The sequence below is a fragment of the Cetorhinus maximus genome, chromosome 1 (genome assembly GCF_964194155.1).
Source record: "Cetorhinus maximus chromosome 1, sCetMax3.hap1.1, whole genome shotgun sequence".
Lineage (NCBI taxonomy): Eukaryota > Metazoa > Chordata > Chondrichthyes > Lamniformes > Cetorhinidae > Cetorhinus > Cetorhinus maximus.
In genome coordinates this window covers 25,265,710-25,337,798 of record NC_135879.1, presented here as the reverse complement: position 1 = coordinate 25,337,798, position 72,089 = coordinate 25,265,710, and the positions used below count along the sequence as shown (strand labels likewise).

General features: G+C 43.0%; 1 long non-coding RNA gene across 1 annotated transcript; it reads right to left on the bottom strand.

Annotated features, from left to right (window-relative positions):
- Positions 1-66,297: 66,297 nt before the first annotated feature.
- LOC144682098 (uncharacterized) lies at positions 66,298-71,439 on the bottom strand. Its single transcript, XR_013576946.1, has 3 exons — positions 71,377-71,439; positions 69,898-69,975; positions 66,298-66,495 (listed from the first exon to the last, which is right to left on the bottom strand). It is a non-coding gene; the product is annotated as an uncharacterized LOC144682098 (long non-coding RNA).
- Between the last annotated feature and the right edge of the window lie 650 nt (positions 71,440-72,089).

Sequence of the window (72,089 nt, the reverse complement as noted above, 5' to 3'; positions counted from 1 at the left end):
ACATAATTTCCAGACCTAGCAAACAGCCCATCAATCACCTGTCTTATGTGTGCCACTGACAGGGAGACCCTAAATATCACTATGGCATATTCCTAGAACAATCTGGAGGCAAAAAGGTTGAGGGCGGTGGTCACTTTGACAGTCATCAATAACATGTGGCCACCAGATCCAGCAAGGAGCAGGCCTACCTCCAGGACGCTCCAATGAGTAGAGGCCCAACCTGGCTAACCTTTCCTCATAAGACAATTCCTTCATACAGGCATACGAAATAGGAGCAGAAGTAGGCCATTCGGCCCCTTGAGCCTGCTCCGCCATTCAATTAGATCATGGCTTATCTGTATGTGTTTCAAATTCCACTTGCCAACTACCACCTTGGGTTCCTTTGCCTAACAAGAATCTAGTTACCTCTGCCTTAAAAATATTCAATAACCTTGCCTCCACCGCCTTCTGAGGTAGAGTTCCAAAGTCGCACAACCTTCTGAGAGAAAAAGTTTCTCCTCATCTCTGTCCTAAAAGGGCGACCCTAATTTTAAAACAGTGCCCCCTAGTTCAGTACTCATCCACAAGAGAAAACATCCTTTCCGTGTCTGCCTTGTCAAGACCATTCAGGATCTTATATACTTCAATCAAGTCTCCCCTCACTTTTAAAAATGCCAGTGGAAAGAAGTCTAGTCTGTTCCACCTTTCCTCATAAGGCAACCCACTCACTCCAGGTATCAATCTGGTAAATTTTGTCTGAACTGCCTACAATGCTTTTACATCCTTCCTTAAATAAGGAGACCAAAACTGCACACAGTATTCAAAATATAGTCTCACCAATGCCCGGTATAACTGAAGCATAACATCTTTACTTGTATGTTCAGGTCATCTCATAAGAAAGGATAATGTTCCATTAGCCTTCTTAATTACATGCTGTACCTGCATACTAACTTTCTGTGACTCATGCACTAGAACACCTAGATCCCTCTGCATCTCGGAGTTCTTTAGTCATTCCCATTTAAGTAATATTCTGCTTTTTTATTCTTCCTGCCAAAGTGAATAACTTCACATTTTCTCACATTATATTCCATCTGCCAGACTTTTGCCCACTCGCTCAACCTATCAATATCCATCTGCAACGTTCTTATGTCTTCTTCACAACAAACTTTCCTACCTACCTTTGTGCCATCTACAAATTTAGCTACCATGCCTTCACTCCCCTCATCTAAGTCATTGATATAAATTGTAAAAGGTTGAGGCCCCAACACAGAGTGTTATGGGACTCCACACATCCTGCCAGTCAGAAGAAGACCCATTTATACATACTCCCTGTTTTCTGCCAACCAACCAATCGTCTATCCATGCTAATATGTTACCCCCTACACCAAGAGCTTTTATTTTCCACAATAACCTTTGAAGTGGCACCTTATTAGAAGCCTTCTGGAAATCCAAGTACAGCACGTCTACAGCCTCCCCTTTATCAACAGTGCAAGTTACTCCATCAAACAACTCAGATAAATGGCTAAACATGATTTCCCTTTCACAAAACCACACTGACTCTTCCCAATTAATTTGAGTTTTTCTAAGTACCCAGATATAACCTCCTTAATGACCAATTCTAATACCTTCCTCATGACGGACGTCAAGCTAACTGGCGCGTAGTTTAAAAGCAAAATACTGCAGATGCTGGAAATCTGAAACAAAAACAAAAATTGCTGAAAAAACTCAGCAGGTCTGACAGCATCTGTGGAGAGGAAGACAGAGTTAACATTTCGAGTCCGTATGACTCCTGTTTTTACTTTGTTTTCTGCCTCCCTCCCTTCTTGAATAGAGGGGTCACATTTGCCACTTTCCAGTCTGGTGGAACCTTTCCAGAATCTAGCAAATTTTGGAAAATTAACATCAACGCATCTACTACCGCATTAATCACCTCTTTTAAGACCCAAGGATGAAGTTCATCAGGACCTAGGACTTGTCAGCCCGCAGCTCCATCAGTTTGCTCAGTACCATTTCCCTAGTGATTGTAATTTCACCAAGTTCCTCTCTCCCTTTCACCTCCTGATTCAGAGCTTATACTGGAAAAATTTTTTGTATCTTCTATCATGAAGACAGAAACAAAATATTTGTTCATTTCATCTGCCATTTCCTTATTATCTACTATTAACTCCTCATTGTCACTTTCTAAAGGACCAACACTCACTTCACTTACTCTCTTCCTTTTTAAATACATAGAAATTCTTACTATCCGTTTTTACACTTCTAGCTATCTTCCTCTCATATTCTAATTTCTTTCTCCTGATTAACCTTTTAGTCTTTCTCTGCCATTCTTTACATTCTGACTAAGCATCTGACACGCCACTCATCTTTGCACAGTTATATGCTTTTTTGTTAAGCTTGATACTTTCCTTAACCTCTTTAATTAACCACAGATGGTGGGTCCACCCCTTAAAATTTTTCTTTATAGTAGGAATACACTTATTCTAAGTATTCCGAAATATCCCCTTAAAATTCTGCCAGTGCTTCTGTATTGATCTATCCTCTAGCCTCGTATCCCAGTTCACTTCAGCTAGCTCAACTTTCATGCCCACAAAATTGTCCTTATTTAAGTTTAAAATACTAGTCTTAGACCCACTCTCCTCCCTTTCAAACTGGATGTAAAATTCAATCATATTGTGGTCGCTGCTACCTAAGAGTGTTTTTACTACCACTACATCCCTTTTTGCTCCCCCCACTTGGACGGTTTCCTGTACCATGATGCCATGCCAGTCTCCCCATCCATCTTTCAGGCCACGCTTTCGTCCACACAGGTTGTGAGCATCTCAAATCTGTTTCCAACTGCAAAGTCTGAGGCTCCTCCACTACTGTCTGCTCAGTCCCTTACCTGCCTCACTCATGGTTACACCCTCCTGTCCAAACAGATGACCCTATTCTAAGAGGTGTAACCGTCGTCTGGAACAAAGTGTCCAAGTATTTCTCCCCCTCTCTTATGTTGCACAGTATCTGTAGTTCAGCTTCCAGATAAATAATCCTGATCCAGAATTCCTCTAGCTGCTCACACTTTCTGCAGGCGTGTTTGTTCTGGATCGCCTTGGCATCCAGAAGCCCCACATTCCATAGTTGCAACGTAACACCTGTCCAGCCATTGTTACTTATGTTATTTAGTTAATTAAGTTTAATTACTTTTTTAATTAACTTAGAATAATTCTTATGTATATTACAATTTACTGTGCTTCTCAAAGCTAGTACCACCAACTACTAGATGTTATATGTTTCTTAATTACACAGGTATTTCTTTTATTCTTTCATTTATTTATATTTATTTATCTTTATTCATTTTAATTAATAAACCCTACTGCTCCCAACAAGCTTTACGACTGCTATGACAAAAAACCTCATTATGAAGAAAACCTTGCAGTTACCAATAAATTGTACCAGTATTTAAAAGATAAATGAGCAAAACAAGTAAAACACTCACCAACCAATCAATTACCTAGTTCCCTATGACATCATACTTGATTTTCTCCAAACCCGGTCATCCACTGAGACCCATCAGCTGAGACCCTAGCTGTTTCATCTCCCCGGTTCCGCTCTCACTCTCACTCTTTCTCACACTGTTTATCTTCCCAGCTCTGATCTCACTCTCATTCTTTCTCGCACTGTTTTATCCCCCTGGCTCCGCTCTCAGTCTCGCTCTTTCTCACAAACTTTTATCTCCCCGGTTGCGCTCTCACTTTCGTTCTTTCCCTTGCTGTTTTACCTCCCCAGCTCCACTCTCAACCTAACTCTTTCTTGCACTGTTTTATCTCCCCGGAATCAGCCTAGTAAACTTTCAGTGAATTACTTCCAATGCTAGTATATCCCTCCTTCAGTAAAGATACCAAAATGGTACACAGTACTCCAGGTGCAGTCTCACCAATTCCCCATACTGTTATAGCAAGACTTCCCTACTTGTATAGCCCATCCCCCTTGCAATAAAGGCCAACATTCCATTTGCTTTCCAAATCACTTGCTTCAACTGGCATGCTAACTATTTGTGATTCATGTACAAGGACATACAGATCCCTCTGCACTAAAGCATTCTGCGGTATCGCTCCATTCAAATAATATTCTACTTTTCTATTCTTCCTGCCAAAGTGGATAACCTCAAATTTCCCACATTCCACTCCATCTGCCAAATGTTTTGCCCCTTACTTAACCTATCTATATCCCTTTGCAGATTCTTTGTATCCTCCTCATAACTTGCTTTCCTACCTACCTTTGTATCACCAGCAAATTTGTCTATAATACAGTTAGTCCCTTTATCAAAGTCATTAATATAGATCGTAATTACTGGAGGCCCAAGTACTGATCCCTTTGGCATTCCACTAGTTACAGTTTGCCAACTTGAAAATGACCCATTTATCTTGATTATGTATGCTGTTAGTTAGCCAAAGCCCTACCAATGCTAATATATCATCCTCAACACCATAAGCTCCTATGCAGTAGTTTTTTATGTGGCACATTATCAAATGCCTTTATCCACCCTGCTTGTTACATCCTCAGATGTAAGAACTCTCGGATAAAGAACTCCAATAAATTTGTCAAACACGATTTCCCTTTCACAAAACCTTGTTGATTCTTCCTGATTGTATTATGATTTTCTAAATGTTCAACTACTGCTGCCTTTATAATGGATTCTAGCATTTTCCCAATGAGAGACATTAGACTAAATGGCCTATTTTTTTCTGCCTCCCTCCTTTCTTGAATAGTGGTGTTACATTTGTGGTTTTCCAATGCATTGGGACCTTTCCAGACTCTAGGGAACATTGGAAAATTACAACCACTGTCTCTGCAGCCACTTCCGTTAAGAATCCAGGGGACTTATCTGCCTTTAGCCCCATTTGTTCGTCTAATATCTTTTCACTAGTGATCATGATTGTTTTAAGTTCCTCCCTCACTTTTGACCCTGCTTTTCTGCTATTTTTGGAATGTTTTTTGTGTCTTCTGCAATGAAGATAGATACAAAATACTTGTTCAAAGTCTCTGCCATTTCCTTGTTGCCCATTATAAATTCCCCAGCCTCACCCTCTAAGGCATCGATGCGTACTTATATTATTCTTTTCCTTTTTATATACTTGTAGAAGCTTTTACTGTCTGTTTTTATATTCCTTGCTAATTTCATCTCATACTTCAATTTTTCCTTTATTTGTCATCGTTTTCTGGCTTCTAAAGTTTTCCCAGTCTTCTGGGCTACCAGTAATTTTTGCAGCGTTGTATATCTTTTCTCTCAATTTGACAGCAACCTTAATTTCCTTAGTTAGACATGGATGGTGCATCTTTCTCATAGGGTCTTACTTTCTCAATGCAATATATCTTTCTTAATACTTATAAACTACCTCCTTAAAAGTCTGCCATTGCTTGTCTACTTATCTTTTAACCTATTTTCCATTCCACTTTTGCCAACTCTGTCTTCATGCCCTTGTAACTGCCTTTATTTAAGTTTAAGACACTAGTTTCAGACCTGAAATTCCATCATATGATGATCCCTCTTACCTAAAGGATCCTTTACTATGTGGTCATTAATTAATCCTGTCTTATTACACATTACCAGGTCTAAAATAGCCTGTTCCCTAGTTCCAGAATGTGTTGTTCTGAGAAATTTTTCTGAATACACTCTATGAACTCATCCTCCAGGATACCTTTGCAATTTGATTCATCCAATCTACGTGAAGATTAAAATTTCCCACGATTATTGCAGTGCCTTTTTACAAGCTCACATTATTTCTTGATTTACATTCTGTCCTACAATGTAGCTACTGTCAGGGGGCCTACAAACCACTCCCACCAGTGACTTTTTTCCTTTGCCATTTCTTATCTCCACCCAAAATGATTCTACATCCTAATCCTCTGAATCAAGATCATTTCTCACCATGGTACTGATCTCATCCTTTATTAACAGAGCTACTCAACCTCCTTCTCCTTTCTTCCTGTCCCTCAGAAATGTCAAATATTGAATATTGATGCCCTAGCTGTGGTCACTTTGCAACCACATCCCTGTAATGGATATCATATATTCATTTATTTCTATTTGTACTATGAATTCATCCATCTTGATATGACTGCTACTACATTCAGATAAAGAGCCTTTAACTCTTCTTACCGTTTTTCCCTACTCTAATCTAATTTGCTAGAGCATTCTTATGTTTGTACGCTCTGTTCCTTCCTGTCGCACTCTGGTTATCATTAACTGCACTATTGCCTTGTCCTTTTTCTTTAATTGTCCAAATCTCCCATCACATCAACCCTCCCTCCCATAATATTTTCATGAGTTCTAATGAGCTCCCTTGATTGTGTTGCTTTCAATGGCGAGTTTCGGGAAACCTATGTTCCCCAGTTATGTTGAAATTCAATTTCAATTTAGTGATTGCCATATGTTAAACGGCAATGTTGTCCTCCCTAGGGGCTGGGTATAACCAGCCTAATGCACTCCAGTTAAATGTGAAAATTTGCAGATTGGAGCCAGCTTCCCATGCATGCACTTTTTTTGCAAAATTTAACCCCTAGCTGCACCTAAATTCATGTGCTCCTCCACATTAAAATTCCCCCCGCACCCCCCCCCACCCCACACCACCCCCACCACCCCCCGCAGTACATTTTTTGATATGATAAGCTTTAATGCTATGAGGAAAATGGCAATGAAATACAATTACATTGTATAGTTTATTTATATCTTGTTCACAAATTTGTAAATTGAAGGCCAAAGATTATATATTCTTTCATGAGATTCAAGAAGGAATGTAAAGAGAGTGTAAGAGAGATTAAAGAGCAGTCTTGCCTTGTTTGATTATCACTGTGGAATCTAAACTGATAGCAGTTTTTTTGTACTCACGTTGTCCTCAAATCCTCATTCAGAATTCCCAGCTGGCATGTTTGTTTTTTGCGACAGAAAGTGACTCTATCTTGTCTGAGACATTAAGTACAATATACAGAAACTCATGGTTTCAAATGTCGGTCACTTCAATCTCCAAAGAATAACATTTAACTCCCACTGAGGAGCAATTGGGCTTTTGGAACAGAGAGGAAAGGGCATTCAGCTAAAAATCTCTTTATGTAAAATGATGATATTACTGGGAAACAGCCGATTGACATCCTGGATTCTGAAAGAAAAAAACTTGCAAAACTGCAATGTAATCCTTGAAGGATTATGAAGGATTTCCATTAAAATGGGATTGCAGGGAAACACGGATCAACGCACCATCGTCTTAATCCAAACATTCAGCTTTGGAGTTAAATTAAATTGAGTTTCTTGTAAGCAGGGGTGTTTACTTTGAATTAAGATCAGTAACTGTAGACCCCAGATGGTTTAGTGAATAAATGTGTTGAAAGACATGCATATATGCAGTGTCTCATCATCTCTTAGGAATGTCTCAAAGCATTTCACATACAAAAAATGACTCTTAAGTACAGTCGTTCTGACGTTGGTTTACTTCCTAGTCTGTGCTGAGTTAGCTAATGCACTCACTCTGAGGCAACAGTTGGAAAATATGGCTAGGGAGGAGAATAAAATCAACCAAGTTTCTGCTCCTGGTCACTATCTGATTGCAGACATAGTCTCGTCTATCAAGCCCTCCATTGCTGTACAGACTTCACAATCTAACATTTACAACCTAGGCTCAGACTTAAGGAATCATCACAAGTAAGGCCTGTGGTGCCATGCTGTGGAAAAAATGTTAGGGAGGGGAAGGGGAGTGGGATATATGTTGGTGTGTCAAACAGTATGGAAACAAAGAATTAGGTTAGGTAGAGAAGTCAGGACAAAGAGCTTAAGTCAGGAAGTGAACTCAGAGCATGCTAGTATTGCTGGCACAGACCTCACACAGTGTTCTATATGTGATGTGTAAAATGGCTACTGCCCAAAATCTTTATTTGCATAAAAGGACATCAGAGGTTACATGAGAACAAAAATAAAAATACCTGGAAAAACTCAGCAGGTCTGACAGCATCTGCGGAGAGGAGCACAGTTAACGTTTCGAGTCCATATGACTCTTCAACAGAACTAAGTAAAAGTAGAAAAGAGGTGAAATATAAGCCGGTTTAAGGGGGGTGGTGGGACAGGTAGAGCTGGATAGAGGACAAGCAAGGTACAGATAGCCCTAGTGGGGGTGGGGTGGGGGGAAGGGATTGAAATAGGCTAAAAGGTAGAGATAAAACAATGGATGGAAATACATTTAAAAATAATGGAAATAGGTGGGAAAAGAAAAATCTAAATGTCCTGCTTTCTATCCTTAATGTCACTTATTAGCACATTCCTTAGATAATATCACCACCTTCAACACCTCTTTGTTCTTTTGTCTATGACATTTTTTGGCCATCTCCACCTATCATTGGCCCTCTATCCAGCTCTACCTGTCCCACCCCCCCCTTAAACCATCTTATATTTAACCTCTTTTCTATTTTTACTTAGTTCTGTTGAAGAGTCATACGGACTCGAAATGTTAACTGTGTTCCTCTCCGCAGATGCTGCCAGACCTGCTGAGTTTTTCCAGGTATTTTAATTTTAATTTTGGATTTCCAGCATCCGCAGTGTTTTGCTTTTATCTTAGAGGTTACATGAGTATGAGAAGCCACTGTGTGCAAAAGCATCCAACCAAGCAGCCCCCTTTCCATAAAAATAAAAGAAAAATTACATGCCCTATTATTTGCAAGTTACTCGACAAATTAAGTCCATAAAGAAAATTATCATGCATGAACAAAAACTGTTCTTTCTAGTTGGCTCCAATTTCATTTGTCCCTACACATACATTGCAACATTAACTTTGAAGAATTCAGGTCTTCTGATGGTACTGATGTGGGTTGTTGGTGGCTGTTCATCTGGTATCTGCTGGTTCCTGGTGTGATGTTGCTTCTCTAGGGAATGTTGTTGCCATTGTGAGTGTTGCTGCTGTGGTAATTGTTGTTGCTGATCCATTGCATTTGTTGGTGAACAGTTGACCACTGGGACTGATGGTCGTCCAATTCTTTTTTCAGTTGGTGGAATCAAATCTTCCTCATTAGACATCTGCTGAGAAAGAGGAGCTTCTTCAGTTGCACGTATATGTCTATGGTTGCGATAATAGATCTGGTTGTTCACTCTCACATTGTACAATTGAGGTGTCAACTTCTACACACAGGTCCCAAGTTGCCACGTGGACTGGATTTTGTTGAGTGCTTGATGATTGCACTCTGACCAGCTCTCCAGCTCAGTTCTGACAACAATTTGGCAGCTTTATCAAAGTGGAATCTAGATTTCTGTCATTTCACTTTGATTTTATCACTCACCCCTGTTACTGCTTCTGGGTTCAGTAGTTTTTTAGTTGTTGGAAGAGTAATCTGGGTGTGGCATGACATTAGTTGCTGGATTGGACTACTACCCATGACCTCAGTAGGTGTGTTTCTCCACTCTAGGATTGCTTTATACTCATCTGTGCTGGATCCAGTCGATTTTTTTGATGATCCCTTTGGCAATTTTCACCACTGCCTCAGCCTTTCCATTTGACTGGGGTTAGTGTGGAGATGATGTGTAGTGCTGAATTTCTCAATCATTCATGAAGTGCCTGAATTCTTTACTTGTGAACTGGGGGCATTGTCGCTCATCACAATGTCAGGAATGCCATCACGACTGAAGTGTGCTTTCAGGCATTCTACAATCTCACTGGTAGTTGTTGATGTCAGCTGGTCTAACTCCCAGTAATCTGAATAGTAGTCAACTGTGATGAGATAATCAGTATCAGTGAGAGTGAAGAGGTCTTCTTCAAGCTTTCATCTAATGGTCTGTCTGGGATGTGATGAGTCATGAGCAGCCTTTTAGCTTGCTTACCCTGATGTTCATCACAAGGACTGTACTGGCTGATGTGGTCCTTAATGTCATTGCTCATGTTTGGCCAGTAGAGCACTTCTCTTCCCTTCCTCAGATTAGACACAGTTCCTTGATGGCTTACCTGGATGCACTTCAGCATCTGCTTTTTCACCTCTTCAGGAATAATAACTCGACCTGCTTTGTACAAGGTGCCATGATCATCTCATCTCTGCATGCCTGATACTTTCTTATAGCAACAGGTGTGTCCTTGATGGTTTCAGACCATCCCTTCATCACAATTTCCTGTAACGCTTGGAGAGTTGCTTCTCAATTTGTAATTTACTTGATCTCATGCTGTGCTGTTGCTTCTTGGCGGATCTGGAAGATTTCACACTCTGTACTAGCATCTTAGACCATAAGACCATAAGACATAGGAGCAGAAATTAGGCCATTCGGCCCATCGAGTCTGCTCCGCCATTCAATCATGGCTGATAAGTTTCTCAACCCCATTCTCCCGCCTTCGCTCCATAATCTTCAACTTCCTTCAAAGGGAATGCAGCTCTCGGTAGCATGTCAGTGATGTATATCTGCTTCCCTTGCATGTGCTTCACTTCCAAATGATATCCCTGCAAACAAATTAACATCCTTTGCAGATGCTTTGGAGCAGATAGAAATGGTTTGAGAAAGATGTTTTGAAGTGTCCTGTGGTCAGACCCTACCATCAATTTCTCTCTTCCAAACAGGTACTGATTAAAATGCTCACAAGCAAAGACAATAGCCAGACACTCTTTCTCAATCTGCGCATAGCATTGTTCGGTTTGTGTCAACACTCTGGATACAAATGCAACTGGTTGTCCTTGTTGCATGAAGGTTATTCCAAATACTATTTCGCTGGCATCATACTGCAGGGTGAATTCGTCGTTGACATCATTGTACCTCAGCACTGGCATTGTTGTCACTAGTTATTTTATGCGAGTGAAAGCTGCTTCTTGTTTTGTGTCCCAACACCACTGAACATCCTCGGCTTGCATACAACTTCATCCTCTGGCAGCAAATTGGGCAGGAATTTGGCTAAGTAATTCTGAAATCCTATAAACCATTGAACCACCTTCACATCTGTTGGTTGCTGCATCTCTGCTACAACTTGCACCTTATCAGGATCAGGACAAAGTCCTCTCATTGTCAGCACATGACCTATGTACCTGACTTCAGTCATCTTTAGTTGCTGTTTTTTCTTGTTTAGCTTCAGGTTCATCTTGTGAGCTCTCCCTAGCAGCCTCCCTATGCTCCTATCATGGTCTGCGATGGCGTTTTCCATCGTATCTCCACATCCATAGACTAGCAGATCATCCCGGGATATCTTTGATTATCTCATGCTGTCAGCTTTGGTATTCTTCCGGAGCAGTAGAAATGCCAAATGGCATGCACAACCATCTGTACCTCCCAAATGGCATTCAGAAAATGGCTGTTCTCATCGAACTTCATTTGCCAGTATCCATCCTTCGCATCTAGAGTAGTAAAGAAATTTGCCTTGGCAAGTTGTGGAAGAATTTCCTCAAAGGTTGGCATAAAGTCGTGAGGTTTCTTCAAAGCTTTACTGAGATTCTTTGGATCTATGCAGACTCTCAGCTTTCCAGTTTTTTTTCACTGCTACCATGCTGCCAATCTAGCCTATAGGAGTTGTCACTTTCTTGATTACTCCCATCTTTCCAAGCTCCTCTATCCTGTCTTTCAGGCTGGACTTGAGGGCAGCTGGAATTCTCCTCGAAAGATGCTTTCTCATTGGCCTTTCTCATTGACTTCAAGGTGATATTAGCCAGGAAGACACCCAACATCTGTGAAAACATCTTTGTAATTTGTCAGGACCTGTTCAGCAGTCAATGACTTGGTACGCAAAACACTGCAAATCTCTTCAGGTATGTGGAGGGTTACCAGTCCGAGCTTTTGACTTGTTTCAGCCAAAGTGAGGGGATTTTGCTACATGTTCACCATCTGGAACTGCACATCTTCTTTCTTCCCATTGTACTGGACTCTCAGCTCAGTTTCTCCTCTTGGGATAAGCATCATTCTATCATAGAGACTCAACTTTATCTTTGATGGCTTCATTTTCAGATCACCATCTTGAGCAACTTTACACAGGCCTGGGAAGCTCATGATTTACATATGGCACCAGTGTCTATCCGACACTTCACATTAACATGACGCTCTCCTTCTGCTGTCATCATTCCAACAGTCACAAACCATTTTTTACCTTGAGACTTGACAGTACCAACCTGTTTTAGGGTGCAGAGTGATTCTTCAGAATCATCGCCTGACATCTCTCCAGAAACCATCTTCACAGGCTTGCTTTTCTTCTTTACAGCAAAACACTTGCGTGCAAAATGGTTCAGCTTCTTGCAGTTAGAGCATTGCCTTCCTCATGTTGGACATGCTTCTTTTTTTTGTGTGTGGTGTCCTTCACAGTATTTACATCCAGTACTCCGGCATTGATTCTTCTGCTGGCCCTTCGATAAATACTCCTTCCTTTTCTCCATTGTCTTGTGCTTGGAAGACTTGGGCTGCCTCTCAGCATTGTGCAAAACCTCGTCAGTTCTCCCATCAGTACCCTTCAGCTGATGATTAGCAGCCTCAGAGCTTCTCCACCTGCCAATAGTTTTCTTGAGCGTAAGTTTCTCTTCTTTCAGCAGATGTGCCCTCACAGCAGGATTTCTTGTTCCTCAGACAATCCTATCTCTGATCAGATCATCCTTCAGTTGCCCAAACTCACAAGATTCAGCTAGATGTCTCAGTTTAGGCACATTCTGATCAATATTCCCCCTCTCTTCCTAAACTCTGGTGTTAAGAACATAGCATTCATAAATGACATTAGTAGAGGGTTCAAAAAGAGACTTCAAGGACTCAAAAATTTCACAAGCCTGTCTTTTACTTATGAACATAAAAATAGTAGCAGGAGTAGGTGATTTGACCCCTCGAATCTGATCAGCCATTCAATAAGATCATGGCTGACCTAATTGTGGCCTTACCTCCACTTTCCTGCTTGTTCCCCACCATAACCCTTAACTCCCTTGTCAATCAAAAACCTGACCAACTCAACCTTGAATATATTCAATGACCGAGCTTCCCTCATGCACTGGGGAAGAAAATTCCAAACACCAATGACCCTTTAACAGGAGGGTGCAATACAGCCTGTAGCACTCTTTCCTCAACACTGATAATGGAGTTGCTCCTCTTATTTGTTCAGGTTTCTTGTTCAACTCCGTGGCAACTTTATAATTCTGCCATTGAGAGTGAAGAATTTCCAATTCACTCTCAAACCTCCCTTCATTTTCATAGGGGCTGGTACTGGAATAATTGAAACCATTTTGACTCACCCAGCAGGCGATGTCCTGCTCAAAGTTGCAAACTGAAGTTTTAATTATTTTTGGCTGTTTTTCACAGCTGCTGGCTCTCTTACAGCTATCAAAATCTATTCAGTCCCAGCTATACACTTCTGACACCATGAGCGGAATCTTCTGCTCTCGCTGGTAGCCAGCCTGGAGGTAGGGATGGCAGGTAATTAGGCAGGATGGTGGTGTACCTGAACCCTGCTGCCTTCCCACCTCTGCCAGAATTAAGTTCTGGGCGTGAAGGCCCATGGTCGATCTTCCCACCCCGCCAGCTATTGAGGCCCTTAAGTGTCCAATTAATGACTTTATTGGGCCTCATCCCATGGTATTAACCCAGCTGTGGTGGGCTTGTTGCCATGCAGTGTGCATGGCAGCTAAAACAATGCAGCCAGCATGACACCTCCAGAGGAGTGTGCCTCAATCAAAGGCACTCAATACCTGACTGAGGAAATGGATATCAGGAAGGGAGGCCTGCTGAGAGCCTCCTGTCCTTGTTGCTGACTCTCCTGCACCCCTTTCCCGTGACTGCCACCTCCCAGAGCCTCCCATCCCCCCCCCCCCCCCCCCCAAAAATTACTTCCTCGTGGCCTGGATCACTCCGCAACCCTGGTAGGTGTTTTTCCAACAGCAGCCACAGTCTTCCCTGTGGCGCTGCTGAGCACACGGGCCTCTGAATTTGGCCGGCAGCTGTTGGCAGGCAAGACTTCCACCCCGGGGTCTTGATTCCAGAGGAAGACCTTCCAGTGGCCTCGCCAGTGCCTGATTGGCTGGTGGGCCTTCCTGAAAGGAGGCAGTGCAGGTCACTCGTCAGCTCTCCTGAGACTGCCGATGCCTCAACAAAATTCCATTCAAGCTCCATGTGGTGTGTAAAGTGACAACTGTCCAAATCTTTATTTGCATAAAATTACTTCAGAGGTCACAGGAGCATGACAAGCCACACTGTTCAAAGATATTCGTCCAAACACATAGCATGTGTGGGTAAAGGACTAAAATTAATCCAAGTCAAGGCACTTCAAACAGCTTCAATTGAGTCATCAGGAGTGCAAATGAAAACTATAATTTTAAATGTTCACAATGTAGAACGAATGGTATGAACAGGCCTGATCGATTTTTGGAAGTGTAGTGAAGGGAAGATATTCTCAGTCGATGAACATAACTCCCCTGAACAGAGACCAAACTATGAATTGCAGAAAGGATAGAGAAGGAATGTAACAAGAGTATGAGAAAGACAGAGGGAGAGAGGAAGAGTGGCATAGGGGATAGGTTAAATTTTGAAAATTCTAATTCCTGCTCCAACCTGTCATGTTCCCACTTCTGTAATGCATGCTTCATGTATCAAGCTGATGAGGCTCCTGCTAAAGTCAAGCTTGATGATGTAATCCAAACTGCAGCATATTAATCTTTTCAAGCCAGTGGAAGTTCACACTTGTTGCAACTCAGCTAGGGGAGCTGGCTGGCCAGAATAAGTCATTTGCTTCTCTTTGAACTCCCTGTGGGCAAGGAGGAATAGCAATGCCGCCCCCCATGAGGTCTTTCAAAGAGTCCTTATGTCTCCTAGCCCCTGCGAGTCCCTCCACCCCACCCACCGGTCACTCTCAAACCCCTCTTCTTCTTCGATCCCTGATCATCTCCACCTGACTACCAGGGACCATTCCTAGTGCCCTTTAGCCTCCTGCTGCCAAATTCCTGGTTCCCCTCTACCAGACAAATAATGAATGTTGCTGTCAGTTGGGCAAGAACTTAGGCAACTTTTATTTAAATAGGCCCTGTCTTTAAAATCTGATGCTCCCAAGTTCATTGGCTACCGGGCTTGCGTGTATCATTTCTGTCCCTCAGTAAAAATTGAAGTGTGTGTGCGCGTATTATGTTATTTTTTTTCTGCTGAGAAGGAATACGGAGAAAAATAAGGATATGGCTTAAAGAATTGATGGTTGGATTAACAGCTTGGAATGTTTCTTATCCTATTTTTGTATAGTTGTTGACTTGTATTATAATTTGAGAATTTTTCCATGAAGATTATTTACTGGAAGAGAACAAGATGTGTTTTATATAAATCAGTGGTGCCTTAACAATGAATACCAGTCTGTAGTTGCTATATAAATAGAGCTTATAGAACATAAATGCTTGAAGCAATGGCCTCCAAGGTAACCTAAACAAATTTGAACTGTTATTTCACTGTTGATTTATGTAGCATATAAAATAACACATGCATTGAACTCTGTGAAGTGCAGATGAAATGGAATCGATTTAATAATGATGTGAAGACGGTTCTCAAACAAAAGTAACATTTTGACAAATAAAATGTCCAACAGTCAGAACTTTACAGTAAGCACAAGAGTTAATGAACTGAGTAGAATAATATTGAGACATTTGTAAAAGGTTGTTTTATATATATAACACTCATGTTAAATATGGTAAATCTCCAACATACTCGTAGCGATGGTTTGTTGAAGTAAAATGAAGGAAAAAAAAGGGGAAAAAATCTATGAAAGCAAAGATTAATTTTGCAGTGAACCAACTGACCGTGTTTTGGAATTCTACCACTTGGGTGCTGTATGTTCCAATTCAATGAGTAACTCTAACAACATTCCTCACAAATGTGCTTCTTTCTGTGTTTTAGGACTGAACATATGGCTACTAGCTGTGGGCAAGCTCCCTAGAGCTGGCAGGAAAGCGGAGTTGGCTCTGCTAATTCATCTGGCCTTCTTTCCTGTGAAGTTCTGGGACAATGACAATGCCTTTAGGAATACTGAAGCCTGAATGGACACAGCCTTTCTGCAACCACATTTTCGCTTGTTCGGTTGTCAGATGAACACAGGGTTGACAAAATAAGCTGTAAGCAGGGGCCTAATGCAAACAAATTAGTGTGAGTATGTGGAAGAGCTACAGCTGTCAGGCAGTGTTTACTGGAATGGCCCAGACTTTGGAAAAGAAGAGCTGAATGTCTCACGAGAAAACTAACAACTAACAGCAGCATTTCATAAGTGCAGCCTCAAGTATGCACTCAGGAATGTGTTTCAAAACGAGAGTTCACCAGAAAAAAGAGAGAAGAAAATGAAAAAAAACTGAGTGGTTATGTTTAGATAAAAATTCCAAAACTATGACTTCCATGAATTACATATTTTTCTTTTTGTTTGGGAGGAACTAAGTCAAGTAGAGAATACTTTGGGATAAAAATAAACATCATTATATGAACAATACCATATATATAATATTTGAAGGATATAAATGAGATGTACATTTTTACACATACAGGGGGTATAGATAATCTTACTGATACCTGTATGAGATAGATTTCATTAGAACTGAGAGCTGGAATTCCTTTCATACATTTGCCATGTCTAATTAAGCTGGTAACTTGGTGGTGTCTAAGTTATATCGGGATGTTTTCAGTTCTATCGGGATGAGAAAACTTGGTGCCAAATGCCCTCTTTAAGCCATCAACTTCATGTTGGAATTAATCCTGTACAGAGCTCATTGAGGAAAGACCTGGCAGTGCATTCCATTCTTGCTTCAATATTGGTATGAAAACGAATTCCTTCAACTGTAAGCTCTAATAGTGAGGACAGGTGCCTGCCATCATGCCAAGCGACTCTCCTCCATGTTTCCACGTGGCAAATGATGCCATCATGACACCCTAAAACACTTCACATCCTTCCCTAAACATATCTTGGAATCATAGGGCTCAAAATTCAAATCTGTAGCACTGCTGGAGATGATACTACAGAAGCTGGAGGCTCTCAGCAAGGGATGTCCAGCACCTCCTAATTCTTCTGTCACAGCCTACGTGGTACTCCATGCTGGGAAGGGCACTCATGCAGGCCATGTGCCAGAAGCCTCACAGCTGACCAGGCCATGATAATAAATAGGATGATTTAATGCACAATTTGCAAACTTGGACCATGCAGGTCCATTCAAGTAGTTTGTCACTCACCAAAGAACGTTCACAAAGCTGCAAGAGGGATCCACCCCCAGCATTATTTAAAGGGCCAGGCACACAACTTAAAGGGTTACACTAATTTCTGCTGTTACAAAATTTCTGTAAATACTGTGGAGTGTTTTTGGAGGTGTGGTGAGTTCCTGGGTTTGACGGGAAGTTTTGCTGCATCTTCACAGGGGGAGGTGGCAGAAGATTTGGCATCCGCACATAATCTGCAACAACTAATAGGGCTGAGTCTGCAGTACCTTGGTGTCTGCAGTAACTCAGAGAGATGGAGCAGAGGCTGTGGAGAGGGCAAGCTCTGCGCGATGCCCTCTGTAAAGTTGGTGCCAGGCTCCTCAATGCTGCTTGACAGTGTCAGGAGTCTGCCTGGCAGGTCATCTAATGCACCCAGGGTCTTGGTGTGCATACCCATCAGCATTCTCCTGTATGCCGCCCCATCGAAGTCTTCACCTGAGGCTCCTGCAGTAGAACTTGTCTACAACTTCGTCTTCTAGGAAGCTGGCACACACAAGCTGTCCTAGTCTGGCTTGAGCCCACTTGTGCCAAGGTCCCAACTCTATACTATCCTCTAAGGCATGTGCAGTACCAATACTTGAGGTGGTGGCTGCGATTGCAAGATCAAGTGACAGGGTCTCTTCATCAATGCTGTTCTCATTCTTCCTCCTGGGGCTGCTTTGTGTAGGTGGCACTTCTCAGGTGTCTGAAAGCAGGTCTCACCATTTGCAGTTTGCACATCATGTGAGATAGCAGCATGTGGATGACCTGGGAATTGAGAAAGGGCATAAGGCCGATAGGTCCCATAACCCTGAATATTCTCAGTGACACCAGATGCCATCTACTCTGATGCAACCAGTTCCATGATGCTGAGAGCCATCTCCTCCATATGCTCAGCATGTGCAGGCATTCTTGTCCCCCACTGGCACCTGGTCCCATTTCATTTCAAGGGTGTTCCTTGAGGGCCTCTTGCTCCCCACATGAACATGGCCTCTCTCTTCCTGCCCACCTCCACCATTAAGACCAACAGCACAGCATCTGTGAATCTTGGAGCCCTCTCTCTGCCCTGGCGTCCTCTATCCCTTGATTAAACTTACAGAAATAGTGTTCCACACAGCGTCCTGTGATTCAGTGCAGCTTCCCTTTTAAAGGAACAGTGTGCCTTGAAGATAAGCAGGTTTGCTGCATCGCATGCTATCAGTGAAAGCACTCTGCTGAATGCTAGGGCAGGCAGCAGCATCAGCCCTGCACAAGCCAACACTACAATCATGTAAATGAGGAGATGGTACCAAGTTTGTATGATGCCTGGCTCAATAGCAGTGGGCAAGAGGGGCATGGCTCATGCAATGTGACTACCTTACCCAAATCATACATCACAGAAGGAGGCCATTGAATCCATTGTGTCTCTACTGGTTCTTTGAAAGAGCTGTCCAATTAGTTTCACTCACTTGCCTTTTCTCTGTCTCCATGTAATTTTTTCACCTTCAATGATTTATCCAATTTCCTTTTGAAAGTTACTATTGAAACTGCTTCTATCACTCTTTCAGGCAGTGCTTTACAGATCAGAACTACTGAATTATGCTGAATAATAAAACTCTCTTCATTTCCCCTTTGGCTCTATTGCCAATTACCCTAAATTTGTGGCCTTGGGTTACCGTAGAAACAGTTCATCCCTATTTTCTCGATCAGAGGCCCTCATAATCTTGAACATCTCTATAAAATCTCTGCCTTAACCTTCTCTGCTTTTAAGAGAACAATCTCAGCTTCTCTAATCTCCCCACATAAATGCAGTCCCTCATCCCTGGTACCATTCTAGTAAATCAATTGCGCGATTTAATTGCAAAAGTTGAAATCCTGTTAGAATGTAAAGAAAATCTCCTGACATTTTTGGTCTCCTAAGTGAGACTTACAGAATTGCCTAGGTGCTAAATGCAGTATTGATGCACTAAATTAGTGGAATACTGCCACTGTAAATTGTTCTGCTGTTTTTAAATTGGTGCCTGCCATGACACCAATGGTTGGCAGACATGGTGACTTATGCCAGTAATTATCTTTCCGGCCTGCACATTGCCACTTCAAAACTAGCGCTATTAGGAAGTCTCAGGCTTAAATGCAAGCAGTTAGCCGAGAGGTCACATTGTTTAATATGCCTCTTTTAGGTGACACCAGCCCTGCCCCTTTATATTGGGACCACATAGGACGGTCAGGAAACACTTCTATTGTGTCAAAGGATGAAACTCAACCAGTTTGAATAACAAAAACAAAAATACCTGGAAAAACTCAGCAGGTCTGACAGCATCTGCGGAGAGGAACACAGTTAACGTTTCAAGTCCGTATGACTCTTCAACAGAACTAAGGAAAAATAGAAAAGAGGTGAAATATAAGCTGGTTTAAGGGGGGGTGGGGGTGGGACAGGTAGAGCTGGATAGAGGGCCAGTGATAGGTGTAGATAACCAAAAGATGTCATAGACAAAAGAACAAAGAGGTGTTGAAGCTGTTGATGTTATCTAAGGAATGGGATGGGGTGGGGGGAAGGGATCGAAATAGGCTAAAAGGCAAAGATAAAACAATGAATGGAAATACATTTAAAAATAATGGAAATAGGTGGGAAAAGAAAAATCTATATAAATTATTGGAAAAAAGGGGGGATCGGAAAGGGGATGGGGATGGAGGAGAGAGTTCATGATCTAAAATTGTTGAACTCAATATTCAGTTTGAATAACTCCCAGCTGACACTATTTCCAAATTGGAAATGACTTATTGCTTACTTCCAGTGCATCAGTGTGAATTGGTTGCTTTTTGCAATGGCTTAATAGTGTTATCATACCATCAGGCCAGTGTATTAATTCTTCAACAGACAGAAATCAACAAACAGTTTCACACAGTTGCTCTTGCTTGAATTTCAGAGCATCAAAATCTTGACCAACTCACTACCAGTTCAACTAGCAACATGAACTGAACCACAAAGGGAGATTCAGTGTACCGGTCTGAATTGCCATTATTACCATTAAGATATCTGCCTTTATCCTCATTCCCAGCTCTCACTGCACCTATTGTCCCACTCCAGTCCAATACCAATCTTATTCATTGAGGTTTGAAAGAGCCCTGAGTATCCCTGAACTAAGTTTCTAAGCCCTGGCAATAACTTCTACCCTTGACTTGTACCAGCAGTCACTGTTCCCAAATCTAATTCATGTTTTAATGTAACCTCAAGTTCCTTTTCTTCCCCAGTTATTCTTTGATTTCTATTCTTTCTTGAGTTTAAGTCTTGATTCAAGTGTCCTGCTCATATCTGAGGAAGAAACCTGAGACAAAAACTCAATCTGGCCCTACTCATAAGAAATATTCCTGCTTTATCTTCAAGTCTCATACCTGCTTTAGGCAGTAACCTTATGAACTCTTGTGGCCTATTTATGCACAAAACAGCAGCAAACAGCATTGTGTTCATGTGTAGAATCTGATGGGGGTGATTTTGCCCGACTACTTGTGGCTGTAAAGGACTGGCCAAATGCTGACTTGAGCTGTCATGCCTGCCTTAGCGCAAGACACTAAAGGAGTTGAAGCGTATTTGGAACACATACCACTATTGGATAGTTAAGGTTCTGATGGCCAATTAAAGTGTCTTAAGAAAGTTTCAGACTATTTTTCTGGCTAATACTGCAATGAATTACCTCCCCTAACAGCGGCTAGCTGCACAGGAGTAAGGAAGTCATTGGTGAAGAATGCAGGCTCCGCTTAAAGCTGTGCTCAGCTTTTGTTGTACACTTTCTGCTGGAGAGTGACTGCCTACACTCTATTTGAAGTGATCATTTGATACACATTGGGAGATCTTCTTGGGCACTTATCAAGACTTCACCAACACTACCAACATTCTGGAAATGTTCTGAAGAGTTCACGTAAATTGAGTAAATGCTATGCTACTGTATTTTATTACAGACCTTATAGAATGCATCAGAAGAAAATGAGTGCTTGGCCATGGGGATTTTTTTTAGGGTCCCACTTGAACTAGACAAGCAAAGGGGAGGAGATGAAGCCAGACAAAGCAGCACTTGCTGCTGGTGGAGAGAGGGAGAGCAGGAACAAAAGTTTGCGAAGGTGTCCACATCCTCCATAGTCTGCCCATCATGAGAGACCAGCCTTCACCGCTAGCAATTGTGACAGTGACTTGAGTCCAGGAGCCACAAGAGGAAGAGGAGGATGAGAAGAAGGAGGAAAATGAGTGGAACCATGAGGAGCACCACAGGGTTCGAGATAGACAGCCCGTACCTGGGAGGGATGCTTGTCACCTTCGCATTGAAGACTCCTTTTAAGAGGTCCTCCAAAGCACTGCTGCCACATGTCTTATTTTCTGTAACTGAGGATCCACATCAAGGAGTCCACCATATCCACATAATCTTTTCAACACCTTCCCAATAAAGAGCACTCTGAAAAGACCACTAAATCCACCATTAACCAATTAGCATTAAAGTCTTTAGACCAAAAACAAACAATAAAAACTGGACAAAACCAGCAACATTTACAAATATTAAACTATTTACCGTGGTGTTCACTCTTGGTGGCTATCCTCTAATGGCTCTTGCCTACTCCAGTACTTCCATGAACTGCAACCTGAGTAGCAACATATAAGATAGATGCTGTTGAGAATTTGAAAAGGCCAGTCCAGCTGTCCTCCTGTGACACCTTCATGAGGCTGTGGGCATGATGGCCCTGTTTCAGGCTACACCATCTCAGCATGGATTTGAGCAGTCTGGGCCACCTAGTTAACAGGCAGCTACAAAGGCAATGGTGGAATGATGGGTAGTTCAGTTCCTGGTCAATGGTAACCCCCAGGAAGTTGATAGTGGGGGATCCAGTGATGGCAATGCTATTGAACATCAAGGGGCGATGGTTGGATTCTTTCTTGTTGGAGATAGTCATTGCCTGACACTTGTGTGGCACAAAAGTTACTTGCCACTTGTCAGTTCAAGCCTGGATATTTTCCAGGTCTTGCTGCATTTGGACATGGGCTGCTTCAGTATCTGAGGAGTTGCGAATGGTGCTGAACATTGTGCAATCATCAGTGATAATCCCCACTTCTGACCTTATGATGGAAGGAAGGTAACTGATGAAGCAGATGAAGATGGTTAGTCCAAGGACACTACCCTGAGGAACTCCTGCAATGATGTCCTGGAGCTGAGATGACTGACCTCCAACAACCACAACCATCTTCCTTTATGCTAGGTACGACTCCAGCCAGCAGAACATTTTCCCCCTGATTCCCATTGAATCCAGTTTGCTAGGGCTCCTTGATGCCATACTTGATCAAATGTGGCCTTGATATCAAGGGCAGACACTCTCACCTCACCTCAGGAGTTCAGCTCTTTTGTCCATGTTTGAACCAAGGCTGTGATGAGGTCAGGAGCTGAGTGGCCCTGGCGGAACCCAAACTGAGCGTCAGTGAGCAGGTATTGCTAAGCTAGAGCCACTTGATAGCATTGTTCATGACCCCTTCCATTACTTTACTGATGATGGAGAGTAGACTGATGGGGCGGTAATTGGCTGGGTTGGATTTGTCCTGCCTTTTGTGTACAGGACACACCTGGGCAATTTTCCACATAGCCGGGTAGATGCCAATGTTGTAGCTGTGCTGGAACAGCTTGGCTAGTTACGCGGCAAGTCCTGGAGCACAAGTCTTCAGTGCTATTGTCGGAATATTGTCAGGGGCCATAGCCTTTGCAGTATTCAGTGCTTTCAGCCATTTCTTGATAACACATGGAGTGAATCGAATTGGCTGAAGACTGGTATCTGTAATGCTGGGGATCTCCGGTGGAGGCCGAGTTGGATCATCTGCTCGGCACATCTGGTTGAAGGTTGTGGCAAATGCTTCAGTCTTATCTTTTGCACTGATGTGCTAGGCTCCCCCATCATTGAGGATGGGGATATTTGTGGAGCCTCCTCCTCCAGTGAATTGTTTAATTGTCCACCACCATTCATGACTGAATGTGGCAGGACTGCGGAGCTTAGATCTGATCCGTTGGTTGTGGGATCGCTTAGCTCTGTCTATCACTTGCTGCTTATACTGTTTGGCACGCAAGTAGTCCTGTGTTACAGCTTCACCAGGTTGACACCTCATTTTTAGGTATGCCTGGTGCTGCTCCTGGCATGCACTCCTTCACCCTTCATTGAACCAGGGTTGATCCCCTGGCTTGATGATAATGGTAGAGTGGAGGATATTCCGGGCAATGATGTTACAAATTGTGTTCGAATACAATTCTGCTGCTGCTGATGGCCCACAGCGCTTCAGGGATGCCCAGTCTTGAGTTGCTAGATCTGCTCAAAATCTATCCCATTTAGCAAAGTGGTAGTGCCACACAACACGATAGAGGGAATCCTCAATGTGAAGGCGGTATTTCGTCTTCACAATGACTGTGCAGTGATCACTCCTGCCGAAACGTCATGGACAGATGCAGGTTGGTGAGGATGAGGTCAAGTATGTTTTTCCCTCTTGTTGGTTCCCTCACTGCCTGCCGCAGACCCAGACTAGCAGCTATGTCCTTTAGGACCTGGCCAGCTCGGTCAGTAGTGGTGCTACCGAGCCACTCTTGGTGATGGACATTGAAGTCCCCCACCCAGGGTACATTCTGTGCCCTTGTCACTCTCAGTGCTTCCTCCAAGTGGTGTTCAACATGGGAGAGCACTGATTCATCAGCTAACTGAGGGAGGTACATGGTAATCAGCAGAAGGTTTCCTTGACCATGTTTGACCTAATGCCATGAGACTTCATGGGGTCCGGAATCGATGTTGAGGACTCCCAGGGCAACTCCCTCCTGACTGTATACCATTGAGCTGCCACCTCTGCTGGGTCTGTCCTGCCGGCGGGACAGGACATACCCAGGATGGTGATGGTGGTGTCTGGGACATTGTAAAATATGATTCCGTGAAGATGATTATGTCAAGCTGTTGCTTGACTAGTCAATGAGACAGCTCTCCCCATTTTGGCACTAGCCCCCAAATGTTAGTAAGGTGGGCTTTGCAGGGTTGACAGGGCTGAGATTGCCATTGTTGTTTCCAGTGCCTAGGTCGATGCCGGGTGGCCCGTCCGGTTTCATTCTTTTTTTGTGACTTTGTAGTGGTTTGATACAACTGAGTGGCTTGCTAGGCCATTTCAGAGGGCATTTAAGAGTCAACCATATTGCTGTGGGTCTGGAGTCACCTGTAGGCCAGACCAGGTAAGGACGACAGATTTCCTTCCCTAAAGGACATTAGTGAACCAGATGGGTTTTTAATCGAGCGACAACAATTTCATGGTCATTATGGTGAGCAAAGCATTGGAAAGGGCATCTGTACTTAATTTATAAAATAGGCGACAGCTGGCAATCAGAGCAGAAAGCAGTGCTGCAGTTTAAAATTTAAAAAAACCCTGCAGAACTGCGATTATGGGGATCCTGCCAAAACTCAAAAAAAGCACGAAACCCAACAGTGACTGCTCTTAAAGCGGCAATGCATTTAAACTGGTAAATACATGAAAAATGGATATGGGCAGAAAATTATAAGAGACCCTAGAGAAAGCGCAACTCCACGGTAAGCCAAGCACCTAAATTTGTCATTACCTGGAAAGCCTATTGGAAGTGCAGTCTCCTTGCAGTCGTTCACGATGCCGCCGTTCACGTGTGTTGATCCATTTGACCCCATTTCAGATGACTGGTCCCCATATGTTGAACACCTAGCATTCTTTTTTACCGCTAACGACATCGAGGGGGAGAAGAAGAAGTGGGTGATTCTTTTGTCTTCATGTGGGACCAAAACATATGGGCTGATCTGCAGCCTTACGTCACCTAGCGCCCCAGACTCAAAGGCTTTTGATGAGTTAATAAAAATTGTACAGAGCCACCTGAGACCAAAGCCCTCAGTTACTATGCAGCGCTTCAAATTCAATTCAAGGAACAGGCTTCTGGAGGAGACAATAGCTGACTATGTGGCCATTTTAAAGGCATCAACTGAGCATTGTGAATTCCTAACATCCATTAGTGATATGTTGAGATTGGAGATATGCTGATATGAGGGATTGGAGATGATACTATCCAAAGGCGTTTACTAGCCAAATCTAGTCTAGATTTCAATAAGGCATTAGAATTAGCTACCGTGATGGAGAGTGCAGTTAGAAATTCCGAAGTTATAAATGATACACAAAATGGCGTCGTCCATCTGGTCGAGCGGGAAATCTGACAACAAAAGGTGAGAAAACGTCAGACTCCACGGAAAGGCGGGAAATGTTCTCTAGCTCCAGACCATTGATAAACAACAGTACTGCAGTGAAAACCCACAAAATGAATGAGAGAAATACACCCAGGCCTCCAGTGAGTGAACGACAACTCAAACAAGTCGAGTGCTTTTTCTGCCATCGCTTTGGCCACATAAGTCAGTACTGCAGAAAAAGGCTGAAACAACACTAAAATGGCAGAAGGAAAAATCATGGAAGAGCCAGAATAAATAGAATCAGACATCAATTTGTTATATAACCTAAAAGTGGGTAGAACCGAGCCAATCCAAGTAGTCATTATGGTCATTAATGGACAACCCATTAAGATGGAAGTTGATACAGGAGCCTCGATGTCTGTCATTGGAGAGCATACATTTAGATATCTGAGTACAGGAACCCATCCTTTGAAATTAGAAGTTTCGGGCACAAAACTGAGGACATACACGGGTGAAGAAATAAATGTGAAAGGGGTATGTCAAGTCAAGGTGCAGTATAAGGAACAGTCTACAAAATTACCCTTATTTGTAATGTCAGGCAGGGGACTGAGTCTCCTCGGAAGGAACTGGCTGGGAGAGATAAATCTTGAAGGCCCGTTAAGTTCCCAATTCAAAACCAGAAGCGTTGCTGCAACAAAAAATGAGTACGCAAAGACCCAACGGGAGAAGCCCATTGAAGTGTTACACCAGGACAGAGTTCAAGCTGAAGTCAGCATCCTTCGAAAGGAAATGGAAAATCTATTAAAAGACTCCTGTGCACTACAAAAGTTAATCAGCTCCAAATTTGTGCCACGAAAACAATATGAAGAAGAAAAGGAAGAGTTGAATCTGTCTCTGCCTGAATCAAGGAATGAATTAGCTGAGAAGGGGCAATGATATGCGATTCTCCAGGAAACTATTAACGAGAATAGGAAAGAATTGGAAATGCTGAAACAGCAGCTGCGTAAAAGACCTGAAATTTTATAGTTAGAAGGCCCTGAATTCTCAGAAGAACTGTCGGAAAACCCAACTGCTGAACTCATTCACATTCAGCTCGCACCTGAGTCTAGTCCAGCCAACAACAAAATTAAAGAGAAGACAGAGATACGGGTCAGTGCTACCAAGAAAAGGACACACAGGAAGAAAAAGATAAATTATTGACAGTCCTTGGAAAGAAAAACAAAAAGATTTTTTTTCCTTTTTTTCTTTCTCCTCATACATCGTGTAGCTCATCACTGTACTTTTTTTTTGCCTTTTATTTATTTCAGCTTGGAGGGGAGGGGCAGCAGGAGTGAACGTGTCTACACCCAGCAGATGGTTAAATCATCTACTGAGGGACATAGTGGGCAACTGTCCCCTGAAAAGGAGGTCTCGGAGAAACCAGCCAAGGTTGTTGAATTGAGACGGTCAACACGTCCGAGCGGGCCTCCTGGGAGACTTGACCTGTAAATATTTATTGTGTAAATAGTTAATGTGTTTTAAGCTTGTTAGCTGTACTTTTAAGTAAAGGGGGAGGAATGTGGTAAAGTGAGGTACCCTGTCCCTTTAAGAGAACGCAAGTGTACTGATCATGTGACAGCACTGACAAATCACTGTACAGTACAGGCAACTGGGAACTGTAAGCCTAATTCTGGAAGTTTCTGAGTGAGCACGTATGATCTGGTGCTCTGCCCTATGTCTCAATAAACCATCACTGTTTATTCTTACATCAGTCTCTCCCTGTTATTGATTGCAAGCAGCAATTGAGGAGAACATAGGAAGGCATGCAGTTAGAGTTCGGTTGGCCAATTAACTCATTTACCCAAGACATAAAAATTATGAAAGGCATTCATTATTTACAGGTTCTGAATTAATGGCATTAAGATTTGATCTGCTGGAGAATATAGATCAACTGCTACAAAAAAAAACATGCATTTATATAGTATCTTTAACATGGCAAATTGCCCCAAGGCACTTCACAAGACTATTGAGAAATAACATTTGACAATGAGTCAAATGAGGCTACACTATGGTAGGTGGGAAAAAGCTTGGTTTAAGAAGTGGGTTTTAAGGAGTGCCTTAAAGGAGGAAAGGGAGTGAAGAGGTGGAGAGTTGTAGGGAAGGAATTCCAGAGCTTCAGACCTTAGCAGCTGAAGGTATGGCCACAAATAATGGAGTGATTAAAACTGGGAAGGTGCAAGAGGTCAGAACTGGAGGAGCATGTAAGACTGGAATACCTCAGGAAATTGAACAATTTGATGCCAGTAGTCAAGGTAAGATCCCATCTCACAAACACTGCAACTTCTCAATAACTCCAACACAAGATTCACAACCTCTACACGTTGTATGCACCATCTAACTATACACTAACATTCAAACACTCCACACTATTGCATTCTTCACAAGTACTATTTATACCTCAGGCACATCTCATAGCTCTTCAACCATATGAGGTATCTCACACACACAAACGCCCAAATACACCTACCAATACATTAATTCTCTAACTGAGAATTACTTTCTCTTCCAGAACAACATAGCTCATAACAGGTGCCAGCAGGACCTGACCAGGGAGGGGCAATGAATCAGCATGAGATGTCTCCTCGAGGGGATAGAGCTGGAGATGATTGGGAGGGGAATGGCAGATGCCCACTACTATTTACCTATGGAACTCCTGCAAGATGCAAACATGTTTCTTGTTATCTTTGCCTCCCCTTTTAAATTCAAATAAGCTCTCAACCTTTCTAAAAATGCAAATGTTAGATCTAACCTATTTATTTGTACCTCAAATTTAACCTCAAACTCATTTAGCTGTGGCTATGCTTAAGATGCCAGAGACACCTATGTTGAATGGGAAGTTTGCAACCTTAGGATGGTCAGAGGTGATTTAAAGAGACTGCCTTCAAAGAAGTAAACAAAAGGCCCAAAAAATTTTAGTCCATATACAATTTGTCGACACAGTACCCAGGCCAAGTGATTAATCTTCCAAGTTGAGGAAGGTGTCTGTTTTGGGTAGTTTGGGGGTGAAAGTTTAATGAGGGTAGAAGTGAAGCGGAGTTAAGGCATTTCATTTGGAATATAAATAATTGTGTTCCTTGTATTTTTATTATCTTTAAAATAACTGACTTTTTAAGATAGAGTTCAGTTATTATCGTTCATGTTCTTTAATTTTTGTGTAGTAAAATTCTTTTGTTTCAACCATGAAAGTTGTGGTTTCATTCTTTTAGTAAATACCTGGGTTTTCAGATTCTAAAAAATCTAAAAATCTTACTGGTCTCTACTGACATAAACATTGCACAGATTTCCTTGCCTAACAGTAGGTCAAACTGGTAAAGATTGCATAGATTTTCAAAGGCTGAACTATCTCAGACCACATATGGTCTTTTTCTGCCTCATTCTTTCTTTAAGGGTCACTATGAGAATATTGATGCATGCACACTGGTAATTGAGACAGATAACAACCATTATGGTTCACCTTCATGGATGATGGATGCTAAGATTTTGAAAAGAAAGAAAAGTCCAATGCTATTATGAGTGATATGGACATTCTTAGGGTTTGGAAATGTAAGGGAATTGTGGGTCCGGCCCAGCATTAGTTTCCTTCTCCTTCATTCTCCTTCAATTTTCTTTCCTGCTCTCTTGAAGGAGTTCAAGAATGCTTCAGCATGGTGCCAGGGAGACTGGGTGTTATATTGGTACATTATTCAAAAATAGTTAGGAACCATATTCTTATGTGCATGCACATAAGTATCCAGGATGCCACACCAGTCACTGCTGCACTATAGTCTGTGTACTGAACTAACAATGTATCTTTCTGCAGCACATGGTGAGATCTGAAAAGTACACTCCAGTCTTTGGGTCTAAAAGCGTGATTATTTTCAACTTCTGGAAACCAGAAGACATAACACTGAAGACCCGTCGACTACCTTGCTCATATTGTCTAGGCAGAACCATCAACTACGCTGGGTATCTGAGTGACTTAAATCCTTTTTTGATATCCATTAATTTGCACATGTGCTTTGCAGCAGGAGCTAGTAAACAGTGATTAAGAGTAGGAATTTTGATGGAATTTTCTCTTCCCTAGCTCAGGGTTGTTTTGGGTAACTGCAGCAGCATAATTCCTACCCCACATGCGATCAGTGAACTCATCAGCTGGATGCTGAATATCAGGCCTTCCTGGCATCTAAGGTTCAGTCTCAGTGTGATATCAACTGCACCACCAAGGAGTTTCTTATGAGCCTTTGCATGGATAAAACTGCTGTAGAACCCTTTAAAACATGAGTTTTCACCCATGTCTCTAAGACTAGGTTATACTATTCTAGCCAGGATACAAGAAAAATGTATTATTATTACTGGCATCTGTCTGTCTTGGGAGACAATGGGCGGTGTCCAAGGTGTAAGTCATTTCTGGGTTGAACATCGTCTGTTGTGGCTATAGAAACTGATTCATGAGTGGCAGTCCCTTCCACAGTTGGCACAGATGAATAGCTTTGGCCCGAGGCCAACAATTGTTTTTCCCTTCCGACAGGCTCTCTTTTTTGCCATCTGGTCATTTCTTTTGTTCTCTTAGTTTTCCATACCCTTCCTGACTATTTGTCTTCAGGCATTTCAGTCAGCAGCAAGGACTTCCTATGCAGCAACAGCAATCCCTGTCAACCTGAAGTCTCATTTACAGACATCCTCTTATCAAAGACCTAGGCGACCTGTTGATCTTGTGCCGATAGCAAGCTCTCCATACAGCATGGCTTTGGAGATACAGCCATCATCCATCCATCTCACATAGTCCAGCCAATGCAGTCGCCACTGACTCAAAAGGGAAAACATACTGGGGATCCCTGCACCCTGGTGTACTTCCATATTCTGCACTCTGTCTTGCCAGGAGAATATCCGTCTGAGACGGCGGAGGTTGAAGCTGTTCAGCGCCTTTCCCTGGCTTGCATAAGTTGTCCATGCCTCACTACTGTAAAGGAGGGTGCTGAGGACACAAGCCTGGTACACATGGAGCTTTATATTTTTGGTTAGTTTGCTGTTGGTCCACACTCAACTTCTCAACTTTGACACGACAGCTGCAGCCTTGGCAATCCTGGTGCTGATTTTGGCATCAAGAGACAGGTTGTTGGTAATTGTTGATCCAAGGTATGTGAAGCTGCCAACGACATCCAGAGTGAGGTTGTCAATGTTAATGTAAGGTGGAGTCTCGACATCCTGGGGCCCATAACTTTTGTGTTCCTGACGCTGATTATCAGTCCAAACTCCTTAGAGGCCTTGGAGAACTGATCTACAAGCTGATGCAAGTGAACTTCAGTACGGGATGCCAGCTCAGCGAGTCAGCAAGTCTCTGCGGGCACTTGATTCTGGCAGCTCTGAGAGCATTTAGATTTTGTTTGCTGGGGACTTGCTTGTAGTTCATGAGAGCTAACATCAGTGGTGGGGAAAATGCTGGCGTCTATTATAAAGGATGTAATAACAGGACACTTAGAAAATATCAATGGGATTAGACAAAGTCAACATGGATTTATGGAAGGGAAATCATGTTTAACAAGCCCACTGGAGTTTTTTTAAGACCTAACTAGCAAAATAGATAAGGGAGACCCAGTGAATGTGGTATATTTGGATTTTCAGAAAGCTTTTGATAAAGTCCCACATAAGAGGTTAGTGTGTAAAATGAAAGCACATAGGATTGGGGGTAATATATTGGCATGGATTGAGAATTGATTAGCAGACAGGAAACAGGGAGTAGGAATAAATGGGTCTTTTTCGGAATGACAGACAATGACTAGTGGGGTACCGCAAGGATCAGTGTTTGGGCCACAGCTATTCACAATATATATCAATGATTTAGTTGAGGGAACCAAATGTAATATTTCCAAGTTTGCTGACAACACAAAACTCTGTGGGAATGTGAGTGGTGAGGAGGATGTTAAGAGGCTTCAAGGTGATTTAAACAAGTTGAATGAGTTGGCAAATACATGGCAAATGCAATATAATGTGGATAAGTGTCAAGTTATCCACTATGGTAGGAAATACAGAATGGCAGAGTATTATTTAAATGGAAACAGATAGGGAAATGTCGATGTACAAAGGGACCTGGGTGACCTCGTACACCAATCACTGGAAGCAAGCATGCAGGTGCAGCAAGCAGTTAGGAAGGCAAATGGTATGTTGACCTTCATTGCAAGAGGACTTGAGTACAGCACCAAGGGATGTCTTGCTGCAGCTGTACAGGGCCTTGGTAAGATTCTGTGCAGTTTTGGTCTCCTTACCTAAGGAAGGATATGCTTGCCATGGAGGAAGTGCAGTGAATGTTCACCACACTAATTCCTGGGATGTCAGGATTGTAGTCTGAGGAGAGGCTGGGCCAACTAGGCCTGTATTCACTGGGGTTTAGAAGAATGAGAGGGGATCTCATTGAAATGTATAAAATTCTGACAGGGCTGGACAGACTTCTTGCAGGGAAGATGTTTCCTCTGGTTGGAGGAGGCTAGAACAAGGGGCTACAATCACAGGATATGGGGTAGGCCATTTAGGTCTGAGATGAGGAGAAACTTCTTCACTCTGAGGGTGGTGAATCTGTGGAATTCTCTACCACAGAAGTCTGTGGAGGCCAAGTCACTGAATATATTTAAGAAGGAAATAGATAGATTTCTAGACTCTAAAGGCATAAATTGGTATGGGGAGAGAGCATGAGTATGGCGCTGAGATAGAGGATCAGCCATGATCATATTTAATGGTGGAGCAGGCTCGAAGGGCCAAATGACCTATTCCTGCTTCTATTTTTCTACTTTTCTATGGCTCTCCTCTTGTTTTCAGTCCAATAAGCCTCAACCAGTCAGCATTCCTCTGAACGTTTGCCCTGTACCCAGTGAGTGGAGAGTTATAGGTGGTGTTGCATAGATGATCTCACTTTGACACTGCACTCTGTCCTTGGGCGTTGTTTTCTGAAAGAGCCTGATCGAGTATGTTGAGGAACTCCTGGGTCCTTTTTGGATCAGTGGTACGGCAAGTGTTGATCCAAGGATGACCTTTATTCTTGAAGTGGTATAGTTTAATTGGCAGAAGCCTGACCTTGCTATACACCAGAGATCATCGGTGTCACAGTCAGCGCTGTGCTAGCTACAAGTGACGAGGACACTGTTGAGGGTGGTACATCTGGTGATGGTAAGATCTAGCTGGTGCCAATGGTGCAATCTTGAATCCAGGATACTTTGTGGAATGGCTTAGTTTGGAAGTAGCTGTCCATCACACAGAATCCATGGTAACACCATAGCTCCAGTAGCCTCTATCCATTTTGTTCCTCTTGCTGATTCCTTGGTACCATATGCATGTTGGCCAAGCTGCATAATTGGTACCCACTCTTAAGTTGAAGTCCCCTAGAAGATACAGTCCCTCGGTGCTGGGAATTCTGCTAAGGATAGTGTTAAGTGCTTCACAGAATTAATCCTTGACATTTGAGGTGGAGGGAAGTGTCGGGGCATAAATGCACATGAGGTTAACTGGTTCACATTTGTTGACAAGTTTAAAGTAAGAAGTCTCTCTGAGCCTTCTTTGGCGGACTCAATTATCATGCGTAGACTGTTTTTCACTACATGCTCATGTGCTGCCTCTTGATGTTTCCCCTACCAGAAGAACGTGTAGCGCTTCTCTTTGAGTGAGCCTAGTTTCTTGTAGTGCAGCAATGTCCATGTTGAGCCTTATAAGTTCTTTGTCTATCACAGCTGTCTTGCATGTGTTATCAACTTAAAAAGGTTGTCAACAGGGCCAGGACTCATGGCCCTTACATTCCAGCTTCCAGCAAAAGGCTAGAGTCTTCTTTGTTGACTTTGTTTTGTCTGGTACATAGATGACCAACCCACCTTTTGAGAGATGACTGTGTCAGCTCCAAGCACTATTGAAGCAAGCAGGCCTTGGTGGGACAGCATCTAACTGACTGGGGCTTGCCCATGTTGAGGCAGGTGATAGCTATCCAATGAGATGCAATGATCTTTCCCACCATCAGAAGTAACTCCTGGAGCTCATGCTCTACACCAATCGGGCAAGAGCTTAAAAATGGTAACTGTTTCTTCCTGCATTTGCCAATATAAACCATGAAGCTGGGGTATCCTCTCCAGGTCGCAGGCTGGGCAAATAGTATGGAGACCCTGAGCTACCCAAGCATCAGGGCCCTCCCTCTCAGCATTTTAGTGTTGTCTAAAGGATAGGATTAAGTCGGCACTGTTTGACACCAGCTGTGCTGCAGAAGTTGCTGGAAAGCTGCCTGATAAATGACAGATTACCATGTATGGGATTCCATTCTGGACTTTCTGTCAGTGTTTACTCCCTTAGCCTCTGAGACACCCAGAAGACAGTGGGGATATTTACCCATAGCTGAGGATGTGGTGTGTGGGTTCCAGAGTGTAACCACACACCGGTGGGCCTGTATACTATAAGTCTGTGGGTCAGGCCTCCTCCAAGCCTCCTGTAGTTTAGCCTGGGTCCATGAGGTACCCAATTTACGTATGCCGCCACAGGGAGGGTGCTACTTACGGCTTGCGATGAGGAGGCTACGTGCTGTCGGGAGAAGCTTAAGCACTCGGCTTGGTTTTGACAATAGTTATACTGCTAGCCAGTGGTGAGGGCTGAAAGCAAGGGGTGAGAAGCAGACTGAGCACTCCACACCACCCACTATGCTAACATACTTGATGCAACACATCTACTGGAGACAAACAAGAAAAAGGTTCGTTGTTTGATAAAATATCCATCTCCCGGCTCTAATTTGCAATGTTGCTCTCTTCACCACAACTATTCTTGTTTCTCTCTATTGTATTGATATTGTGGTGGTCAGTGTTCTACTAAACCTTGCCCTTTATTCTTCTAAGCTACACGTACAGCCTTGTTCCTCCCTGCACCTCCTCTCTCACACATCCCTCTTTTTAATTCTATTCCAACACATTTTAAAAAATCTATTTCTTGTTTCCCTCAGCCTTTACAGTCTTAAAACATGAAGCTTGGCATTATCTGATCAATACTTTTTGATTTTCCCTTTCTTCCTTTACACTAAAGACCTCGGTGGTGGGGTATTCCATAAAGCTCTTTTTCTGGCACAGGGATTGTAATGTACAATTACTCTATGCTCGTGCCCCATTAAGGCAGGCAGCAGGCAAACTACGTGCTCTCCTCATTTCAGTGTGCAGTCCAGTGCCAAGCACGCAGCTGGTTGGCTGGCTGCCTGATCAACAAGGGGTTGACCCCATGATCTTTGATACCCACTCAAGTTAGTACCGGAGGGAATCCCCCCTCACTGTACAGTCCAGGCAGTGGACCAACCCCTTCAGGATGCCAATGGTTTTCTTCGCAATCTTCCTTATTGTCCTCACTTGTGGTTGCCGGGGTTGGGGGTGGGGGGGGGGGGTGGGTGGGTGGTGGTGGAGGGGAATCATGAGCCAAGTGAAAAGAGGGTATCCCTTGTCAGATATCCTCTGGTTCATCGTGGTGACCCATAGATAGCTGGAGCAACTGGCTGCCTCTGGATGAACTTGTCATGGCTGTAGCTAGGATGGTGGGCATTCACTGAATGCTGTTTAGTGCTTGGTCACACACCAACTACATGTTAAGGGAGTGGTTCCTGTATATCTCCCTGTTTACATACATGACCCTCAGAGCCATGTACATGTAATTGATGACTCCCTACATCACAGGAAATCCATCTAGCATGGCAAATCCCCAGGAACTGACCCAGAGTTCTGAAAGAGATTACTGTAGAGATAGTTAGCCTGATATCAGCGACTAGGGAATTGCTGAAATCTATCTAGGAGACAGAGAGTAATATGTCTAAGTTTGCTGATGATACAAAGCTAAGTGGGAATGTAAGCAGTGAGGAAGAACAAAGAGGCTACAAAGTGATATAGACAAGTTAAGTGAGTGGACAACAAGGTAGCAGATGGAGAATAATGTGGGGAATCCTTTACCATGGAGGGTTATGGATGCTCCATTGTTGGATTCATTTCAGGTGAAGGTAGTTAGACTTCTTGGTCTTTCAATGAATCAAGGGATATGGGGAGCATGTGGGAAAGTGAAGATGAAGTCGAAGATTGTATTGAATGGTGGAGCAGGCTCAAAGGGCTGTATGGTCTATTCATGCTCTTATATCTTGTATTCTTTTGTCCTTAAAGCTATGTGCCCATTCCTCCTGTTCCTCACTTGGTGGAGAGAAGACTATGAAGTCCCCACTTCTCCATCATCTTCCTGATACAGCGATGGATGGTGAATTGAGAATTGAGTTCTGTCTCCTGCACCTGCCTGATAGGATTCTACTTGAGTCGAAGTTGAGCTGATGGTAACGTTGACAACCAATTGGCAAGTGATGACCTCACCCTGCTGTGGAGCTGCAGGTCTTATTGAAGGAGGTGGCACAGTCCAATGACCACCTCCTTGCTGAATCATAGGCAACTCACACATGGAGCAAGTGGAGGTATGAGAATAGCTCCCTGAATACTAAGTGGGGGGCAGGACTTTCTGTTGAGAGCTCTCCTCCTTCTCCCCCTGCACACAATTTCCCTTTGTTTGTACTCAATGTCTCTGTTGTGTTGCAAGCTTTGATTTCTAGCATGATTTCAGTGAACAGGGTAGAAGGCTCCTCTAACCTCCCTGGCAGGATGCTGCAGGCTACTCCCTTTAAAATCCAGCTGGCAAATGGAACTCCTCCAAAAACGCACCACATTATTTCCAAACACTTTGCAAGATCAAAAGTCACAAGCACCTCATCTAGAAGTTGAATGTTTGGTCCTTTAAATAAGGCTATTGATTGTCTCACTTTCTCAATGCAATCTTCCAACCTTGGTGTAAGATATGAATCCGCTTTTGTCACTGCATTCACCTTTCGATACAGTCTCTGTGTTACATCCAGTTTCGGTACCAGCACAGTAGGTGAACTCCAGTTAATGCAACTGGACTCAATGGTATTATTTTGAAGCATAAATTCAATTTATTTCTGTACTTGTGATAACTTTGCCGGATTTGATCTATAAGGATGTTGCCTTATCGAAGGCGAAACTTCTACATGTACATCATGGGCAGGATTTTACGTCCCGTGGGCAGGTGCGTGCCTGACCCGATCGGGCGTAAAATAGCACGCGATGACATTGTGCGAACTTTACGACATCATTGCGCGCTCGAACGACATTTCGGTGGGCGGGCGTGCATGAGAGTCGGCAGCACGCCCGCCAACAATTAAGGGGCCTATTATAGCCCTTAATCAATTAGTTAAAAGCAATTTTTCGCTGTCCTTCCAGCCTTACAACTGCGCGGGGGGGGGGCGGGGGGGGGGGGGTGAATCGGCCAGGCGGGCTTTGGATTTTTAATGAAACCTTATCCATGGGCGGGATAAGGTTTCCAACAGTCATTTTTTAAGAAGTAAAAATTTTTGGACATCATTTTTAATATGTCCCTACTCATGTGACTGAGTCATATGCGGGGACATGTTTCTCTAATTTTTAAAATCTTTATTTTTGTTTCTATGAATTGCGTGCTGCCAGGGTGGTGGGGGAGGGGTTGGGGTGGGCGGAGGATGGCGAGCGCAGAAGTTTGCGCATGTGTGTGGGTGCGCTCAAAGAAAGCTCCCTGAAGGCACAGAGCTGCCCCGGGGAGCTGAAGATTTATAACATTAAAAATAACTATTTCAAATGAGCAGGGACATGTTGCAATTGAGTTACGGAAACCTTAATTTTATTTTTAATTAACACCGGAAACCTCATCCGACCTGTGGATGAGATTTCCTCAAAAATCGAAAGGCCGCTTGGCCTATTCACCCGCCCTCCAACTGTAAGGTTGGACGGGCAGGGAAAAATTCTATTTAATTGATCGATTAATGGGCTTGACAGCCCTCTTAATTGTTGGTGGACGCGCTGCCGACTCCCGTACGTGCCCGCCAACCAAAATATCGCGCGATGACATCATCGCACGCTATTTCACGCTCGTGTGTGTCGGGTGCGCACCCGCACGCCAAGGTGAAAATTCAGCCCATAGATATGAAAGGACCCAGACAAAGTAACACGATGCCCCGAACAGTCAAATTCAAAGTGAGTTTTCTTAACTTCAATTCTTGCAGACAGCAGTTTGGGCACAGAGGCTGAAGGCTTTTCACACTTGTGTTAGATCTTAAAATGTCTGCCCTTACACACAGCCTTCTCTCCTTTATGCATATTTTTCCCTTTGAATGCAAATTCCCATTGTTTCACTATGTCTTTGGACTTTACCTCTTTAATAATAAAAATCTTTCATAGTACTAGTTTTACCAGTAATCTTTGGGAAAAATAAACACGTTGTTTCTTAACTTCTTCTGGCTAGGTGTAACATTTCACCCCCTCTTTTGAATTTAAGCTACTCTGGTTTATTTAAAAATGCAAATGTTCCCTTTACACATCACATTCTAAAACTTCGCCCATTTAGCATTTCAAACCTAGCTTCTCTTCTTACATGAAAGCCTTCAGACCAGCTGTATTTAATTCAATTAAGTTACACACACCATACACACACACCACACACACATACACACACACATACACACAGACCCCACTTTTACTCTACATTATTATATATTCCTGACAGCATACATACATGCATGCCACATCCACACTAGCACCCTTTCAGTCAGGGAGCGGTGTTACTAGAAGTAAGCCCAACCACCATTATTTCTCTTCAGGTCCTCCATACAGAGCATAATTTCACAGCCCTGGACTAATTCACCTTGATTTCAGAGTAATGGCTGCAAATATATAAAAAAAACACCTTGTTGTAGCTCTCATAAAGTCTGCCAAGCCAAGGAACAGAAAAAAAATGAAAGGTGGAAATGAAAAATATGTGATGAAACACATTTACCAGTCATTTCTGTTTCATAGAACTCTATTTTGTTAATTGCTGTTCATATTGTTTGACTTTACCATGCCATGAATTCTTTTGTTAATTTGCTCCAGAATTGCACACTCTCCTAACCACCTAATCCCATCGGGAGTGCTCAGGGGATGAAGCTGATGGAAATGTGAGAACACAAGGAGGAAGTAAAATAAGAGGCCTAAAGGAATAACTAAAATGAAAGCAAAGTTTAAAAAAAAACACAGAGGAGCAAGCTAGAGCAAAATGATATATGCCTGAAACACAATGTTTGTCAACTGATGAGTAGGTTTAAGAAAAACTATGGGTTCTGACTGGCAGGCAGCAAATGAGCAATCTAAGGGTGGACAAGTCAAAATAAACATGTCTTTATACTGGAACGAGCTGAAGGCATTCTTAATTGCAGACAGTATTTATGTTAAACGGAGTCTGTCATTAATACCATGTGTAATAAACTGTATAAACAGTCAGCCTGAAGATAATCTTGCCTATGTGTAGATTCTGATCCTGTGACTGTGGTCTGGAATGTTTGTGAGTATGGAAAAGTCCTGCTCCCTCCTCTCAGAGTACACCACATGTTGTTAACATGCTCCAGCCACCCTGGCTGCTTCGGTTTGTCACAGCAAACCAAAAAAATCTGGGGTTGCATCAGAATTTTAAAGCTCATACAGGCATTTCATTGTATGTCTGGGGATTATGGCAGCATTTGAAGTATATTTCAAAATTGTCTGGGGGCTGTTTGGATCTTTGACCCTGCAGCCTGGTTGGATTGCTGCTGTCAAGGCTGCTGATTTTTTAGCCCAAATGATTGCTATATCCCGCCACTCCAGTACATGAAAATGAACCATGAAGACTTTCCAAGCACCTGTTTTTGCTGACAAGATTCTTTAATGCTAAGTCTAAAACCCATGGTTTCATTTGAGCGAATAATTCCTCTTTCATCAAAGACCATATTTATTAAGTTTTCTTTTAAAGTCATTGGCTTTGGTTTAGTTTTCTTGCAAGAAATGTTAACCTCTTAAAGTCTTTTTGGAAACAGGATTTTGCTCCAATTTCATTGTCTTGACTGAAATCTCATTTTAGGTGATATTGAATTTCAAAATTTGCAGCATTTCATTTTAACTCTTGCCAGATTGCTATTTAGGACATATTTTGAAGAATAATGATTTTGTTGTAGCAAAACACCTAACACAGGTCACAGAATTAGGCTCTTGAAGCCAGAGGTCCTCAAAATGGTGGGCACAGCACTTCCAACGCAGTCCACGCACCGCCCCTTGGAAGGAGTGATTTACAACCCAAGACTCTTAAAAGAACTTTCTCCTATCCCCACTGCGGCCAGGAGCAAATCTTGAAGCTCCTGTGATTCGCCAAGCAGGTGGTCACTGAACTGCACCATCTCCATCAATCGGACCTGTAACCTCAGAGTGAGGACCGTGTTGCCAGTGGCCATCAAAGTGACCATTGCTCTCAGCTTCTGTGCAAACAGGTCCTGCCAGGTGGAAGCAATCAGCATTGCCAACATGCCCCCATTCGCCATCCATTGCTGCATCAGGGTGGTGACAGAGGCTCTGTGGGCCAGGAGAAGACATTTCAATGTCTTCTCCATAATCAGAGAGAAGCAGGAGGAATAAACATGTGGCTTTGTGAGGGTAGCAGGATTCCAAATGGTAAAGGGAGCCATTGACTGAACATGCCTAATTCTGAGGGCCGCAAATGTGAACTAAAAGAAGTGCAGGAACCACAAAGTGTTAAATTCCATTAACATATCATTAGTGTGCGACCATACCCAGACCATTACGTCAGTGAAGGCAGCTATGGTGCCTTCATCCTGAGGCAGTCTAACGTTCCCGCAGTCTCTGGACACAACAGGCCTACAAGAAGAGCCATGGACCCACCAGGAAATTTGTAGAGCAGATTATCAGCATTCTCAAGCAAAGGTTCCGCTGCCTATCCCGCTCAGGGGATATTTGATTATACTTTCCGGAACATCTCCAAGTTTATGTGGTCTGCTGTGTCCTCCTCAACCTTGCTACTATGAGAGCACAGCTCCTGCTATCAAGCATATGAAGACCACTTCAGGTGGAGGAGGAAGAGGAGGAAAGAGAGGCAGGGAAAAGACATCTGGGACTCCTTCACTCAAGACAGATTTTCTGTGAGTGCCTACTGAGAACCCAGTTCCCTTAGCATTGTTGTGCTATTATAATGATATAATCTTTGGGCTTATTTACTGTACAAGACACAAGGCACCAATTGCTCATAAGTGATTTGGTAAACATGTTGTGGGTTCATTTATTGAGACTAGGCATATGAGAACTGTCATACATAGGTTTAAAGGTTTAAGATATCAGAGCTGTTTGTGGTGCTCTGCTCAAAGCAAAAGTGAAACTAAGACTGAGTCACATGCATATCTAGTAATCTAGTATCTTGTAGTAATGTCATGCTGATATCCCTTAAAGGCATATTACAACATTCCCCTTTCTTTTTAAAGATACTTCCCCCCCCCTCCAAAGAAATATAACTCTTTACAATACATGTTCATGATTAGTTACAATTACACAAGTGCATAGAACTGATGAATCTACGAGTCTCTAAAGGGTATGCCCAGATCTTGTGACGGTAACCTTGTCTGGAGGTTTCTTTAGTCACTCACAGTGATCCATGGGATATTGTTCCTGGTTTTATTTGGGATCTTGTCCTAGATGCAATTGGGCTGTATGGTGGTTTAGGAGCTGGAATGGATCTGATTTGTGCTCGGTTATGTGTCACCATTGCGCCTTTGCATGTAATAACTTCATAGCTTCTGTACATAATCTTTTCACCTTGGCTGGTTGCCACGTACCTTCTGTGGGATCCTGGATGTGAACTTGTTGTCCCAACTGTCAACTTGGCAATTCTCTACCTGCATTTTTATCATGCACGTTGGTCATTTTCTCTTGTAGTTTTAAAAGTTGTTCTGTGGTTTCTGAAAGAGTAGAATGGGTAAGAATAGGTAAATTGGTATGCACTGGTCTGCCAAACATGAACAGTGATGGAAAGGGCACCTGGGTGTCCTTGGGCTGGCATGGACAAGATGGGCCAAATGGCCTCCTTCTGTGCTGTAACTTTTCTATGGTTCTATGGTTCTATGGAATAGCTGTACTTAAATGTGCCACTTTCAGATGTAACATTGCAATGCGCAGATCTTGTTTGTACTGTCTACATTTGAGAATTAGGGATTTCACCATGTGAAGCATTCATTCAACTAGGTTGTTAGACCTCAGGTAATGAAGAGAAGAAGTAGTGTGATTCATAATCCACTTCTCACACATATCCTGAAATGACTTATCAATAAATTGGGGACCGTTATCCATAATGATCTCTCTGGGCACACCAAATAAACTGAAAATAGAACTTAGAGTATGCGCAACAGTTGTACTGTTGTGCAATTGTCGGATAATGGGGTACTTGGTAAAGTAGTCAACAATGATGATGAAGTCAGTGCCATGGACATGAAAGAGGTCTGATATGATTTTGGACCAAGAATGGTCAGGAACTTCATGTGGCATCACCAATGTTTTGTGCTGGCTTGGCACATGCTCTTGACATGCCTCACACTTCCTGACGGTGACTTCAATGTTATTGTTCATACCTGGCCAATAGACTGTCTCTCTTGTGAGTCTTCTCATCTGATATATGCCCATGTGTGTTAGTGATGAAGTTGTTGAAGAGTATCAAGTCACAAAGATTCTGGTATGATGACCTGCCTGCCTCCCTTAAAAATACGACTCCCTGGGAGATGCCTTATTCATCCCGATAAGGCCAAAGTGGTCTCATGTGTTTGTGAACATGTTAAATTGAATCAGGCCATCCTTCCATGATGGTTTTCCACAGTTCCTATCATGTAGAATCTTTTGCTGTTTCTTCTTGCAGCTGTTGTCATTTGCATTACATAAAATGTACCAGATCAATTTGGAGAACATCTTCAGGTTCAATGTCAATGAAGTCAACTTGTAGATCTAAGAATTATATCTTCTGTTTTTGCTGGGTTAGGCAATCTGCTAAGTGTATCCGATGTGTGTCACTGTAGCCGCTTTTGCATGCTTTCCTGATGCTCCACCCACGAAGATGAGTAATAGCGCCAGTGTTTTTTATTCAATTTATTGATCGGCAACTTCAAAAGCCACCCGTCTAATCATAACCTTCTGTGGCTTGATTTTTATGACAGTTTCTCTGTTGTTTTTTGTTTGACTGTCCCTTGCTTGCTATCGATCCAGCCCACAACTTTATCACTCGTCTTTTCCAACTGAACTAACCCGGTGCTGGTCCTCTCAACATGCTCTCTCACTCATGGAACTCAAAGGCTATGCGCTGCAATCTCACCACAAGGGATCCGTCTGCTCACCAGCTCTTTACTTGAGCACTAGCTTGGCGCTGTGCCTCAAAAGCTTTTCTTCGCAGTCATCACTCTGCGTTTTCAACCCTCTCTGAACCTGCAATTTTGTTGCAGTCTGACCAAAATGTCAAGGGTCTTCTCATGCCATGGTGCATGACTTAAGGCTGTCCACCATGTCGTACCTTTGCTTAATCTTGCTGCCACCTGTCTCAGCACCGCAGGTCACTGTGTTGTATTTTTAAAATGATATAATCCTTGCACTTATTTACTGTAGAAGATGCAAGGCATCAATCACAAACGGATTGGGTAAACACATTTTAGGTTCATCTATTAAGACGAGGCACATGAGAACAGTTATGCAAAGCTTGAAGACATCAGAGCTGTGCGTGTGCTCTGCTCAAAGCAAACATGAAACTAAGACTGGTTCACATGATACATTTCTCTTCTGGTGATGTCATGCTGATATCCCTTAAAGGCATATTACAACAAGCATATCATCCTATCACCATTATTGTTCCACAATTCCCTACTTTTCCATCCACCTGCTACTTCAGATCGCAGTGTCCTTTTGGCCAAATGGTGCAATAAAAGCCACCAATATCAATTTTTTTCCATAACAATTTTATCTAACAACACATACAATAATACATAGAAAAATTAATTATTCGCCCTTGAGTACCCCAATAATGCCCTTCTAGCTGCTTTCTTTTCCTGGTCTAATACTCCTACCCCAGCGGTTGCAGTATGACTGTTGAAAGGCTGCTGACTTTCTCTGCAGGAGACTGCAGGTGGCCTTGCAGGATGCCTTTGAGCGACTCAACGATGAAGGCCCAGTTTTGGACTTCACCATTACAGCAGGGGCAGCATCAGTCTGCCCTGACTGGCTGGTAGGTGACAGCAAGGGCACTGGCAGAGTGGCAGTGGTGAGAGGGTGAATGCTGTCATCTTTAGAGAAGGCATCAGGCTTGTGCTCCACAGAGCCCCTGAGGCACTCCCACAAGATACAACCTCAGTAATCCTAGTCATCTGTTAGAGGTCAGACAGCTGGACAGCTGTGAAAGCCTGCAGCCCCTTAGAGCACTAAAATCCACAGCCATGATGGCAGTAGTCTTAGCCTGCAAAGCAGCATGCGTGGATCACACGATCTCTGTCTGATCTGTAACTGCAGCACTGAGATGTTGGGTGGTCATCCATCTGAGCTGCAGTGGAAGTTGAGACCTCGGCCAGGGGAAGCTGCATAATGGGTGAGTCCACAAGCACCATCGCGGAGTTGACCACCACTTCCACAGTGGAAAAGATGGGCTGCAAGCCCTGTGTCGTGTTAAAGCTGGACTCCTCCATGCCCCTTGACAGAGGCAGGAGGCTGTCTGGCAGGCCAGCTAAAGCACCCAACTTCTCAGTATGTATCCCCATCAGCATTCTGCTGTGGGCTGCCCCAATGAAGTCCTCATCCGTGTCCCCTGTAGTAGAACTCATCTGTGACCAGGCCATCCATGGAGCTGACACATCAACTGTCCAAATCCTCTGACCTGGCTGCAGCCTGTTCATGCCTGTTGACTCACCATGTGCAGAGTCTAACTCTATTCTATCCTCTCAGGTATGCAGAGTACCAGTATCTCAGTTTGTGACTGTGAGTGCCAGATCAAGTGATGGTTCACTTTCATCAGAGGTGTGATGCAGCTCTCTCTCTTCCTCATGAGATTGCAGTGGCTAGCCGGTGATAGCTCTTTGGTATCTGGAAGCAGAAATAAATCAGAAGAGGAAGGTCAGGGTGAGTGAAGGTGGGTGGGATAGAAAGAAAGAATTCTATGGTTACAGATCTGCACTTTGTACTTCATGCCAGATAGCAGGGTAAGGATGAGATAGGATTTGAGAAGGGGCATACTGTCATCCTCAGTGTTCTCAGTGGTGCCAGATGCAACAATCTCTGTCACAACTGGCTTCTTGATGCTGAGCGCAGTTGCCCTCTGGTTTTTGCTTGCTGCCTGTGGTTGTGGATGACCTTGCCCTGAAAGAAAGAGGGAAGAATATCAGTGAGTGCGTTGTGGTGATGTGCCTGCCATAGCTGAAAAGCTGGAGACACAAAAGAGGTGGGCGTGAGGATGGCACCATTGGTCATTGTGAGAGTGAGGAACAACAACTGAATGTTGGGTTTGAGTCCTGACCATAGGGACTGCTGATGGGTGAGTGATAGGAATGTGAGTGATGGGAATATGAGTGACAGGGGTGTGGTGCAGTCAGTTGAGCAGCTTGAGGTGCTGGGAGTGCAATGGGTAGGAGATGTCATTTGAAGATGCATTCTTGGACCTTAACCACCCATGTGAATCTAGAATTAAAAACAAAACCTAGTCTCAGTAATGATGACCAGGAAACCATTGTTGATTGTCGTAAAAATCCATCTAGTTCATCAATGTCCTTTAGGGAAGGAAATCTGCCATCCTTACTTGATCTGGCCTACATGTTACTCCAGAACCACAGAAATGCAGCTAATCCCTAAATGTCCTCTGAAATGGCCCAGCAACACTTTTAGTTGTATCAAACCACTATGGAGTCTTAAAGCAATGAAACCGGTGGACTACCCCACATTTTCTTAGGCACTGGAAACGGCAATGACAAACCCAGCCTTGTTGACCCTGAAGCTCTCTTCCTAACAGCACTGTGGATGTTCCTACAACACATGGACTGCAGGGGTTCAAAAAGGCAGCTCACCACCACATTAAAGGTATTAAGGGATAGGCAATAAATACTGGCCTAGCTAGTGACACCCATATCCTGCGAAAGAATAAAAAAAATGTGAGGTCATTGAACTTCTCCCAGCTGCCAGGTATTCATGGCCAGACTCTGGAAATTGGCCACCCTGGCTACCTGCACTTCCTGCCAGAGTGTTCCCTGAAGACCTCCTGGAACCCTGAGGAAACATGTTCTCTCCCACCCTGTCAGCCTCCTGGACCGGGGCACCTTGGTTGTGTAACATTGTGTCCAATAACCAGCCAACTGGAACCAACCTATTCTCAGTGAACGTGCAAAGTATCGGTCGGAAAGCATCTCAAACCGAAGCCAAGATTCAGGAATATCCAGCTCTTTAAGGAACATATGGGTAATTGCTTAATTTCACTGCATACAGTCAGAATCACTGCTGCTGCCATTGAGAGCCACATAGCAATGATATACCACCCAGAACAGGCATGGCAAACATGATGAATAATGATGTTTTACATGGGTACTGACCTTAAAATTGCACCAGAGAGCTAAGAATTATTACATTTCTTTATATTCATTCTTTCCGATTACAACAGTGTGTGAAATAAATAAAATTATAAGGAAATCAAGCACAGAGAAAAGCTAAATCACCTTTGATGTTCTTTCACAGATGAGTACCATTATCTTTTCATATTGCTTCGAATTACCAGAAGAAATGTGCTTCTAATTTCACAGACTCCATGTGACTTAGTACATTAAGGATGAGCATTAACTAGACTGGACAGATCATTATACAATAATGCTTATAACAAGTTTTTCCTCTAATTTGGATTCATTCAATTAAATGAGATATAAAATCAATAAGCTGATTGAACCCTTTCCAAAATGCAGAATGACAGATCTGATTTGCATTTTTTTTTTACTGTGAACAAGTCAGCACAAACTGTACTGTTATTGTACTGGAACACTGCTATCAATGTTCTGACAGCCTGCATGCATGGCACATTTCAAAGGAGTTGGGAACTCTCTGGATGAATAATTCATCTTTGATTCACTTCCTTCTAAATAACACTTACACCACTTCATTGGAAGTCTTGTACTTTCCAAAGATGACCATCTTCCTTTGTCATTTTTTTCTCATAATTTATTTACCTGCTGAGGCCTACAAGTGTATATCATCTGCCTAAACGTGACAAAAGTTTAATATAGAGCTTTCGATTTAAGATTGCAGTAGGTTGTCAACCCTCCAGGTTGCACTGGATGCTCCAGGAATTGAAGACTAATCTCCAGGGCACTGTTGTGAGCACCCAAGAGAAAAATCATTGGAGATTAAAATGTTGTGTTTTGAAAGAATCTTTTGAACACTCGTCTTTACTGATTATTAAAAAATGGGTCATTTACTGCTTTCATAGAATGGTTATAACACAGAAAGAGACTATTTGGTCCATTGTATCTCAGTTGGCTCTCTGCAAGAGTAATTTACTAAGTTCCACTCCCCTGCCTTTTCTCTGTATCCCTGCACAACTTTCCTCAATGAAAATTGTTGAGGGGGGCATCTGGACTTCTTGGCCAGCAACTTCTTAACCTGTAGTTAATTACTCTACTACTGAGCTATACCCCCTTACATCCCGTAGAGTAATGAAGAGGCCATTCAATTTCTGTTTGGTATAGGCACCATGCATGCACCATGATGATGGATATGTCGGGCAACTAATGGCAAGAATGTAGGAGGCAGGAAGTCGTATGATTTCACCTCCTGGAACATATCCAATCAGATTTGGCAATCTTAGACTGCAATTGTACTGCGTTGTTATATCATTGGGAGATGCTTTCTCGCAGGTGCAGGTAAATGTATGATTCCAGAGACAAGTCTCTACTCCAGAGCATAGTGAAAATGAGCAATGGGGGACCTTCCTGTGGAAGTCATCTTACATCACTCGAGCTTGGCATATCTGGAATATAACTCCAGAATTTTGTGAAGGCAAAAGTACTCATACACACACTCCTGGGCATTTTGCATACTTAAAGTACAGCTGTTTAATAAGAAAACAGACACTGTCCATTCTCCCTCAATGTTAAAAAAAAAAATCAGTGTGCAAACATACAAGACAAAACTCTCCTAGCGAATAGAGTAGAATTTGCTGCCTGCAATACAACACAGGTCTTGCTGTCCCAGTTTTCACTTTACAAGGAGCAGTCTAAGACAGATGGTGCAGTACAACTGTGACCTTCTGCTTCTGCAAAGGGTCGAAATGACAAATGTACCAGCTTTTGTTAAGCTGTTAGTTTATATAAACTCTAAAAACGTTAAAAGGTTTCCTCAGTAAATCACAAAGTGATTATCAAGCAATTGCAATTACAACAAATTGCTTTTGTCTTCAATTGCAAGAAATCACTTCTGCTTTAAATTGTTTCATTTTGATCTTTAGTGCTTATATAATGGGATAACACACAATTATTTACGGAACTATTTCCTTTCCACAAACTGACTCCTCTGTGCACAGCCTGAAGTTAACACCTGCAATCTTCAGAGGGCTAAATACCCCTGTCTGCTTCAAGATGTACATGTTTAACAAAACATTTTACAAGATGTTCCAGTCAACTTACCAATTCAATTTTGTTGAATTTCTGTAGGCAATTTCAATGTGAAAGAAGGATCCTATGAGGCAAATCTCTTCCTTCCTCCCTATAATAGGTGTTTATTTGTTTAACAACAGTGGTAAAAAAATAGATCTACTTCCCTTTTACATTCCATTTCAACTAGCACCTGATTTTCCACCATAAGCACCATGATAAAACTTGGAAAAACAATTGCAATTATAACTCTGATTTAAACAACATAGGAAGCACTGAGCTATATACAAGAGGTAGTAGATTTGATCTCCAGGCTCTAGTGAGCTAGTTGGGTAATTAATAGAAGCACAACAATCCTTCTAAGTGCTCATGACCTACGGTAGGAAAGATCATCCAGAATTCCTCCTCCCTATCACTAGTTAGTTCTACAGATATGGCAGTCATGAGATTCTAGTAACTAGACTAGCAGCCCAAAGGTTATGAGTACAAATTCCATCATGGTAATTTGTGAGATTGAATTCTATAGATCTGGTCATTCATGGGTCAAAAAATGATAATGAAAGCTGCTGGATTGTAAAAACCTAATGAATTCCACTGGTGTACTTCAGGGAAGGGGATATACCAGGCTTGGCTGCACATGTCTCTACTGTACCCTCAGGAAAATAAGGAATCAGTAGCCAAAACCGCAAGAAAGTATTTTTTCCAAAAAGTTACAACCTAGAAATTGCATTGCACAGTGTTCAATTTTACAAGCACTGTTTAGGTGCCTTTTGGCCCAAAATGTGGACAGGAAGCATAACTAAATGTACAGCTGGAAGCATACTGTCCACCATACTAGGGAAAGACAAAAACAGGAGGTGTTCTTTACGCACACTGGAAGTCAGTAATAGGCCCATTGCATATGGAAAATAGGGTTCCTCATGTCTGCACAAGGACCTCTCTCCAAAATTGGTTTGGGCTGAAGCAGACAGCACCATTATGGGCTGTACGCAGGGAAACCTATTCTAGATATCAGCTTGCATCGAAGAAAGCAAGTAACCTACCTAAATGCGGAGCTGTGAGGAGTACATCTGCTCCTCCAACCCCACACTTAACCACCCTCCCTATCACTGCCACTACTAGCTACTGTTTTCTACCCCCATTTGGCCTCTTCTCTCATCCCCCAATTACAGGGCCTCAGCCTCCCCTCCTGACCCCTGATTGCCAATGCTCCAAGCCTCGATTCCCAAATCCTCCCATTGAACTCATAGCCCACACCCTTGACCCCTAATCACAGTCCCCAATCACAGACCACCAAACACAGACCCCAAAACACAGGCCTACCCCTGACACCAGTCTCTTTGTCCATGTTTGCACATATTCATGAGGCTCCATCTATTTGAGACACAAGCTACTGCGTCAGCATTCACCTCAGCCCAAAAGTTCGACCACATGTAAAAGAAGCAGTAAATGGGCACACATTTTAAATTGGAAAATTTAAGGAAAGTCAAAATCTTTGTGAAAGTTGAAAGATAACACAACACTTAAAAAGGAAATTAGGAAAGCTAAGACAGTGCATGAGAAAACATTGGTGGGTAGAATAAAGGAAAACCCAAAGGGTTTTTTTAAACATATAAAGAGCAAGAGAATAACTAGGGAAAGATTAGGGCCAATTAGGTACCATAGAGGGAATCTGTGTGTGGACCCAGAAGACACGGGTTCAGTCCTCAATGAATACTTTGTGTCGGTCTTTACAATGGAAAAGGACAACGCAGGTAAAGACATCAGGGTGGAGGACTGTGAAATATTAGAGGAAATTAACATAGAGAGAGAGGAGGTACTAGTGGGTTTAGCAGCCTTAAAAATGGATAAATCCGCAGGCTTGGATGAGATGTATCCTAGGCTGTTGAGGGAGGCAAGGGAAGAGATATCAGGGGCCCTGGCAGTAATTTTCAAATCCCCTCTGGCCACAGGTGAGGTGCCAGAGGGCTGGAGGACTGCTAAAGTTGTCCCATTATTAAAAAAGGGAGGAAGGGATAGACCAGGAAATTACAGGCCAATCCACCTAACCTCGGTGGTGGGGAAGTTACTAGAAAGAATTCTAAGGGACAGAATATATCTGCACTTGGAAAGACACAGATTAATCAGGCATAGTCAGCATGGATTTGTTAAGGAAAGGTTGTGTTTGACAAATTTGATCGAAGTTTTTGAGGAGGTAACCAGGAGTGTTGATGAGGGTAATGCATTTGATGTGATCTACATGGACTTTAGCAAGGCTTTTGATAAGGTCCCTCATGGCAGACTGGTCAAAAAAGTAAGAGCCCATGGGATCCAAGGCAAAGTGGAACATTGGATCCAAAATTGGCTGAGAGGCAGGAAGCAGAGGGTGATGGTAAAGTGATGTTTCTGTGACTGGAAGTCTGTTTCCAGTGGGGTTCCGCAGGGCTCTGTGCTGGGGGCCTTGCTGTTTGTGGTGTACATAAATGATTTGGACTTAACTGTAAGGGGTATGATCAAGAAGTTCCCGGGTGATGTGAAAATTGGTAGGATGGTAAATAGTGAGGAGGATAGCTGTAAACTGCAGGAGGATATCAATGGACTGGTCAGGTGGGCAGAGCAGTGGTAAATGGAATTCAACCTGGAAAAATGTGATGAATGCACTTGGGGAGGCTAACAAGGTAAGAGATTACATTATGAATGGTAGGACCCTGGAAAGTACTGAAGATCAGACGGACCTTGGTGTGCATATCCACAGTTCCCTAAAGGTAGCGCAGCAGGTAGATAAGGTGATTAAGAAGGCATATTGGGTTACTTGCCTTTATTAGCCAAGGCGTAGAATACAAGAGCAGGGAGGTTATGCTGGAATTGTATAAAACACTGGTTAGGCCACAACTGCATGCCACATGATAGGAAGGGTATGATTGAACTGGAGAGGGTGGAGAGGAGATTTACCAGGATGCTGCCTGGGCTGGAGGGTCTGAGCTATGAGGGAAGATTGGATAGACTGTGGTTGTTTTCCTTGAAGCAGCGAAGGTTGAGAGAAGACCTGATAGAGGTGTATAAGATTATGAGGGGCATAGATAAGGTGGATAGGAAGGAACTTTTTGCATTAGTAGAGGGGTCAATAACCAGGGGACATAGATTTAAGATAAGAGGTAGAAGACTAAGAGGGGAATTGAGGAGAATCTTTTTCACCTAGAGGGTAGTGGGAGTCTGGAGCTCACTGCCTGAAAGGGTGGTTAAGTCAGAAACTCTTGTAACATTTAAGAAGTATTTAGATATTCACTTGTGTTGCCATAGCCTCCAGGCCTATGGGCCAAGCACTGAAAAGGGGATTAGTGTAGTCAGATCTTTGTTGACCAGCGTGGGCCAAATGATGGGCCAAATGATCTCCTTCTGTGCTAAATGATCTCCTTCTGTGCTGTAAATGTCTATTAGTCTATGTGAGACTCAGGGAAATAATAAGTAATAGTAGCTGGCTGCTTCAAACAAATCAACAGAAAACCAACGACATAACAAGCACTTTCACATGATAAAAATGCAGCCATTGGATGTCTGAATGTAGTTATAGAGGACGTTGGTGAAACCACACCTGGAGTATTGCTTGCAGTTTTGGTCTCCCTACCTAAGAAAGGATATACTTGCCATAGAGGGAGTGCAGCGAAGGTTCACTAGGCTGATACCAGGGTTGGCAGGTCTGTCATATGAGGAGAGATTGGTTTGACTGGACTTGTATTCACTAGAGTTTAGAAGAATGAGAGGGGATCTGATTGAAAGATATAAAATTCTAACAGGGCTAGACAGACTGGATGCAGGGAGGATGTTTCCCCTAATTGAGGAGTTTAGAACCAGGGGCCACAGTCTCAGGATATGGGGCAGGCCATTTAGGATTGAGATGAGGAAAAGTTTCTTCACTCAAAGGGTGGTCAATCTGTGGAATTCTCTACCATAGAAGGCTGTGGAGGCCAGGTCACTGAGTACATTCAAGAAAGAAATTGATACATGTTTGGATATTAGGGGCATTAAGGGGTATGGAGAGAAAGCGGGAATATGGCATTGAGATAGAGGATCAGTCATGATCATATTGAATGACGGAGCAGGCTCGAAGGGCTGAATGGCCTACTCCTGCTCCTAGTTTCGATGTTTCAATGTTTATTGGCACATATGCCATTTTGTTGCCTTTGGGAGCTGCACTATACAAAAGCATCACTGATCCTTTTCCTGATGGCACCGGTAACCTACTTCTTCATGGACCTGGTAAACTAACAGTGGGCAGCACATAACCTGAGAAAACAGTGCCGACTCATCTACGTCTGCTCTTATTTCTTATGCTCTCCTATTCCTGGAATTGAATTGCAAAATAACAATGCTTGATGTGGCAATGGAGGAATCATATTTTCATGGCTCATGTGGCGTTTATTTGGGTGTAAACACGTAAACGCATGATTTTTTCGAAAGAGCGAACAGGCAAAGCTGACCTGTCTTTTCTTTTTACAGATACTGAGTGTTTCTTGTTTATTTTTTGTTTTAGGTTTCGAGAATTTGTAGTTTCTTCCAACTTGTAGATTAGTCGCTTGTATTCTGAAAGTCAGTGCTGCGGTAGGCTGCAGTATCTCAAGCACAGCAAATTAGATGTTTTTGCTATTATGCTTCCATAATTTCAGAGCTGAACCTTTATTTTCGGAGCTCCTTACTTGTAAATAGACTTTTATAAGACTGCAGATTTTTTTTTAAAAACCTGCAATTTCCTAATGATCCCCAAGTGCTCTTCTCAAGTGTCCCCTAAACAATGCTTAGAACAAATTCACCTTGATTTAATCAAATCATTGCACACTTGGTGGCATGCCTTGCCTGTTTTGTGTTATGTTTTCTTGTCAAAGCTGTCATTTAAATTATTTCTACTTTGTGCAAGGTTCAGAGCCACTCTGTGGAGCTCTGCAATAGTGGCTGTTACTTGCTTCCGCACTGGGGAGCCTTTCAGTGCCCCTCGGCCAGCTACTGTTTGAAGAAAGATGGGCAATTTTAAAATGAGCTGACTTGGATCTGGTCTTAAGCCAGATCGGGCCTCAGGAGGGAGTCTGAACACAGCATGTGAAGCACTAGGAATGATTATTTCTGCTATTTATGGTACATTTGCTGTAATGAGACACTCAACTTTGATCCCATTAATGTGTGTTGTTTAATTTAGCACCTGTGTATACCAACTGTAGTGTCTTGTACATTTAGTTGATGAGGGAGAATGAGAGAGGGACGGGGAAATGTCAAAGAAATTCCTAAACCTTGATTTTGTTGGACCCATGACCCAGTGGTCACTTCATCATCCTCCAGCAGAACAAAAATCAGAAAAAATTAATACATTTTAACCAGACAAAGAAATCTGCATAATGATTTCAGAGTTTTTGTTGCTGAACTTAACAATATTTTTGGAATAAACACAGTTGTATTTTGCTTAACCTTTTAAATTATCTCTACACAGGAGCATGCCCATCGGCCACAAGTATGAAGCAGTTCCTAACAGCATAGGGTAGAAATTGGCATGCATTGCCCCTGTATTTTGGGTGCAAAATGGGTGCAAAGCACACCAATTTAGCCCAATCAGTGTAGACTGGACCCACTGTTAAATTTATAGGGGACCTTTCATTTAGGCACCCCAAGCTATTCACCAACTATGCTGAAGAAATCTGAGGACCAATTTCTATTGATCCTCAGGTCCCTCAGTTCAGGTGTGCACTTATAGCACAGTGTCACGTAAAGGCCCAAAAATAGGCTTAGACCAAAATCTGCCGGTAAATTGATGTAACTAATTTCCTATTCTTACTTAGAAATCAAGGTCCATATTGCAGGGCACCACCTAATGTGGAAATAGAAAAGGAGAAAATGAGGGAAAATTGGGGATAAATGGTTAGAAAATGTCAAAATTGGTGACTAAGCAACCAATGGTAGGTGCCTGAAGCACTGCAGCACTTTGAGCGCTGGGTCCCATATTACCAAATGTAATATCAACTAATAGACTCCTTTCACTCCAATTAAGGTGGGAAGACATTTCCTCAGCTGCAGAACCAATGGATTCTATGTCACAGAGCAGCTATATAAAGAAAATTGGGTTGCTATCTGCCCATGATCATCTTCTGCAATCATCTGACAATTTGCACAATACCCTCCAAGTTGTGATGATAGCAATTGTGCAAGAGTCATATTTGTGGAGCTCTGGGTGGATACTGATCAAATTTACAGCCTGCCACTGAGCGGGTAGCAACTTTATAAGTAAAAGTCCTACATCTAGTCAGAGTCTATCATATGAATGCTCAGACTACCACTAGAATGGCTTTGGGCTCAAATGTAAAGAGCAGGTTCTTTTGTCTTGCTTCAACATGAAATCAGATTGAGAGAACCATAATATGAGGCTTTGTAATCTCAAGGGTTGCTTATAGTAAAGTCCAACAGACTGCTAGGCACTGTGCCAATGACTACTGATTACAGTAGTCTTTTCCAGGATGTCCAGGTGTACTTCAACACAGGGAACTCTAGGGGCATGTATAATGGGATCAAAAAGGCAACAGGTCCATCAAAAAGAAAACAATTCCATTAAAAACAAAGGCAGGGGAGGTCATCACCAACTGCAACAAACATTTGGAGAGATGGGTGGAACACTACCTTGAGTTGCACTCCAGGGAGAGCACAGTCACTGAGGAAGATCTAAACACTACAGAGAGCCTGCTTGTCATGGAAGAATTGAACCCGTAGTGGAGCAACTCAGCAAAGCTATTGACTTGCTTGCCATTGGCCAGCTCCACGTGATGATGCTATACCGCCTGAACTTCTAAAGAACAGGAAACTGACACTCCTGCAACATCTACACGAACTCCTCTGTCTCTGCTGGAGGGAGGGGGTCTCAGGACATGCACGATGCAAAGATTGTGACCCTGTACAAGAACAAGGATGACCACAGCAATTGTAACAACTATCGAGGCATGTCCCTGCTGAGCATCATGGGAAATGTATTTGCCCATGTTGCCTTGTCAGGCTGCAGATCTTAGCTGAATCCCAGTGTAGTCAGAACTGGAAGACCCCCAACTGACATGATCTTCTCAGTCTGGCAGCTGCAAAAGAAATGCCATGAACAAAGGAAAACACTTTATAATACCTTCATTAGTTTCACCAAGGCAATTGACCATATGAACAGAGTCAGTCTATTTAAGCTGCTGGAGTGATGTTGACTACAGTGCCAATGCCTGAAACAGACATTAGGCACTTTGCACATGGAAATGAGGAGCCTAACGTCTGTTTCAGGACTCCACTGCAAGATTGTTTCTCACTGAGGCAGTCAACACCAGTTTGGAGAATATACCTTAAATTTAAAATTCACCTGCTTGTTTTCAAAACATCCCATGTCCTTGGCCCCCCCTTAATTCTATAACCTCTTGTGGCTCTACAACCTTCCAACAGCTCAGCATTCCTCCAATTTTGATCACTACTACATTTCTGATTTTCTTCATCCAATTATTAGTGGCTGTGCTTTCAGTTACTGTGGCCCTATGCTTTGGAATTCCCTTCCTAAGCTTCTCTACCTCTCCAGCTCTCATCCTTTAAGACGCTCCTTAAGGCTTATCCCTTTGAACAAGCTTTTGGCCACCAATCCTAATGTGGCTCAGAATCAAATTTCATCTGATAATACTCCTATAAAGCATCTTGGGTATGTTACTATGTTAAAGGGGCTACATAAATGCAAATTATTGTTGCTGTTTGCATGCAGCCGAACAGAGGGTCCTTAAAGGCACTGTAGCTGGTCTCCATCAGCAAGGTAAGAGAGCCAGTGCTGCTCCTAGCTGCACATTCAAACAGGGCAGGCAACTGCCAGCCACCACTCCCTGATTACCACCACTTCCTCCACAACCACTGCCATTACTCCACACCTGGTCACCACTACCTCTTCCACTGTAACCCCCCGCCCCCCTTCCCAGTCGCCTCCCCTCATCACTTACCTGACAGCTGCTGCTGGGGTCGCAATGGCTCAATCCCACTTTGCCGGTAAGCTGCCCGTCTCTGCCTGCGACTCGCTGCTTTGATGGCAACGAGGCCCACAGTCGAATGTCAGATGCACCTTGAGCCTTCACCTTTCAGCCACAAGGATCATTTCTCTGCAAACTTTGCATGTCCAAAGTTTTGGGCATTAAATCTGTGTTCAGCTTCTGCTGGTGGTTTGCGCAAGGGTGCCATTACCCAATTGTAGACACCCCATGAACCATTTTTCAACCTTGTCTTCGCCAGATAAATTAGACACAAGGGGCTGACTTAAAATGAAAGATATGTGACTGCTGCCAGCAAAGCATACAATAACCTGCATAATCATTTGTAACTGGTCACCGACCGTTTAAACATTGATGGACTGGGAATTCTCACAGTTGCTAAACATCAGGGCATTGTGCCCAGGAGCCAGAAAGATGACATCGCTAACCATTTTGATTTGGGGGATCTTTTCACATGAAAATATTGTAGTTCCCTCTCAAATCACTGTTCCTTTTCCATCGGGAAAGTGATAAAGTAAAAAAAAAACACCGCAGATTTGAGAAATCTGAAACAAAAACAGAAGAAGCTTTAAGCCTGTTTAGACTTCCATCTTTTTCTGCTGTTTGCAAAGTGATTTAGGTTTCTTTGGAAGCAAAACATCAGTGTTTTGCTTGGTGCAAGGAATCTAAGGCATAAAAATTCAGAGCAGTGAAAAAAAGTGCATTTACATTGCAACTTTCGCAGCCAATTTTGAAGTGTAGTCACTGATGAAATCTAGAAGACGCAGCAGCCAATTTGTGCCCTGCAAGGTCCCGCAAACAGCAACGTGATAATGACCAGACAATCTATTTTAGTGATGTTAGTTGAGGGGTACATGTTGGCGGGAAAACCAGGTGGCGCTCCCCAACTCCCCCTCAAAATGAGGCCATGGGATTTTTTACCTCCACCTGAGAGGGCCTCAGTCTAATTCTCATCCAAAAGACAGCACCTCCAACAGTGCAGAATTCCCTCACTTTGGCACTGGAGTATCAGATTTTATTCTGGAGTGGAACTTGAGCCCTTTGTCCTCTGATTCAGAGCTGAGAGTGCTACCACTGACCCAAGGGGCTGAATTTTGTCCATGCGAGCAGGAAGCAAGAGTCGGGGCTGCCTTCGGGTCCTGAACGCACTCTAGTGGGGAACTCATTAAAGTTCATGTGGGTGGGCTCTTAATTGTCGTGGAGACAGATTTCCTATGAAATTAAAGGTGGCTGGCAGTTTCTTGAAGATGGTGGGCCAATCAGAGGCCTTCCAGCTTCAAAGAAGCACCCAGTTGCTGCACAAGATTAGTAACTGGGAGGGCGCTTCAACAAGAAGGTGCTTCAGCCTCGTTCTAAAATCTTCAAATAAAAAAACAGAGAAAAGCAGCCAGGCCACCACTGTGGGTGGTGGTGGCAGCAGAACCTCCTCTACAAGGTGGCCTTCAGCTGCACCCCCACTCAAGCAAGCGGGGAGGACTTGTAAGCCTGGAGCACCTGATGCTGGGTGCCCAACTCCAGGCAGTTCATCTGCCTCATGTCGTACCAAGAAACTGGAGGCCAACTGGAAACCCCAGTCAGCCTCCTTGCCTTACCTTGGGCTCTAAATAAACTTAATGCACTGCCCACCTCATGGGGGCAAGCAGCCCTCTGGAAATCATGTCATCTAAAATGACTGACCGTAGGAACGGGGTTGGGAAGCTGGCACACATGCCAGCCTCCTAATGACCAAGCCCTGTCTGCGACCATTCCCAATGTCGAAGGGACACTTAAATTCAGCACAGGTGGCTGACTGCCACAAACAGTCCTACTTCTGTGGTGGACAATATCAGCAGATTGGACAACTCCATTACTGCTTCCATGGTAACATCAGCCTTTGTGGACAGTTCTCTTCAGATGTTCTTGAGCAGGTGTGCCTAGATCTTTAAACAACACTTTTTTGGTCTGCCTGTGATGTATGAGCATTGTTCCTTACATCCCCTTCTACTTCCTGAGGCAGAGAGGAGCACTGACTGCATTTGTTGCAGTAACCAAAAATACCCAAGTTTCCCTTTAAGGCACGGTTGGGGACCCCTGGCTGGATCCGGCCCGTTGCACTTTTTCATCCGGCCCGTGATGAGATTTCAAAATCCGGCCCTGCCTCCCAACGCGTGCTTCACTCTGGGCCAGCCAGCCCGCAGCCATATTCTTATGCCTGAGCCTCAGCCACAGTTACCAGAGGCCCAGGCTGGGGGACAGAGCGAAGCCCGAGATCCGGGAGCAGGAATGCATGGCAGGGACAGGAAGCTGCCGGTTGCCAATCAGATGGTAAGAGAGAGAGAGACAGAGTGGGAAAGGAGAGAGAGACAGACAGAGTGGGAAAGGAAAGAGAGACAGACAGACAGAATGGGAATCAGAGAGAGGGAGAGAGACTTTTATGTCTTGAGTCTATGAGTTCACTAGTCGAGTAAACTCGAATTGCATGCCTTCGTATATACTTGTTAGTTGTTGCTCACTATCAATAATGGAAAGAGACTGACATAAGAACAAACTGTGATTGTTTATTGCAACAGAAGGCAGAGCACTAAATCCTTGCATGCTCCTACAACCATCTCCAGCACTAGACTTAATGTTAACTGGCAGCAAGCGCTGCACAGTGATTTGTCAATACTGTCACATGGTTAGTACACTTGCATTCTCTTAACGGTATTTGGTATTCCACTTAACCACATCCCCTTCACTTCAAAAATACAGTTGACAAACTTGATAACATGTGAACTATTCGCACCAATAACTGTTTACAAATCTAGTCTCTCAGGAGGCTTTCTCGGACGTGTTGAGCATTGCAGTTCAACAACCTTGGCTGGTTTTTCTGAGACCTCCTTTTCAGGGACAGTTGTCCACTAGGTTCATCAGTGGAAATTGGTAGGTCTGTCTCTCCGACCCCCTCAGGTCCCACAGGCCCCATCTGTACTTCCAAATCGTGTGACCTGTCCTCTACATGTGGCACAGACCCAAGCGTAGATGAAGACTGCATTTCTTCTTGTGGGACTGGCGTTCTTTTGTGGAGAAGATCCACGTGTCATCTAATTATTTGGCTGTTTACCAATACATTATAAGAGAGGGATCCAGTTACTGCACTCACCTCACCTAACAGTCATTTGGGCCCATCTCCAAAGTCCTTCACAAGGACCGCATCTTCCACCGTGAAAATTCTTTCACAACCATGAACATCATGACTGGTCTTCTGTGCCTCTTGGCTTTTCTCTACCCTCCCCTCTAAATTTGGCCAGATCGTTCACGAGAACGATCCCAGGAATGAAAGGCTTAACATATGAGGAATGTTTAAGGACTATGGGTCTATACTCGATGGAGTTTAGAAGGATGAGGGGTGATCTGATTGAAACTTACAGAATACTGAAAGGCCTGGATAGAGTGGACTTGGAGAAGATGTTTCCATTAGTAGGAGAGACTAGGACCCGAGGGCACAGCCTCAGAGTAAAGGGAAGACCTTTTAGAACAGAGATGAGGAGAAACTTCTTTAGCCAGAGAGTGCTGAATCTATGGAATTCATTGGCACAGAAGGCTGTGGAGGCCAGGTCATTGAGTGTATTTAAGACCGAGACAGATAGGTTCTTGATTGGTAAGGGGATCAAAGGTTACAGGGAGAAGGTGGGAGAATGGAGTTGAAAAACTTATCAGCCATGATTGAATGGCAGAGCAGACTCGATGGGCCGAATGGCCTAATTTCTGCTCCTATGTCTTATGGTCTTATAAGGATCAGGTGGGTGTGGAGACAACTCTTCATTAGTAGCTCTGCAGGGGCAATGCTGGTCGTTGGGTGTGGCGTGGTCCGATATGCGAACAAGAAGCGGGACAATCTCGTGCCGATGGAATCTCCTTCCATCTTTCTCATCCTGGGTTTAAAGATTTGGACTGCCCGCTCAGCCATGCCGTTCGATGCTGGGTGGTGGGGTGAGGTGTGATATGGGTAATGCTGTTAAGGGTCGTGAACCTGTGGAACTCCCCGCTGGTAAAAGTGGTCCTGTTGTCGGACACAAGGACCTCTGGCAACCCATGCACTGCAGAACTCTGCTGCAAACAGCCTATGGTGGCAGCCGATGTGGGCAACTGGACTTCATAGACGTCCATCCATTTGGAGTGGGAGTCAATTAGTAAAAGGAACATTGCGCCCAAGAAGGGTCCCACATAATCGATGTGGAGGTGCACCCATGGCTGTCCCAGCCATTCCCATGGGTGCAATGGAGCTAAGGGGGGGGAGCTTTTACACCTGCTAACATTGAAGACAGCTTTTGACCAGGGTTTCTATATCCAAGTCCATGCCTGGCCACCACAAATAGCTGCGTGCGAGCATCTTCATTCTGCTAGTGCCTTGGTGAGCACTATGTAGCTTAGCTAATAACAACCTTCACCCCCTCAAGAGCATGATAACCTTTGCTCCCCAGAGTAATATGCCGTCCTGGCAGAGAGTTCATATTTGTGATCAGAATAGGGCTTCATCTCCTCGGGTTTAGATCCATCTGACCAACCATTCAAGACCTGCTCCTGGACATTAGACAATAAGGTTTGTCCACTCATGAATTTGTCTGGTCTGAACAGGGGAGGAATCCAGAAAATTTAGCACTCAGACCAGTTCCTGGGGAATCGGAGCCTCACCGTTATTATCTGGCAGGGAAAGATGGCTTAGTGCATCAGCATGTGCGATTTGACCACCTGAACGGTGAACAAAAGTGTATTCATAGGCGGCTAATATTAGTACCCAAGTCTGGATGCGAATCGATGCAATAGTGGGTATCGCTTTATCTTCCCCAAATAATCCCAGTAGGGGTTGAGGTCGGTTATAATATGGAAATGCGACCAAGGAGATATTGATGAAACTTCCAACGCCAAACACAATAGATAAGCCCTCTTTTTCAATTTAGGAATATCGTCGCTCTGCGACACTGAGTGTGTGAGATTTGTAACCAATGGATCATTCGAAGCCATGGGCCATCCGATGTGAAAGGACAGTCCCTGTTCCACAAGGGGACGCATCGCATGTTAAAATTAATTCCTTCTTGGGGTCAAAATGGACCAACAAAGCCGATAATCTTAACAATCACTTCACTTTCAGGAAGGCATCCTGGTGTGGGGCTTGCCAACTCCATATCTGGTTCTTCTTAAGCAGGCTGCACAACGGGGCCAGCACAGTTGAGAGGTTTGCGAGAAATTGGCCGTAATAGTTTACCATGCCAAAGTAGGCTTTAAGCTCAGTGGTATATCTTGGGGCAGGTGCCTCGCGAATGGCCTGGACTTTTTCTTCCACAGGATGCAGGCCCTGCGCATCAACCTTGTGGCCCAAGTAAACTATCTCCTTAGCTTGGAATAGACACCTCTCTCATTTTAAACGTACTCCCGCTTGTGCAATGCGTTTGAGCACCTCTTCTACATTTGCTAAGTGTCCATCGTCAGTCAGTCCCATGACCAATACGTCATCCAAGTAAACAATAATATGGCACAATCCTTGGAGCAAGTTTTCTATCATTCTTTGGAAAATAGCACACGCCGAGGAGACCCCAAATGGTAAACGTTTGCATTGATACAATCCTCGGTGTGTTTTAATGGTGACGAATTCCCAAGAGTCCTTTTCCAACTCTACCTGCTGGTAGGCATGGTTCATGTCTAATTTCAAATACGTGGTGCCCCCTGCCAACTTCGAATACAATTCCTCAATCCTGAGTATCTGGTGTCTATCAAGTTTGGCCACCCTATTGACAGTTAGCTTATAGTCACCGCATAAACGCACACTTTGGTCCGGCTTCAGTAGAGGTACGATGGGTGCCGCCCACTCAGAAAATTGCACCGGTTGTAGGATGCCCAATTTTGCCAGTCAGCCCAGTTTGGTTTCAACCTCATCCCATCGAGCATAAAAGACTAGCTTGGCTCTTACAAGTCTAGGGGATGGGTATGGGTCTACATGGAATCTGGCCTGTAGCCCTCGAGTCCTTCCTAACTCGTTGTTGAAAACGGAAACATACTTTTGCAACAATTCCTGTAAGCCTTTTGTTGTAATTTGAAAAAGTTCAGCCCATTTCAAGTTATCTTTTTGAGCCAGTTGCGGCCTATTAAGCTGGGGCCCCTTCCAGCTACCACTATCAAGGGCAACCTTTCAGATTGATCGTCATACATCACTGAAACTTGACATAACCCTTTCAGTCTTATTTCTTCACCTGTGTATGTTCTCAGTTTAGTGTCTGAAAGTTCCAATCTTAAAGGACGGGTTCCTTTATTCAAGTGTCTGAATGTATATTTACCAATGACGGACATCGACGCTTGAGTATCAACTTCCATCTTAATGGGTTGTCCATTGACTCTAATGACTACTTGGATTTGCTCGGTTCTACCCACTTTCAGTTATATAATGAATGGGTGTCTGATTCTATTTCTTCTGGTTCTTCCATGAGACATATTTCACGATTTCTCCCTTTGTCTTTAAAATGCTGTCTCAGCCTATCTCTGCAATGCTGCCTTATGTGACCATAGCAGTGGCAGAAAAAGCATTCGACTTCTTTGAATTGTCAATCGCCCACTGGTTGTTTGGATGCATTTCCCTCATTCGTTTTGTGGGTTTTCACTGTGGTACTGCTTTTTTTATGATCTGTACAAAGGGGGCGTTTCCCACCTTTCTGTGGGGTTCGAAGCGTTCGGGACTTTTGTTGCCGGCCTGTCCCACCCTACCAGATGGACGGCACCATTTTGTGCATCTCTTATAGCTTCCGAATTTCTAACAGCAATCTCCATGGCTGTGGCTAATTCTAATGCCTTATTGAAGTCGAGATTAACTTCGGCTAGCAAACACGTTTGAATAGTATCTCTCTAATGCCACATATCAGTCGGTCTCTCAACAGACCACTAATGGACATTCCGAATTCGCAATGTTCAGTTAATGCCTTTAAGACAGCCACATAGTCAGCTATTGTCTCCCCTGGAAGCCTATCCCGTGAATTGAATTGAAGCTCTGCGTAGTAACTGAGGGCTTTGATCTCAGGTGGCTTTGTACAACTTTTATTAACTCGTCAAAAGTCTTTGAGTCAGGGGTGTTAGGTGACGTGAGGCTACGGATCAGCCTGTACATTGCGCTCCTGCATGCGGACAAAAGAATCACTCTCTTCTTTTCCTCCCCCGTGATGTCGTTAGCGGTAAAAAAGAACATTAGGCACTCGACATACTGAGAGCAGTCATTTGAAATGGGGCGGAATGGATCGACACGCCCGAACTGCGGCATCATGAACAACTGCAAGGGGACTGCACTTCTGATGGGCTTCCTGGTTAATGAGGAATTCAGGTTTTTGGCTTACCACGGCTTTCTTGACTACCATCGATTGATTCATGTTTTGCCTTCTGCGGAGTTGCCCTCTCTCTGGGGTCTCTTACAATTTTACGTCCATAGCCATTTTTCTTGTATGCAGCACTTTAAATGTAATGCCACTTTAAGAGCAGTCACCTTTTTTTTAAACTTGGGCTGTCTCTGCAGCTGTCGGCTTTTCAGGGCTGTGTTTGTATTTGCTGCATTTTTCGCATTTTGGCGGGATCCCCAAACTAAGCATGGTGAAAACCGCGCATAACTTAAGTTATAGTGGGTATGGTGAAATGGATCTTGATCTGATTCCCCCTCTTGCCCACACACACACACACACTTTCTGCTATTTTCCACAAATCTCTGGAATGGTTTCTGTTTCTGGTCACAAGTTTACAGAAAAGACCAATCATAAATATCAGAAAATATCAGAAACATTCAGAAAGCTTAATGCGGACTTTTATCAGCACTGACGCAGCAGTTGGCGATGCATCACAAAGAAAACAGATCTTTTTTTAAAATTCAAGTTGCTCAGTATTCAGGGAGAGTAGGATTCTCATGAAAACGTATTTCGCATGTTATCTCATAAGCTCGACATTCTTCAGTATTAAAAACAATAAAACTCATATGACTTTCATAAAAAAAAATAAGATGAAGAGTTTCCCCAAACGCTCAGGTGACCCAGTTCGGAACTAAGTCACACAGGCCAGGAAGGTCCAATCTTCGGCCCCTGCGTTGTGCTCAATGAGTTGATCTTTGGAGTCCATCAGTGCTCTTCAGCAAGAGACAAGAAAAGCTATTTACCAGTGTTTCCTGCTTCTAGTTGTTTTCCAAGGGCAGGAATTTTCTGTCAGTGCAGGGGACAGGCCCGACACGCGATGACCTGCAATGACCTCGGACATGCATCCTGACATCATCACGCGTCATCCTGATATTTCATTCGGCGGATGCGCGCCGGAGTCGGCTGTGCGCTCACCAAAATGTAAACGGCCTATTCAGGCCATTAAGAAATTAATTGAGGCACTTGCAAAAAGCCCAAGTGGCCTTCGTGTTTTTCAGGAAACCTGATCCACGAGCAGGATGCGGTTTCCTGAAGCTTTTATTAAATAAATAAATACATTTTCATAAATTTAAAAACATGTCCCAACTTATGTGGAGAGGATATGTTTAAACAAGTTTTTAAATAATTTATTTAATTGTTTTAATATCCATTCAATCTCCCTGAGGCAGCTCCACGCCTCAGGGAGATTGCTGCGCTCTTTCCCGACTCTCCCTCCTCTCCCCGCCCACATAGGTAGCGCTGAGCGCTACCGGTCGCTTATCACACTGGGCGGGCCTTAATCGGCCCGTTGAGGTTAAATGGCGGCGTGGAGCCGATCGCCGCCCGTGATCAGCTCCGTGCCCGCCCCTGCCCAGTCTGCCCGCCATAGGAAAAATACTGGTCCAAGTGCTGCTGAAGTGTATGTGCATGAGTGAACATTGGGCGAGGATGTATTGGGTTAGTCTGTGATGCAATCAGGCATTAATTATCTAATGACTGGACTCATGCAGCAGAAAAGTCACTTGGTCAATGCACTGAAAGGAACATGTTTAAAAAATAAAAGATAAGAAAATTAGAGGAGGGAAAAAAAAAACCTGAAAATTGTGTCACGTGGCATTGTGTCACCTATTTTTCGAGCACTAGATAGACAACTAAGACTCCTAAATGGTGAGCAGGGTGTATGCTGCCCATCATATTAGGTAAGGAGAGACAAGAGGCTCCCTTCAGCAGCACCAGAAACATAGACAACTTATGGTGCAGAAGGAAGCCATTTGGCTCATTGTGTCTGTGCTGGTCAAAGAAGAGCTATGCAGTCTAATCCCACTTTCCATCCCTTGGTCCGTAGCCTTATGGGGTGAAACAGTCCAAATGCATACCTAAGTATTTTCTAAGTGTGATGAGGGTTTCTGCATCTACCATCCTTTTAGAAAAGGAGTTCCAGAACCCCATCACCCTCTGGGCGAAACATTTTCTCTTCAACTTCCTTCTAATCCTCTACCAATTACTTCTATGCCCCCAGTTATGGAGACAGGCCATTGCATATGCACATAATGCCTCCTTGAGGTTCCTGCAACAAAACTAGTTTGCCCTGAGGCAGACAGCACCATCACAGCAATACAAAAGGAAACACACCCTACAGAAACCCTGCAATAAAAAGGGCAAATGAGTATGGATCTAGGAGTAGCAATCCCTCCTCCCGACACCCAATCAAACCCTCAGCACCCACCACCGAAGTCCACAATCATCCCCTCCCCACCTGAGGTCTAATATTGGAGTAGCACTCTGCCTCTCCCAGTTACTGATCCCTCCCCTACTTACCTGAGAACCACTACCGGCAACCTAAACCTTTTTTTGGTTTTCTCTGCTGGGACAGATCGCACAGCATCAATCTCATGGCAAAGTGATCTCGGGTCCGATAGCAAGAGGTCCTCAGACTTCCCCATTCTGATGCAGGGTATTTACACTGTATGGTGGGGAATATCAAATTTCTGGACCAATAGGATTTAACACAGGTGCCTGGAATTTTTCTAGTGGGAAACTGGAGAAGACCTCTTGGATAAATGCAGAAAAATGCCCAATCACACAGTGTCTCCAAGGGTACCGCTGATCTCCCAGAGACATTGTGCACATCCTAACACTCTTTTCTCCCTTTGGAGAATGTTATGGAATGTTGGAAGTATTTTCCCAGCTGATTAACAACCTGTCTTGAGCCACATGCACATTTCTTCCGTGGTCAACAAACCCCAGAGTGGGGCTTGAACTCAGGCAGGAGCGCTGGCAACTCAGCCACGCAGGCTGCACTGCCATCAAACTTACAGCAGGAAAATTCGGAACTGGGAAGGTTTTCTCGGTGGGGTGGGTTAACCTCAAAATTCCACATCTTCTCATTATCTGTCAGAACTCCCATAAAAAAAATACTCTAGCGAGAAGTGTTTAATTTAAAAAGATAAACAAAGCTATAAGAAATAGTTTAAAAGTAAAGAAGAAAGGCATTTAGCAGTTGAAACACCTAATGAGCTTTTTCAAATGTTTATCCACCAACTGCAGTTTACATTTTGAATAAACACAATTACAGTATCTGAAAGTTATTTTCACCACAGGGTCTCCTCATGTTCAATATCAAATAACAGGGCCTGTGACTTTTTTCCATCAGCAGCTGTACCTCTTTCTGCTCATTATATTTTATGGTTTCATACAATGCTGCCTCAGGTTGGGCTCAGAGGAAATGTGGAATCGATAAGCATCGACTTTAAAAAAAAAACATGCAGTTTGCTCCAGTATCGATGTCCCTGCACACTGAAATAAAATGAAGGAAACAGCCTTATGACTGTAAAATTTTATCCATTTGCATAACTAGTCACTAATTTTAGACATATGTAGATATCCATTAGAAATAAAAGCTGGCGTTTGGAAACAGCTGCCTGTGCAATATATGTTACAGCTGAGTGCACGCTTTGGGTTTTCAACACTGTACATTTATAGTAAATTTAAAAATACTGCGCTATTTTCCAGTTGTTAAACAGGATTTTACAACTTATATCCAAAGTTCACACCATGTTGAAGAATGCTGGAGTTATTTAATGGAGAATGGGGAGTCTTCAATCAATTTATATTGTATCCAGTCCTTTATGCAGGTGAGTTCGGGTTTAAGCTGGGAGGTTACTTAACATTCTGCTTGACTTTGCTATGGCTCTCGTTATACAGTGCCCATGATACCAACACCACTGGCCACCCACTTGTTTACAATAATTAAAACATTTCCACACTGGATTTTTCTCCAGATGGTTCCAACTCATTACCAGAAATTATTTTGCTATTTTCAGGTATGACGTCTGAGTATACAATCATTTATAGCATTTGGATTATGATACATCCCAATGTGACCTACTAACCATTGCTGATATGTGAGGTCCATAATGTACTTGGTTATGTATAATTTATTATTATTTTGCTTCTGGCTTGTTGCGTTGCCTGTGTCTATATTTATATTTACAGGAAATAATATGGTTAGGAGAAATTGGTCAAATAAGTGTGAACTTGCTGACTTACTCAAATTGTGCAGCCTCCTAATGTGTTTCAATAGTGGCGTGCCCAAGGGAGGCACAGAATGTCCTTGTAACCTTGGCACTGTTCCGGGTAGTGGGAATGCTAGATTCTATTGCTTTCCCATAAACGACATATTGATTAAATGTTCCTTATATTTAACTATTTTTTCACATTAAAAAAAAATCTTCATTTTAGTTCCTCCTACCGTGAATGTGTCAATTCATGTTGGGATAGGGACAAGGAGCCACATGATACCTCACTATGTACCCAGTCTCGAGCTGAAATGCTGAAGGCTGAAATTTCCTCAGGCAAAGGAGATTGAGGGATGATCTAGTTCAGACATATAAGATGATTAAAGGATTTGATGGAATAAATAGAGAGAAGCTACTTCCTCTGGTGAAGGGAGTCCAGAACAAGTGAGCATAATCCTACAATTAGATCTAGGCCAGTCAGAGATTTATCAAGGAGTTCTTCGCACAAATGGCAGTGGAAATCTGGGACTGTCTCACCCAAAAAGCTATTGAGGCCAGGTCAATTGAAAATTTAAAACTGAAATTGATAGGTTTCTCATTTATGTGATGGGCGGAACGTCTTTTTGACTTGACAGTAGCATCCTGTTAGTGGGGAATACCACTCATGTTGCTACTGCATAGTAATAGCATGAAACAGCTAGTTTCACCTGCTGCTCAAATTTTTGAGACACCTTATCCTTCCACGGTAATCTGAGGTAGACTAGGCGCTTTTCAAGACCAAAAATGGCGGCCTTGGGCCCATTCATGAGTTTGTGCAAGATACAGTGAGCAATGATCTGATCGGGGCACCCATTATCCTGCAGGATGGCTTTGATGCACCCTATTTCAGCACCAAGTTTGCAAGTTGAGCAAATAGCTCGGGCCCTATTTATGAGATTGTTGATAAGGCCAATCTTATAGCGTGTGGAGATATAGGAATCCCAATGCATGTATTGACCAGTGAAGGTCGGCTTGCAGTAGACAGTAGTAGAGAGCCCACTGGCAGATTTCTCAACTAGTACTTTGGGGAAAAGGAGCTTATTTGACTACTCCATTTCAAAGGTGAATTTGAGTGCAGGATGGAGCCCAATAAGTTGTGTAAGGAAATTCTTACATGCAGCTACGGATTCAAATATAGCAAATGTATCATCTATATATTGGAAACATGCAAGGGGCAGGAGGTTAAGTATCATTCCATCAAAGATGCGTTTCTCGCGGAAACCGACAAAGGTGTTTGCGAGAGCTGGGCCTAGAGGTAATCCCATGGCAACACCATCTATTTGGGCATACGTGGTGTCATTAAAACTGAACTCAACTACATGAGTTGCTGAGTTCATAAATTCAATGCATGTAGATTCAGACAGAAAGAGCATGTCCACACATTGCATCTTTTTCAACTGAACAAAAGCTTGGAAGGCAGCCATTCCCAGGTTCATTCCCCATGGCAATGCCTTGACCAATCAGAGTCAACCTGCCTGGTTTGAATTGGAACAAAAACTTTGTAGTTAACTGTTTCCTGGTGCATTCCCCATGGCAACGGCCCTACCATTCAGAGTCCACTAGCCAACCAATCAACACTCTCTCCTCATGCAGTATAAATTGTTCCCTTTACTATTGGTATTCTTGCAAACTGTTCGGATGAGTGCAAGACAAAAAGCTTTAACAGCATGTCTCCTTTATCAACAGGGTACAACAGGTTAGGTCAGGGTACTAAGGCAGGTAAGTGGAGTTAAGAAGCAGATCAACCCTGATTTAATTGAATGCTGGAACAGGCTACAGAGCTTAATGGCCCACTCTTACTCCTATGTTCCTCCACTATTCTGCCCAATAGCAGTAAAAAATAAAGAAAAATCAGATGGCGTGTCTACTGTCACATTCCCACTCCAGTCTCTATTTCTTTCACCATAGCTGTCCCTTCCCTTCCCATCCCACCACATGTAAATTATGGTGGGAAGATGGAGCCTAAAATGTACATTTCCCTGCCTTCCTCCACTGTTTCTACCAACCCCAAAGACTGGCAGGTGATCAGTGGCAACTGCCCCAATTATGGATTGAAGAAGGTTGATGGAGTGAAGATCCCTTCCATTCACTAGGCCTCAGACTCTTGCTTTTTTGGCCTTAGACTGGACCAAAGCCTAAAAACTACAAGCCATTTCTGGATCTCTTCTAAAATTTGTAGCTGAATACCTTATTTATTTATTTATTTATGTTCTTCCACTCTACTATTCTCGGGACAGCAGCATTGATGCAATGACAATGTACACCATCAAATTTAATAGTGGAATGAACATTTGAACCATGGTCCTCAATGGCTCAGATGGTAACTGCATCATGTCCTGTGGAACTAAGTTATACAGAAGAAAAACAAATTTAGCCACTGTTTATACTCCTGATCAATGGTACGGTTGACATACATGGATATTAAGTGAAGACTGTTTGGAAATCACTGTAATTTCAATCCAAAGTCATATATCTTGTCAGCACTCACTATCTCGGATCACATATGTAGAATAGCTGTTGGCATTTAATGAATTGCACTTCAGCACAAGAGGGGAGAATTCTGGAGTCAAAAAATAAATTGAAACAAAAGCAACTTGCATTGAAACAGTTAAAAATGGAACAAATTATGGGCATTCCTTACTTGTTCTGGCTGCTCTTGCTGGCTTGCTGCTGATGAGTAGCCATTACTGCTGGACCCAGCTTGATTCATGGATTGTCCCTTGAGGAAAAATGACTGTCAGACTTTATATACAAATCTCCCTGTTTGAGTCCAGGTTCCAAGTATTCATGTCTGATGGGGTGATGTTGGACTAAATCCAGAAAATAAAGCAATAACAGCTGGTCTTAATTATACTAACTACAGCAAAGCTACATCGGCACATGGTTAGCTTTCTTTGGCTCCATAAGCAACTCAATAAGATTTTTTTTTCCCCTCTTTCAAAGCTGTAACACATTTTTGTGATGTACTGAGCCATTTGGTTTTGTTTAGTCACAATGGTGGAGCTGCAAGCTCTGTAATAAACACACAATAGCCGAGAAGACATCTCATTTCTTAAAAATAAAAATGATTGTAACAATTGCCTTAAGGATGCAGTTGGCAGTCAGTTAGGTAAACAGAATGAAAATGGGTGCCTTCAAGGAACTCAGAAACATGTCCAAATCAAATGAACCATATCTGTCACAACAGTTAAGCATTTCTCCAAAATAACCATTTTATTTCGTTGTTTTGTACTGCTGCATTTTGTGATACTTGTTTTCTATCCTATCTATTTTAATTCTTATATCCTAATGCACATAGCCTAGAATTTCTTTTTGCCCATAGCATTTGAGTGGATTTAACAGTCGTGGGAATATTTGCCTCCTTTGCCGATAAATATATGGATGATAGAATTCTCTTCAAATGTCCTACTAGCCATTAAAGTTCAGCAGTAATGCCAGAACCATCAAAATTCAATTAATTTAATAATTTACGTGCAGATTACAATTTTCTATCCCAGTTCTCAAAGTAAATTATTGCTGATATTTAGTCCAACTGAAAGTTGGCCATGGAGCTTCTTAATCAATATAAATGTGTTGGCGGTAACATACCCACCAACATGACTTATGAAGCAGAAGGAGGAGGAGGAGGAGGAGGAGGAATTCCCAATGGCAACAGTGCCCAGAATTATCTTTGCACTTACTGACAGGAAATGCTCAAGGCTTTTTAGATCCAGACCACATATATTCACAAATGCAAAGCATCTAAGAGCAACATACTTTCTACTGTGCGCCCTTAAAGTAACAGCAGGCAACAATTGTCTTTCAAACAAATCTGTCAGATCCCATTCTGCAGATTAATCAGCCATCAATCAATGTGCTTAAAAAGCTACACACAGATGCATTACAGTAAATTAGCGGAAGACCCCATTATATCAAAGTGCATCACATATATTAGATAACAGATGTAAGAGAAAAATAGCTCACTCTCAAACAATTCACATCCTAGTATTGTTATTCAGAATAGAATTTTTCCCCGAATTTTTCCCCAGCTTCTTGGAGATGATGCCTCATGTTGAGATAAAGTTCACTGGGCAGCACTGTCCTCTGGTACTTCCCCCAGTGACTCTATGTGATAATTTACCTTAAGCAGTGGGGTATTCATCAGGGAGCTATTATAGCACAGCTCGTTTCTCTACTCATTCAGCATCTACATGTGTGTATTTCCAGCAGGGGTCACTGCATAGTGATCAGGAGTGTGAAATCCAGCCAATTTTAACTGACTGGGTTGCTCCCAAGTTGTATAACATCAATTTGAAGCTGGCTTTTAAAAGAAGATAAATTGAAATGTTCCCATTACTGTTCTGCAAGTGATTTTTTTTTTTCCTGAGTTTTTAGCATACTCAGCTCTACAGTGTTTACTGGTAATCTATCAAAATTCCAGAATATCTAAACACTATAGTGTCACCACGGGTGACATTTCCATGGCCTTAGCAATGCAAGGAGCATCATTTTCCATGGAGTATTTGAAATCTAATTATTTACTTATTCCCATAACTCTTAAGCATTTTTCTAATCCAATTTCCCAGCCCGCATGGAATAACACAGTATATATCTTATATCTTTCTTTGTTGGGAGTTTGTTACACATATCCATTACTATGTGGGGGAAACATTCTTCCAGTCTCTAGTCTTGCTTAAGACCTGTTCATTTTGTATTTATTTTCTTCAATAAAGGGCCTACTCTGCAAATGAAAACAGTCTGGTTATATCTGCATTATGCATGCCTCTAAGCATTTAAAGAAAAATGTCCTCCCTCTGCTGCATTTTCTGAAAACTGATTCTTAACTGGGATATG